The 72,089-nt window shown below is 37.7% G+C and overlaps 2 protein-coding genes across 2 annotated transcripts; one reads left to right on the forward strand and one right to left on the reverse strand.

Moving 5' to 3' along the window:
- Positions 1-23,151: 23,151 nt before the first annotated feature.
- On the reverse strand, positions 23,152-25,052 carry LOC142166791 (uncharacterized). Its single transcript, XM_075226128.1, has 2 exons — positions 24,769-25,052; positions 23,152-23,863 (listed from the first exon to the last, which is right to left on the reverse strand). The coding sequence occupies exons 1-2, from the start codon at positions 25,050-25,052 to the stop codon at positions 23,152-23,154; spliced, it is 996 nt and encodes a 331-aa protein (XP_075082229.1).
- An 18,405-nt stretch (positions 25,053-43,457) lies between these two features.
- Positions 43,458-56,149, forward strand: LOC107820689 (putative LRR receptor-like serine/threonine-protein kinase At1g06840). The gene is made up of 21 exons (XM_016647012.2): positions 43,458-43,825; positions 43,902-44,090; positions 44,751-44,901; positions 46,440-46,511; positions 46,658-46,729; positions 47,249-47,392; positions 47,551-47,622; positions 48,297-48,368; positions 49,270-49,344; positions 50,288-50,356; positions 50,876-50,944; positions 51,081-51,152; positions 51,307-51,393; positions 51,585-51,653; positions 51,750-52,249; positions 52,740-52,901; positions 53,786-54,069; positions 54,418-54,469; positions 54,766-55,016; positions 55,228-55,362; positions 55,660-56,149. Exons 2-21 carry the CDS (start codon positions 43,985-43,987, stop codon positions 56,002-56,004), a joined length of 2,859 nt encoding a protein of 952 aa, XP_016502498.1. The 5' UTR covers positions 43,458-43,825; positions 43,902-43,984; the 3' UTR covers positions 56,005-56,149.
- Positions 56,150-72,089: the final 15,940 nt, after the last annotated feature.

Consider the following 72,089-nt stretch of genomic DNA (forward strand, 5'->3'; position numbering starts at 1 on the left):
CTCATCCCAAATAAGGGGAATAATCATAATGCACTCCTATACCGACACGTGTAGTTTCAGGGCTAGGTTATTTCAACCTACCCTTCCTCAGTGACTATCGATTCTCCCCAAAACATTTTTGATTTTCATACAAGGGAAACAGAAATACAATTGCATTTACCTCATAACATGTCACACTATGTATAGCCTCATTGGCACTTTCAACTACTTACAACATCATTATTTCATTGGCTCTCTTGGCCATATATATAATTCTTCATTCATGGCACAATGGCCATATTTCATATTCCACACTTTCATTTCTTTCCTTTCACGGATCATTATCAAAAATATCAACAAATAGAATATTCCAAAAATCACAAATTTAGGTTCATTAGTAATGAAGACTTTAAACACAATGGATTTCTTTTCAAGAAATGGAGTAAAATGATTGGCAATCGAAGCACAAGTTAAAATCATAAACGTGTAGGACATCATTTATTCTTGAAATACTTTTTCCCAAAAGGGCAATACACAATTTCAACTCACGAATATATAAGAGCTCAATACACATTGAAAATACTTACAAAGCATAGCATTAGCTAAAACAGTCACATTTGGGCAAATCTGTTTTCGAAGTCAATTTGGAACATTTGAATCATGGCTCATTTCATAACCTTTCTCACATCATTTCATTTCCTTGGCACCATTGGCCACAAATATAACTTTCATTATTGGCACGGTGGCCACGCTTTACATCTCCAACCCACTTCTTTCACTTTCAAGCATCCTTATAGATTATCAACAACAATGCATTTCAAATCAAGACTCTAGGTACACATATGAGCAATTGGAGTTTTAGACGCATAAAGTATTCTTTCCAAGTTAAGCATAATGTAATCTCATTTGAAACACGACCCAAAGCCATAACATTTTAATATAGATATCATTCTTGAACACATTCCCGAAGGATAACATAATGTGTTAGGAACATTCGGAACATATTTTGAATACATAATTCTCAACACTTTGCTTACTCAGGATAATCAAATTTATTGGGAACAACTCGAAACATGAGAATAAGGAACTTGAGCCAACCATACTTGAAACTTACGGGAACATCATGGAATTCAATTCTAAGAGAGTAATTTAGCCAGCATACCTCACTTTGAGATTTCCTTAAATTACTACAATGTTCTAGAAATCCTTGCAATCCCAATCTATTTTGAGACATAACAAAATTGAACACAAATTAGGAAGATATTCAAGGATTTCAGCTCGTTTGAGCATTTTATCAAACACTAGATGTGCAAATTATATTACAAGGTTTTTCCACAAGATTTCCTACACTCCACAACCCAATATTTACCCATTTGAGCTCAACAATCTTCCCACAAACCTTATTCGTACATGCATGTATAAATAATACTCTCACACCTAAGAATCATACTCCCAATCCACCATCTTCTACCCAAATTCGAATTTGGAAACTAAGGTATGGAACCTTACCTCTTAGATGAAGACCTTATGAGATTTCTTGTTGAATTTCAAGGCTTGAGCAAGATTTTGATGGACAATTAGCTTAGGGATTTCTCCTCTCACTCTAGGACACTTCCTATCTCTAAAAATATCAGATATTCTATTCTAAAATTGGCCCTTACGTCTATTTATCGAGATAGGGTTGAGTTGTAAAGATATAAGAATGGATCCTCTGAAATCCGGACCGGGCTACAGACCAGGCTAGGCACGTTTTGCACCAAGCTACAAACCAGGCTTCGCTAGCTCTGTAGCGAGCTACAGACTAGGTTTTGCGAGGGATATAGCACGGTCTAGCACGCTACAGACTGGGCTTCGCGAGGGATATAGCACGGTCTAGCGCGCTATGAGCTGGGCGACGTGAGGTCGAAATGATTTAACTCCCCAATGCACTGTTCAACCCAAAAGTCCGAAAATACAATACATTAGCCTACATAGGCATCATGAAACCTTAAATTACTTGCTGAAAATTTATGGGTCCTTATAGCAGGGTGGTGCGGGGGTGCCCAGTATCGGAGGGCCATTACGCGGTCCATTTTGCGGACCGTAGAAGAGTTAGTGTCGGGGCTTCTTTTTTCCAATTTTATAACCCGACCCCCATTTAATTTATCTAGCCTAAGGTTTCATTTTTGGGGATTACCTAACATTTTAGAGAAAGGAGAGAGCTATTCTAGAGAGAGGGACGGGATGACTAAGGATTTTACTACTATACTTTGATCAAACCTTGGAATTCCATCAAAAGGAACTTGCTAGGGCTTTAAAAAGATTGGCATCGTTAGGAGTGTTGGGACATTATTGTGGCACTACGAAAAGCTCAAAGTGAGGTATGAAGGCTAAACTCTTCCTCTAGTATCGGAATTCCTGAATCCTTGTAAAATTCTATCATGTGTAGTCGAACTTGAAATGCTATTGATCTGTGGTATTCAAACTAGTAAAATTGATTCCCGGTTGGCATAAAATGTTAGAACACTCGTGTGTTAATGATTCTCTATTTTTTGACTTAATTATGTTATACCCCTTTTGGAAAAGAGACCTTGTATGAAATCAATGTGATTAAACACTTATTTCTCACATGATGAAACCTTAAAAACCTACACTTGCTAAGGCCAAAGGTGCCAAATGGTTGATTTAAAAGGGAACTCGTTTATACAAACTATTATCGTTTCAGGAATCCGAAATGTGTCATTGTGAATACACCTCCACCCGCATACATTGGGGTGAGGTGGCGGGGCCGTCAAGTAATAAAGTGACTCGAAAGTCGGATGTCGAACCCACAGAGACTTAGATTAATTGTTAACTAAGCAAACTAAAGTCAATTTATTGACCAAGATATTTAAGAGTGATGTTTTTCTATTAATCTCCTATTGCGGAAATTAAACAAGTAACAACTAATTTATCAAGAATGTAAATGTATAAGATAAGATTTTAATTCAGAGAAGATAAAGATTCCAGGGTTGTGGTTGGTTTATCAATCCTATTAAGTTCAATAATCACACTTGTTAATCCAGATTATCTATGATTGCTAGTTGACTAGATCATTTATATAAGTAGCATGTTCCCACAATATTATCCGTCTATCGATAATATATCAACCCTATATTCCTATGGTATTAAATCTATCATGAATGAATATAATATGGTATTCAACTAAGCAAGACTGTTATATATATTTTTATCCTATCCGCGAAATCTTTCCCCTAGCCACGGGTTCAGAAACAAGCTATCTCTAATTCTACTCTAATCTAAACATGGCTTTCCCAAGTATAACATAGATAGTAAATAGAACTCGACTGCTGGCCAAATAATTAAGCAATTATGCACAGAATTAGAAAAACAACCAAAGATGATAACTCGAACGCAAGCTTGTTGGCTCGCTTCGCCTGATGCTTCTCTGCTTCAATTCAATTTTGAGGTCTTTTGCTAGTGCTAGTTGCCTAACACTCTCATTTATTTCCTTTGCTTTCCAATTTCATCTCACGTCAATTTGCACACATTATCCTTTAACAATTTTGTCTTCAATCATTATCTAATCATGATATCATAATATTTTCCATCATCAAATAATCACAAGCTATTCTTGTAGTTCATAAAATACACATAAAATCTTTACTTTACTCTCAATTTCTTCTTCAACATACCTACACATAAATTAAACTCAATTAAGCACAAATATCGTATAGTTTAGCATTAAAGTCCAAAAATGTAAGGTAAGTAATGCACTAAAAATATGAAATTATAGCCAAACATTTCTACCCTACACTTAAACGTTGCTCATCCTCGAGCAATCAAACTACACTTTATATAGACATGACCTTTTAAAACAATTCTCCTAACTCATCACACTAAGAATCTTTAAAATAGACTAAGCACGAGGGTGTAATATCTTCACCTCAAGATTTGACTCCCAAGTACCATGCATTATTCACCACTCACTCACTTACTCTAACATAGAGGACAATGACATTACCTTTCCTTCATGAATCAAGTGCTCTCACACAACAAAAGAGAGTAGTTCCATACACATTAAAATTCAAGAACAATTAGAAACTCAAGATAGGAAGAATTCACTCACTCTCATAAATAACATTCATATGCCACAAAAGATGCACCATGGGCTTACCCATAGTGTACTACTCTACTAATCGAGCTCATTCAGTCTAGGATCAAGTAGGACTTTAATTGGTTGTACTGTAGGCTGCGGGTCGGGTATGATACATTTGGATATAAGAGTGACTACACCTCCCTAAGCACTTTAATACATATACTTTAACATTCAAACCCCATACTTATGTCAAACCAAACTCCACCTTCACGTCAATGTATATTACTCCATACTTCTTTTAAGCATAATTACATCAAGAGTCACCACTGTCAAGGAATATTTTTCACAGCAATACAACTATATAAAAAAAATATTATTTCTTTTTCAATTCACGTGATTCTTACTTTTTCAAAATAGTGCACCTTTCTCCTTATTTCATTAGTTCCACTCAAATGCCAAACCAACCACCCCACAATTTAACTTTTATAAAGTTCATTACAATTCAAGTGCTCATCAGAGGTTAAAAGGTTCAAATAGATAATTAATTCAAATAAATGGGTAAGGCTTGTAATGTGGTTGCCAAAGAAACATGATTAAAGGCTCAAAGGGTTAACTACGATACATAACAATTAGGCATGTAAACTATATATATCTGGCTCAATAAAGAAATGCCTATATCATTTCCAAGACTGAACAAAACTACTATTTCGCTTTGCAAACACACGGGGCAAGTTCTAGACATCAAATGCAGTGCACATAATAAGATAAAAATAAAAATAAAAGAAAGCAGTAAAGTTGGGTTGCCTCCCAACAAGCGCCTGATTTAACGTCGCGACACGAATTGTACCACTTTTTATCTCCATCTCGAACTTATGAATTGAGCCCCTAATAGGGAATCCAGTCTGTGGCTATGCTCCTTTGCTGGGGATACAAAGAAAACCAGGCCAAGCAATAAAATTTTCGCTCTACACCTCTTGACCTTTAGATGAGGAATGTAATTTTTGCTTTTTGGCACAACAAATTCAAGAATATAGGCACCTCGTTCCTCGTCCATTGGCTCCTCCAAAGGCTCAGAAGACTCGATTTCCATGTCATCATCCAAACACAATGTTGAAAGAAGTATGGAATGAGGACCAATACGCCCTAACTCTAGAATTGTATTACTCTTTACATCCTCATATGTACACACACTAGAGTATTCAAATATAATATTATCTACTTCCTCACATGACTCTAGAACACTCCTCTCAGCATTGGCATCCTCAAGAAAAATATAGTCTAATGCTTGGTATTCTCGTTCTAGCTACTCAATTTAGTCTAGAAGATTTTTTTTTAGTTTCACACAACTCATCATTAAATTTTTGGGCGTTGAACGCATCAACCTTTGCACTCAAATCTGCATCCAAGTTGTGCAAAGCCAAGCCAAACTTGTCAATTTCTTGTGCAAGATCAACTCTCTCCTTCGACCAATCATTCACCAACTTTGTTAGAAGATAACATCGCTCCTCATATTCCCTTAATTGTGAATATTCATCCCAATACCAACCCTTACTCCCATATTCAAATTCAGACCTCCCAGAGTTTAGGTCATGACAAGCCCAAAAAGACGGGCCATAAAAGTTTTTCGTCAACCAAGCATCTTCATCAATAACCTTACCTACGGATATTTCATCCTCAGATGTCATGGTGAGAGAACTATGAACATATTAAGAGAAAGATAAAATTGTTATAAAAATAAAAAAATTAAAATAACAAAAAAAATAAACAAAACCTATAAAGATAAAAGTAAATGTCTAATCTAGAAAAATAACTAAATAGGAAAATTAAAAACTTGAACAGAAATCAATTAAAAGCTTAACTTAGATAAGCAATCAATAACTAAGTCCACGGCAACGGAGCCAAAAACTTGTTGGTTCCCCAAGTACACGCAAGTATACGTGGCCGTTAAGTAATAAAGTGACTCAAAAGTCGGATGTCGAACCCACAGAGACTTAGATTAATTGTTAACTAAGCAAACTAAATTCAATTTATTATCCAAGATATTTAAGAGTGATGTTTTTCTATTAATCTACTATTGCGGAAATTAAACAAGTAACAACTAATTTATTGTCACGACCCAACTCCATGTCAGGCTGTGATGGCGTCCAACACCGTTGCTGGACAAGCCAACAGTGAACAACTTCGTGATTTCCCATTTAGTTTTTACTTATTTTTAAAATATTTGGTAAATAAAGGATTTTTAAGGCAAACAAACGGAAACATCTAAAAAAACAATTATAACTATTGAATTACAACCCAAACTGAAAATCAAAGTCTACTAATGCGTGCCAAGATCTGGTGTCACAAGTATGTGGGCAACTAGTAGAATATACAAAAGATGACTATCCTACTGTCTGAAACAGAATAGACAGATAAAAACAAAAGAGAAACTACAGCATGCTGCTGAACGGCTCAGAAGGGCAGCTCACCGTGAAGTCTCGGTCCAAAATCAAGTATGCGCGCCGGGCGGGTAACTAGATACACCAGCCTCAGATCCTGTACAGTTAAGTACAGAAGCATAGTATGAGTTCATAAACAATATGTATCCAGTAAGTATCACGCCTAACCTCGAAGAATTAGTGACGAGGGGTCGACTTGACACTTACTAGGCCAATAATAATGTAATTTAAAGCAATATACTAAGCATGGATATCATGAATGATACTGTCAGTTCAACAACAGGAAGAGATAAGTCCTTTCATAATTATAACTTAAATTTCAGTAATACCATTTAGCAACTTACATTTCAAGGAATTTAAGCAGAATAAACCATGGATAATTTCCAAATAATTAGCATGCACAATTATGCCGAGGATAATACGGCCCGATCCAACAAAATATTTAAACGGTGCACTGCCGAGGGTCGAACGGCGCGAACCATAGATGCATCTATTTTCCCCGCTCGCGAATCATACATGCGACGCGGTCAAACATAAATTTAAGGAATTACCCCACTCGCGAATCATACATGCGATGCGGTCAAACATAAATTTAAGGAATTACCCCGCTCGCGAATCATACATGCGACGCGGTTACACAAAGATCTCATAAATTTTTATAGTACTCTCCCATTCTTTTCAAAATACGAAATTCAAATGAAAACTTTTAAGAACCCATTATTTTTGCTCAATTCCAAATTCCTTTTGAAATATTTAATAAGCACACCCCATTCCGCCCTTCTCAAGGCAAATAATATACATAAAGCAATAATCATATCAACAAGGCATGGTGTAAGCCTAAGACTACCCGGACATAATAGGAAGTAATCCAAATAAGTCAAGTTCATTGTGGTAAAAACCTAAGTTTCCCCAGCAGAGTCGCCATGTTGTTGCGCCCCGTTTTCTCGCGAGAGCGGGCTTCGACGCGTGATAACTCTTTTAAAGGGTTTTAAAAGAGAAGAGTCGCCACCTAACAATTTTTACAATTCTACACTACCAAGACTCCCAGCGAACCAAAGACGGGTTGGCTGTCTAATTCCGTAGATCCTCTCCTGGTTCAGCATTCCGAATTGTTAGTGTCTTGCTATCAATTCCTTCGTAGCATTCTTCAATCATAGTCACGAACAACCTTCTCATCCCATCGATGATATCTTTCTCTGGTGCTGAGTTCTGGCACGTACTCAAAACATGCTCTGGCACAAAAGCCTTTTCCCCGAAGCAACCGGTACAAGTCTTCCCGATCGAAGGCTGATACCCTATGCCGGCTCTTCCTTTCTAACCATTTAGCTCAATCGGTTCTGTTATCCCATCTGATCGGGCTCCCAGTCCAGTTCCTGGTCTATATCCATATTTCATCATTTCCCTCATGGCCATCTTTGATCTATACGGCGACTGCATTCCTAAGCTTTGCTCAGTCTTTTCTATTTCGGTGGTCTGCATGATCTCCACAGCATGGAAGGCAACCCCATCTAGACCTTCTATGAATGGGACTTCATGTTCTAGATAAGCTTCTTGGCTCCATTCGCTATGGACCACGATCTCTTGACAACCCTACTCGAATTTCATGCACTGGTATAGGGTGGATGGGACGGCCCCTGCCATGTGTATCCAGGGCCTTCCTAGTAGTAAGTTGTATGAAGAGTAAATATCAATCACTTGAAATAGTATGGTAAATTCAACTGGTCTGATCTGCAAAGACAAATAAATTTCTCCAATGAAATCCTTCTACGACCCATCAAAAGCCCTTACTCTCACAAGACTTTCCTTGACTTATCTCAGGTGGATACCCATCTCCCGTAGAGTAGAGAGCGGGTAGATGTTGACTCCTGATCCTCCATCAACTAGTACTTAGGACACTACCTTGTCTCCACATTTGACAGTGATGTATAGAGCTTTGTTGTGACCCACGCCTTCGGTAGGAAGCTCATCTCTTCAGAAAGTGATAATATTTGCTTCGACCATATTCCCAATAGTTGCTACCAATGACTCACTAGTGGTGTTGCTCGGCACACTTACCCCACTTAATACTTTCATCAGGGCGTCCTTATGACTGTCAAAACACATCAGTAAATCCATGATTGATATTTGCGCCGAAGTTTTCTTCAGTTATTCCTCCATGGCGTATTCTTTGGTTGAAATCCTCTTTCAGAATTTTGCAGCCTCGAGATCTGCTAAATTTCTTCTATGGATATGCTCCCTTCCCAGATTCTTTTGGTTTGCATCTTTAGGAGTGTAGCATCTTCCCGACCTAGTCATACCGTGGGCTGCCACAGAATCTGTCATCTTGGATTTTCCCTTTTGCTGATATGTCCACGGGACAGTTTTGTATTCCCGGTCATCTTCGTCCATGGTAGCAGTGGTGGGCTATTACTAGTAAGTATGAACCATCACCGTAGGTCTCAATTGCACTGTGATCATCGGAGTCCTTTGATACGGGACCCTTGCATCCTTTGCATTTTCTATCGTGACAATGGTTCCTTTCAAATCATATTATTCATCCAAGGTGATCATGTTAACCCCTTGATTCTGGTGATTTGGTAGCGGATTATGGTTCACATTGGGCGGAGCCGGAGTGCACTGAATGGCTACGCTTTTGATCAATATTTTAATTTCATTTTTCAGCTTGAAACAATCTTCAATATCATGCTCAGGCACGTTTGAATGGTACACGCACCTTTTGGTTGCATCAAAATATGTTGAGGGATTTTCAGGAACCCTTCCTTCTACTGGATGTATCAAACCTGCTCTCCTCAATCTTTCAAATAGTTGAGCCAGAGGTTTAGCAATTGAGATGTAGTTTCTGGGACCTCTCTCTTCAAAATTCGGGCGAGGCCAGGGTGCATAAGTGGGTCAGTTTTGATGAGTGGTGGTTTGGACAAGAGCATATGGTCGTGGTGGGTTCGGTTGTTATGGGTTCGAGGCGGGTTATATTGAGGTTGGGGATTATAATATGGTTGTGTGTTGTCCACTGGAGCAAAAGCAGGTGGTGGTGAATGGTTTTTTGGGGAGTAAGAGGTGTTTCCATGATGTGGGCTGGGTTGATAATATGGGACAACTGCTGATACCTCTTCATTTTTCTTCTTCCCGCTACCTATTGACCCAGATTGGATTGCCTTGCTAGCTGCTTGCAGTGCAACCATGGATTGTACTTTGCCGGATTTTATACCTTCTTCTAAGAAATCTTCCATTTTGACCAGTTCGAGGAGTTTCTGTCCAATCATTTTCTCAAAGTAAATCCATTCCTAGGCCCTGATAAAATACTTAGTCAATTCACTGTCATCCAACGGAGGTTATGCCCTAGCGGCCTCGGATCTCCATCGATGTGCATATTCTTGGAATAACTCGGACAGCTTCTTCTGCAGGTTTACCAGTACGAACCTATCGGGAGTGATCTCTGTGTTGAATTGGAAGCGATTCATGAAATCCTTCACTATATCCTGCCATGTCCTCCAATTTCGCGGATCTTGTCGAGTATACCATAGAAGTTCTTCCCATGCCAGGCTTCCTATGAACAACTTCATACTCAGCTTCTCGTTTCTTCCCACTCTAACTAACTTGTCACAATATGCTCTCAAATGTGCATGGGGATCACCTGTCCCATTGAAGACATCAAACTTTGGAGGCTTATACCCTACTGGTATATCTACATCAGGATGGATACACAGATCCTCATAGTCTAGACTTTCACTTCCCCGAGCGACTTGGAGGTTCTTCATTTGTTTTCTCAAGATTTGTAACTACTCAAACACTGACTCTTCCTCCTTATGCCTAGCCTCCATTTCCATCTCGTCGTATTGGTCAATCTCATAAGGCACCCTGACCATGACAGGTGCTGTAAAGGTGGGTTCAGAAATGACATATACAGGAGGAACATATCGCTCATGTGCAGCGGTATGTGCCACGGGTATGTGCTATTTTTGGTGAGTGGTAAAGGTGACTCCGTCACAAGGAGGGATGTGAATTGTGTTAGTGGTAACGAGTGGGTTTTGTGGATTTTGAACGTAATGTGGTACGTAGGGGGTCTTGATAGGAGGATTTGGTAGGTTTGCAGGGGTTATTGAAGGTATGATTTGAGTGGTAGGGACCAAAGTCGGAGTATTGTTAGTTTGGTGAGTGGTAGAAGGAAAGTGGTCGGGGATTGAATCCAAAGAAGGAAAATAAGGTGGTTGTGGGATCATTGTAATGGCCAGATGTGCTAGTTCCCTGATATGTTGTACTTCCTCTCTTAAAGATGTCCATCCTGGCCACATGTTCATCATTCCTTGTATCGTCTTTCTCTCCCGATCGCCCTAGTCTATCGGCTATTACCATAGCATGTTCGGTTGGGTTATCTGTAGCAGACATCTTCCCCTTCGATCTTAGGTTGTACGATGGTTCCGTCAGTTTTGGGTCAACACAAACAAACTTTTCTTTTGAGGAATAATAATAAAGTAAGAAATGAAAGAAAAAGAAAAAGAAACTAAAGTTAGTTTCATTATTTATATGAGTAAAAGGTCACACAAAGCAGTTAGTTCATGTATTTAGGCAAGCACATTTCCTAGAATTTGTGGGACTTCTCTTTGTCGGAGGTAAGCCTAAATCGTGAATAATTGACAAACAATCAGATTTGACACATTCAGATCTGAAGCAAATTTTGTTTTCATTGATAGTGTTTGGATTGAGATAAGCGGGAGCGGAGGTTACATCATTGTTTCCAGCATTCACAGAACTGCATGGGCTTGAACAACTTGCCCTTAAGAAAAATAAGACAACTAGGGATAAAGATACAAAGTGCGAAAGGAGGGGAAATCAACCAACTTCCAGTAACTATCCCCAGAATCATTCCCTATCTCCTCTTCTTCTTCTACCGGTTCTTCCTCTCCATCGTCATTGAACTTAGATTCTTCCTCTGGTCTTCCTCCAGCTCTGTCTCTGATTCTATCTGGATGCACTCTACTACTCGGTCATCATCTTCGGCGAGTGGCAGCATGTGATCAATGGACCCAGGACCACTTGACGGTGCATGGAGATGGTCATAAGATAATGTGGTAGGATCTCATGGTAGATTTGCAAAGACGCCACTGCGTCCTCCAGCCATGCTATACCTTCCCTGCTTGGTTGGGCTAGCTCGTCTTCCTTGTTGATCCAGACATAATATTCCAGAATGCACCACAAGTTTTGACCCATTAGCATTGTGACCAGATCATTCCACTCTTTTTGGATCCTTCTTATCCTCGGTATTGGGATCTGCCCGTTGTAATCGTCCACATACAACGATGTCCTCGTCTAGAGAGGCGCATCCCATGAATTCAAACTACTCAAGGTATCAAGGCCACAAACTGACCACCACTTTGAAAACTCACAAAATTTTCTTTGTTTGAAGCAGGAACAAAGCGATGCAAAATGGCAATTCTCAAAGGACGAATGACCAAAGGTAAGTTCCTCAAAATCTCCATTTTCTATTATTTTCAGCATGCATCACTAATGTTCACGTGGTTTCGGATCATGTTGATGACGCCCACAAAGTAGTCGACTATGGCTCTCGCTGAAAGAAATTCAGACAGATTTGAAGCAGCAGGGTACATCCCTTAAAGAAATCATACTATCCTGCACAAGCGGATAAAGCCCTTAAAATCTCAGCTAACACCATTGGTAGCAGAGTGGCTTGGAAGTTGCCTCAGAATGTCGCCAGTACCACGGGTAACAAGTTGATATTGATCTGACCTCTTCTTCGTGGGAAAACCAACCATCCCAACAGCGCCAAGGAGAAATATATGGGCCTGAGACTCTCCTACGTTGTCTGGTCACACTGAAATTCTGTCATGCACCATTCATAGCTTTCACGATGTCCGAACTTATTGAATAATTGATCTAGGCTTACCCATCCATCCTCGATGTTTCTCAAACCCCGACTGTTTATTAGGCCCAGAGCATCAAGAAACCTATAACCTGGCAAGGTAACTGGTAATACCGGTCTCCTTCCTGTAAATGGCACTAGTAACTTCTTTTAATGTTGGCACTAACTTACAATCAGCAAACTTGAACACCATCTTGTCCAAGTCCCAGAACTCTATCAGCAGGCGAGTAAGCACCTTGTCAGCTCGGATGTTTAGCAAAGCAGTCAGTGCTCCCAGGTATGTCAGAATTTTATCTCTGTGTTCTCGGCGGATATTCATCCACCACTTCTTTAGCTTGTGTGGTGCTCCCATTACCATATTGATCTCGGGGATGTTTTGGTTGATTTCCATTTCTGAAGTGGGTAAAGAAAGGGTTTGATAAGCATTTGCTTTGGATCTTAAGTGTCTCATCATATTTGTTCATCTTTCCACAGAAATCATGTCGTTGGGTGCATGACCCGTTGACATTAGGGTGGCTTTCCTAATCGTGTGTCGATGTCAAGGACCGACTCACCTAAGGTTTATGCAATACGACCTATGTTTGCGAGAGTAGAGTGTCTCCTGTCTCTGAATTGGACTGAAGATTGCGAGAAGTTATGTCAGTTGACCTGACAAAGCCATTCTCTGAAACTAAAGAATTTTTGAATAGAAGGTTCTGAGGGGTGTAAAAGACAACCCTCGCATGCCATTGTGTGTGATAGTGTACGGCCAAGACTCGATAGGAAGAAGTGTGATGAAAGTATATATAAAACGGTAACAGATAAGGGTGCAATAATAAAAGGCACGATAATAAGCATGCATAATGAGCAAGTAAGGCAGGCAAGCATATAATTGCAATTTAAAGATAGTTAAAGCAGTGTGCAAACAAATCTGAGTTCTAAGTCTAGTCTAAGTCTGCTAAGGTCAGAACCTAAGTGTGAATACCCAGCAGAGTTGTCATGTTGTTGCACCCTATTTTGCACTAGTTAAAACAAGATTCAACTTGTGGTTTCTCTGTTTTTGATGAAAGAGAGTTACCACCTAATATTTAAAGGTATATTAGGGTACCAATTTAATTAATAAGTCGTGTTATTTATTGGTCTGCTAACTGGTGAGATTTTGAGTAGCGGTTCTTGTTCATCTAAGGGGTAGCTCCATAGGACTTAGACTAGGTTTAAAACGATTAGTTGTTTGTATTCTGCTTAATTAGTATTAAAGAGGCATGGCTTACTATTTATCTAAGTGAGAGTATGGTGTTAGTAAAGAGGGATCCGAAATTAGAAAGGATACGGGTTTAGAAATAGTCTTGAAAGCTACAGTTGGTGTAATTAAAAGAGTTCCAAAATTTGAATGGCTTACATATGGCATGTAGAAAACGCTTTGTTCTTTAAAGAAAAATGAATGTTTACATACTTTTAAGATGTTATAAGCAAGTAGGTCTAAGGTATACCTTGACTTCTGAAATTATCTAAATCTTAGGCTTGAGGGGATGTTCGAAAATCTTGCTGGACGACAACTCCTATGTTTTGAAAGAGTCAGATTCTTTTTAGAAGGCTAGTCTTGCAATTCATTTCTGCTTTTGAAAAGAGGGAGTACCGTCTTTGCTAAGTATTCCCTTTTAATCTTCAAAATCTTCACGAAAAGGTTAGCGTGGCAGATTAATAATATGAACAATACGTGAATTAATGAACTGAAGAGTAGATATTATCTAGTATTTCTTTTACCCCTATGTTCTTTAAGGCCTGCCTAAGTTATTTATGTAATTCAAAAGGTAAAGAAAAACACTAAATCAAATATGACGAGAGCAATATATATACATGTAAGAGAATATAAATAACAAGATGTAATGAAGCATTATAGGTAAGGAATGACACTGGTTTATGACTCAAAGAGGTAGGCCGAATAATCAGTGAGAAAGGACAACAGCAAGTTCCAAATTTCAAATGCAATGACGTTGTGTTTGGGTCTGAGTTCCTTGAGAACTCAGCAGGCCCAATAGTTGTACATGTTCAAAAGAAAAAGAGAAAGTCATTATATATAACATTCTATATTTTATAGCCATGCATGAGATACACAAGTAAATGACTTGAACAAAAATATAACAAACTAACAGTACTTGAGCATCATAAGAGGTTCAAGAAAGGATAATGATATCATCAGATAAAGGGAAGCATGCTAAATGTGTTTTGGATTGGACTTCAGGTGTAAAGGGAAACTTAGCCTCAGTGTTTTAAATAGACAAATGTGTTATCACAACCTGAATGCACTTCAATAGCTTTCATAACTTAAGCTCAATATAAGACAATCTCAGAATTATGCACAAATGCATTATGAAGATTCAACTAACATCAGTATAAGCTTACATATCAGTCATTAGTTCAATTAAACAATCAGCAGAATCATAGAGATACGTAAAAGAGATTAGAGTAGACTCAAAGATCATAACTAATATACCAACACCATAATAGCAATCTGATCTTTATCCAAAACAAAATTATACTCTATTAGACTAAATTAACCAATATGAGTGGTGAATGATGTTTAAGACAGAGGAGACTCCATACTAAGTAAGTTTAAATCAACTATACAGATTAAGGAGTGGTAGTCCAAATATGATGGGGTTCCATTCAACTTACTAATATAATAATTAATACTCAACTGCAACAGATATGACTATAACCTAACTCATAAGTGATGACTTGATCATGATAGAGTGCATACAAGAATAGTTGTTGGGTTCATCAGAGAGTTAGCCTAATTACCTTAATGAGACTGTTTTATACAATGAGGCTCATAGATGTGATTAACAGTTAAGTATAAACACAAGACTTTCACAGTAATGGCTCAAAGGATTCTTCAGATTTACAAACACTCATGTCAAGAAAGAAAACACCTTAAACATTTAAACTTGACATACTTCAACTAAGTAGTAAGGATTAAACCTTGAGAATTTATATCCATCTTAGTTAAATCATCAAATAACAACTTCTAGCACAGAACAACATACTACACTGAGCAAGATTAGTGTGATAGGCGTGAAGATTACAACAGAACATTAGAGAAATCTGAAGTCAAAACAAGTATGGGAAGCTATTAAGACATATTAAGGAACTTAAGTGTATAGGCTATTTGATTCATAACAGTAGTAATCAAAGTCACATAATAACTCAATCAAACTGGTTCGAGACTCATAAAAGCATAACAGTCAACCATAAATTAGTCACAAATCATTATGAGCTAGAACAAATAGTCATATACTAATGACAAACATTATGAACGGAAGCAGTCAATAAAAATACAACAATGTATTCATGATCTCGAATAAGACAATCAAAGAAGGGGGTAGAGGTATACTGACCTCCTTTTGTGCAGCAGACCAAACAAGGGTTCAACGCAACAGTGTAGGAACTAAAGCTTCAAGCTTTGAGCAGTGAGAACTTGGAAACAAAGAGAAACAGAAATTAATGAGAGAGAGTCTAAGCTTTTGAAATCTTAGTGGTTTTGATACTCGTATTAGGATTTCTTAGTTCGTGTTAGGTCTATCCGGTGAGAGCATTGAAGGGCTCTATTTATAGTAGCATTCAATGCCCTAGGTTACAGATTCAAACTACGATAGTGGAAGATGACGGAGAATGGAAGATGACGGAGAATGGATGATGTGAGCAAACTCGAGTGAAATTAGATATGACAGAGGTGAGAACAACGATAGCTTTTACCTAAGGGAGGAAGATTGTCCGTTGAAAGCAGAACCACCGGATAAAGGCCCAATGTCCAGAGGTCTCTGCGCTTGACCTCTGGACCAAGAATAATGATGATGACATTGCAAAGTGGCCATGCATGCCTCTAATTTTGATAGAGCACAGGAATCTCTAAGGATTCGGCCTTGTGCCAATTGGTCTAGGGTTTTGAAATCCAATGAGTGAAATGGAAAGAAAATCACAGGCTTCATAGCCAGGGGACAAAGTGAGTGATTCTACGAGTTTGGACTTGGGAGAATCAAAGACAAAATGGTGTTTCGATGCTAAGGTTCAGGTTCTGGTGCTTCAGATTTGATGACCGAAAAAGGAAATATCAGCGGGATTCTTGGATAGGGAAGCATGAGAGATGATTTGATAAACAAGATCTCATGACCTTGCCCAAATTTGTGCAAGGTTTATTGATTGATGTTCATGAGAGATTGAGAGAAGAGAGCAGGAAAAAGTAAAGAAAGGCGGCTGTATGAGTTACAAATGAATTAAGGTTAGGAGATGGGAGTTGGTCGTCTCTGAATTGAGAATGAGGGAGTTGATCTTGGCCATTGATCTTTTAGATCAACGGTCCTGGTATTTAGGGAATAAACTTTTAGATCTTTGTGATCCAACGGTTAGGATTGAATCTCTGGGCGTTAAATTATTAAAGAGGAAATAGAGTTAAAAATCATTGGTCGTTGATCTGAGAAACTGACGGCCCAGATTTGTTTTTTTATGAATGGGTAGAACGGGTGACATGGCACGATCTCATTGGACAAGACGAAGCAACGAGGATTGCCATGGTGGAGAGAAGGGAATTGGACCAGTAGTCTATTTAACTAAAATTAAGAAGTAATTTGTTAAATTAATTCTAAAACGTATGTGGTGTGTACAAAAGTTATTTTAATAATCTTAAAATAGTAAGTATATTTATAGTTACATAATACTAGTACTAGATTATTAATTTCAAAGCTATTAATACTTATTTAATTTTGTAAAATAGGTATTATTGATTAAAAAAATTCAAATTATTAAGTTTAAATAAATTAATTTAAAAGGGAGGGTCAAATTTTGCCGTCAACACCCCTCCTCCATTCGTCCTTCTAGTATCCCTACTGTGAAGGAGGACTGCAACTTCTTTAATGTCGAAATCCTCACTCCCGATGGGGTAGAACGAGTTACTTACTCCAGAGAGGGGTTTTGTGTATATCTATACATATCCATTTACTCTGGGGGCCCTTCTCTTTAGGGTCGAGTGAAGGACTTGACCCAATAATTATGGGGTTTTGCCACTGGTACCATGTCTGCTTGGCACAAGTAGGTCCATCCATATAGCGTATTGTGACCTGCCTTCGTCAGTTGTGCACCAAGACCGGAGAAACCCTATTCTCGCACATATGATGAATCTCTACTCCCCCAAGATTTTCCGTGGTGGGTGAGTGTTAAACTTCAGCAAGCATGGTCATCACGCCATTCTCACCAGCATAGATGATGACAACGATCGCGGATAGATAGAGCGGTTCGTTGTTATTGCTACCAGGGACATTGTCTCACCCCAAAATTACGGAGCACGACCGGCGCTCAACCTAGTGAATCCGACCGAGCAAGCCTGTTAGATTTCCAAAATGGGGATAATACATATTTTTATTAATTAGACAAAAGGGTGTTCATGTTTATAATACCAATTCACTTACCAATAGTTTCATCATTTTTAGAGCCTCAAATGGAACAAGTAATACAACCACAACATGATATAGTTTCACTTTCCTAGCACCAATATACAACCCACACTATGTCTACGGAGCCTCTAAAATACCAAAGAGTATAATGATAGTGCCGGCAATAAGGCTCCAGCTATATCTCAAAATACGATAACACATACGAAACAAAAGATGCACAACCCCGGAATGAGATGGGGCTCACCAAGTCAGCTGGGAAGAATGAGTACCGCTATCACTGGTCAATATCCTCCGCTGTGGAACCACCTGCATCCATTAAAGATGCAGCGCCCCGGGCAAAAGGGACGTTAGTACATGTCGAATAGTACTAGTATTAAAACTAAACACCAATTAAAGAATTCGAAAATACAATGTAAATATGATGAACCAGGGCGACAATAGAATAGCATAGTTAACCGTTTAAACCAAAGCAAGCTTATCAAGAGCTGTCATTACTATTTATAGAATTTAAGATGAGATCCTCTATAACCGTTCCCACATAAAGCGGCCCCGCCGCTTCACCCCAATGTATGCGGGTGGAGATGTAAACACAATACCAAAACTCTACTAAAGTGGCCATGTCTCCTTACCCCAATGTATGCAGGTGGAGATATAACCACAGTACCAAAAACCTACATTAAGCGGCTATGCCGCCTCACCCCAATACATGCAGGTGGAAATGTATCAACGATACCAATAGCTACACAAAGCGTCCATACCGCCTCACCCCAATATGTATATGTGGGTGGTGGTGCAACAACAATACCAAAATCATACACAAAGCGGCTCTTCCGCCTCACCCCAATATATGCGAGTGGAGGTGTAACCCCAAGCACAATCTCTACGCAATACCAAAATCATACACAAAGCAGCTCTTCCGCCTCACCCCAATATATGCAGGTGGAGGTGTAACCCCAATCACATTTTCTACACAATTTGGCATAATAGTTTTCCACATAAATCACGACTTGGAATCATAACACGTAGATGCACAATCCATAGTTTGGAACACATCCTCAATTTGTAATACAATATCATGAGAGCATTTGAAACACAAATTAAACATATATCTTTATCACAAAACTTATTCGGAATACTCAACTTGTAATAAATATCTTGGAACTTACAAGAATATTAGGGTTCCAATTCTTAAAGAAGAGTTTAGCCAACATACCTCAATGGAGCTTCCTTAAACTCTAAAATATTCCTGAATTCTTAGAAACTTCAATCTATTTTAAAAATATAACAAATTGAACCAAAATTAGGAAGATGCTCATGGTTCTAGCTCATTTGAGCATTTTATCAAACATTATGTGTGTATTAAGGTTTCAAGGTCCTTTTATGGAGGATTCCATCATCCCACAACCCAATCTTTACCATTTTTAGCTCAACAATCTTCCTACACCCTTTGATAATACATGCATATAAAATAAACAACTCTCATGCCCAAAACTTAACCTGCTAATTACCCATTTCTAGACAAAATTTGAAATTGAGGGTTAGGGTGTAGAATCTTACCTCTAGGATGAAGACCTAGTGAGTTTCCCTTCTTAATCTTCCAAAATTTGAGCAAGAATTGAAGAACAATTATTGAGGAACACCTTCTCACTCTAGGGCACTCTCTCTCACTCTAAAATGTTAGATTTTAGCTCAAAAATGGCCCAAAACGTGTATTTAATAAAGTAGGGTTGGGTTTTAAAAACCCAAAAATAAAGATCCGGAATAAGGTTTGCGATCGCATAATCAATATGCGGACCGCATATCGGCCGCATAATTGGTGTCCAAAGCTCGTAAAACATTTGCCTGGGTCTGCGGTCACTATGCGGCCCGCAGACCTGTTCTGCAGTCGCATAATGAATCGCAGAATAGTTCTGCGGTCGCATTGTCGACCGCAGAATGGCATCCAAAATTGCCCCTCTCCTGTCTCACTCTGCGGCCATTATGCGATCTGCAGAGTAATTCTGCGGTCGCATAATGGATCGCAGAAATGCATTTTCTACCAAAATGTTACCGGGCCTTACAAACATCATCCCGACCACAACTCCAACTTTCCCCGAGTCGTGGAATCTTTTCCGTAAGTCTTCGGATATTGGTTTATTTCTTTGTAAAAAGATAATTTCTTATTTTGCTGATTATTTTGACTTCCTTTGTTTTAGCTACCTGCTGGGAACCACCACGAGTTCACGGTCTGGACCGTTGGGCTCAGAAAATCCTGGATATTACAACTCTAGAATCCCATCGGTGGAAAGAAATGGCTCCCAAATACGGGTCGAGAGCTAAAAACAATGGTGAGAAAAATCTCTCTTTCCTTCAATCTTAATATTGTAAGAGTAATTTACTAATTGTCCTTTTGCCTACGTAGGGCTCCCGAGGGGTTTCGTCGTGTGCCTCGATGTCGATGCCCTAGATGACCTCGTGGAGGCCGAAAGGGTGTTGTAGAATGCCCTCAACTGAAGCAGGGCTCGTGGATATGCATGTACCTCCAGCGAGGGTGCCTTCTCTCGGAGTCCCTAGTCCAAGAATAAGAAACTGAAGGGGAGAAGTTCCTCCTCGGTTGGGGCTCAAGAGAAGAGAATAAAGAAAACACCAACCGAGCCAGCGACAGTGGTCCTCGGTGACAAAGGGGAAGCCAGTGATGAAGAGGCTTCCCTTCAAAGGAGAAAAGGATCTTTATCGGCTCAACCGGATGCTCAGCCGGGGGAGCTCCAAAATCCATTGTCAGAGGAAATTCAGGCGCTTTGGGGGGAGATGGGTTTAGTTGAAAATGCTTATTCTGCTTTTCGGTCCCTGCCGATGCTCCCGGTATGAAGAGTTCGGCCCCTGGCCTTTCTATGCCATCGACTGTTAAGATGGCCACAACTGTCGCCCCCTTTGTACCAGTTGCCTCTTCTCCATCTACATCAACAACTTCCTACCCATCGACACCAGCTTCCCTTTCTCCACCGACACCAACTGCTTCTCCTCCACCGCCATCAACCAAGCAAGCATGGAATGCCGCCCCTCCATGGTCTCCCAATCATGGGAACTTGGGAAATAATTATTCAGCACCTTCCCAAGATCCTCGTGGAAGGCCATGCACCACTCTTTTGGTTTTGAAGGAGTGCCATATTCTCTCAAAGCCGGTAGAGCTTGCCAATTATGTGAAGCGGCTAGCTTCAGCGAAAGAATGGAAAAAGATGGACTCTCTTTCGGGGGAGTGCCTCATTAATAATAGCATGCACTGCTTGACACACGTAACAGTCTCGCTCTTTTCCTTATTTTCCCAATTTAAGTTTCGAAGTAATAACCTTGGTTTTATCCTTTTTTAGTCCAACTTTCTTGCCTCCGAGGGCCTGCAGAGGTTGATTCTGGATAAGCAAGAACTTGTTTCGGAACGAGACCAACTGTTGGTCGAGAGGAATCAATTTGCTGAGCGCCTCCCGGTGCTGGAGGCCAAAGTTTCTCAATAGACATGCTCGAAGACCGACTGCAGCAGTCTGAGCAAGATAGGATGGCTCATAGCCAAGAAGCCTCCCAACTTCATGAAAATTTAAAGGAAGCAAAGACTAAGTGGGCTAAGCTTCATGATGTTGTGACTGCTTCTGCTGAACGTGAATCAGCCTTCATAGAACAAGTTAGTAATTTGGAGGTTGGTTTGCATGCCAAAACCGAAGAGGCCAACGCTGCCGAGGAGAAGAGGACCAAAATGTATGAGAGTCTCAAGAGGGTCATGGAGAAAAACCGGCTTCACTCAACTACCAATGTTGAGCTTGATTTGGACATATGAGAGTTACAATGCTTATGTGATGACGACGAAGTCAGTTTACTCATTGGAGACGTAAGAAGATCATATTGAGCTTGGTTGATGATTGGAGAGAAGATTGCAAAGGTATATTCAGGAACTTCCTTCTTTCTTTTGGCATGATCTTAAGTGAAATGAACGTAAACGATACGCTATTTCATAACGGATATACTCCTAGCAACTAAGATTGTCCATGTTGTTCTTTCCTTATAAAGTTATTCTAAGAAAGTGTGTATGATCCTTGAATCCTATTGAGGTTCATATTGATGGTATGGAAGTCCATAATGTTAATCAAAGGTGCGACGACCTTACATCACTCCGAATGGTTTAGAACGTGATTCCATGAACCCAATATATATATATCTCCGAAAAATTTAGAATATTATTCCATGAGTCGAGCATGCAATATATATATGTATCTATTTTACTCTATCGAGCCATGCTATAGTCGGCCGGGTACGGAACCTATTGTGCAACCACTAATCAGTTGGGTTTTACCGAGCTCCACGTGGCCGGGTACGATTCTACCGAGTCTTATGATGGCCGGATACGTTTTTACCGAGACTATTACGGCCGGTTATGATATGGTGATGATGATGCCTATAGAGGCGTATGTTTTTAAATTTTTATGTATGTATATATATATATATATATATATATATATATATATATATAATGTACCATGTATTTCATGTCAGTAGCCCTCAGAGGCACTCAGATGTTACAAGTTGTATCTTCTTTATCTCTCTTTGCATTACTGTTCTTATATATACTTTCCTGCCTTACATACTCGGTACTTTATTCGTACTGACGTCCCTTTTGCATGGGGACGCTGCGTTTCATGCCTGCAGGTCCCGATATTCAGGTTGACAGTCCTCCTAATAGGCTATCAGCTCAGGGAAGGTGTTGGTGTACTCCACTTGATCTGGAGTTGCCTATTTGGTCAGTATGATTTGGACAAGTATTGATTGGTATGGCGGTGCCCTGTCTCGGCCTTTATGACATTTATGTACTCTTAGAGGCTTGTAGAGAAATGTCATGTATTTGGACACTTGTATGGCCTTGTCGGCCTATGTTTTGAGTGTACAAATGATCATGTCGGCCTTATAGGCCCGTATGTCACATGTATAAATTTGTATATCATGTTGGGTCATCCTATATCGAGTATTCCCTTATGTTTTATTCTGGTTATCTCATGACGGCTTTCCAGCTTATTTACCCATTATAGTACAGTAAGAAAGATATGTTACGTTGGTACTCGGTTGAGTAAGGCACCAGATGCTCGTCGCGACCCTTCGGTTTGTGTCGTGACATGGCCACTTGCCCTTAGCATCTTCTAACTTCTTTCTAAGATTTTGAATGATTTTCTTGTTGGTCGACTCCTTCCACCCATTAGCACTCGGGTGGTATGGTGAGGAAGTAATTCATTTGATTTTTAGGCCTTCCAAGAACTTTGTGGCTTTTGAACCTACGAACTACGGCCCGTTGTCACAAGCAATCTCCTTCGGTATTCCAAATCGGCAGACTATGTGGTCCTATATGAAGTTAACCACTTTGCTTTCTCTAACCTTTTGGTAAGGACTTGCTTTAACCCATTTAGTGAAGTAATCAGTTAAAACTAATAGGAATCTTACCTTCCCGGGTCCCGGTGGTAAAGGACCAACTATGTCCATCCCCCATTTCATGAATGGCCACAATGACACCACTGAATGCAAGAGTTCCGCTGCTTGATGCACTAATTGTGCATGACATTGATATTTTTCACACCTTTGTACGAATGCCCTTGCGTCCTGCTCCATCCGGGGCCAGTAATAGCCAACCCTAACTAATTTGAGAAATAATAAGTCTACACTGGAGTGGTTTCCGCAAACTCTTTCGTGGACTTCTCTCACCACGTAGTTTGCCTTTGAAGCCCCTAAACACCGAGCCAGTGGCCTTTGGAACGATCTCCTGTATAAATGTCCATCATCAAGGCAATAACGAGTTTCTTTGGCCCGCAGTGCCCGGGACGCTTTTGGGTCTTCGGGTAACTTACCATGTTTGAGATATTCAATGAACTCGTTCCTCCAGTCCCAAACTAAGTTGGTTGAATTTACTTTGCAGTAGCCGTCCACATCCAACACTAAATGTAGCAATTGGATGATTGTACTGGAATCAGATCGCTTCATCTCCGTGAACGACCCCAAATTAGCCAATGCATCTACTTCCATATTTTCTTCCCTCAAAATGTGGACGATTGACCATTCTCTGAATTGTGCAAGTAATGCTTAAACCTTGTTCAAGTACTATTGCATACGCTCTTCCTTTGTGTCAAAAATCCCATACACTTAGTTGACCACCTGTTGGAAATCGCACTTTATCTCGATGACCTCGAAATCTAGTCCCCGAGCCAGTTTAAGTCCTGCAACCAAAGCCTCATACTCGGCTCCATTGTTAATTAATGGTACAATTCTAATAGCCTGTTTTAGGGTCTCCCCGAGGGCGTGATTAAAACTACCCCGAGACCGGACCCTTTTAAGTTGGAGGCTCCATCTGTAAATAAGGTTCAAACTCTCGTTGCCATCCCCTACACCAGCATTGCTTCCTTGGCAACCATAGGCATTAATCCCGGAATGAAATCGGCCACGAAATCGGCCAAAACATGTGACTTAATTTTAGTCCTCGACTTATATTCAATGTCGAATTCGCTAACTTTGACCGCCCACTTAGCCAAACGTCCTGACAACTCAAGCTTGTAAAGGACATTCCTTAAAGAAAAGGTTGTAACAATGGCTATTGGGTGACACTAAAAATAAGGCCTAATCTTTCGTGGAGCAACTACGAGAACTAAGGCCAGCTTTTCGAGGTGCGGATAACGAGTCTCCACTCCTGAACATATTTTACTAACGTAATAAACAAGAAATTGCATACCTTCTTCTTCTCGAACCAAAATAGCACTTACCGCTACTTCTGAGACCGCTAGATAAATTAACAACTGCTACCCTTACCCCAGTTTTGACAGTAACAGAGGGCTGGATAGGTACCTTTTTAGGTCCTTCAATGCCTGTTGGCATTCCGTAGTCCATACAAAGTCGTTCTTCTTTTTCAGAAGTAAAAAGAAGTGATGGCATTTTTTCGAGGACCTTGAGATAAATCTACTGAGAGCCGCCAACCTGCCGGTCAGTCTCTGCACTTCCTTCACACTCGTCAACTTGTCCGGGATGTCCTCGATGGTTTTTATTTTATCAGGATTTACCTTGATCCCTCTCAGAAACCCCAAGAATTTTCCGGAGCCAACCCCGAAGGCACACTTCTCCAGGTTGAGTTTCATGTTGTACTTCCTTACAATGTCAAAAGTTTCTTGGAGATGTTTCAGATGATCTCCTGCATCTAAAGACTTAACTAACATGTCATCAATATATACTTCCATTGTTTTGCCTATCTGATTGTCAAACATCTTATTAACGAGCCTCTAATAAGTGGCTCCGGCATTTTTAAGCCCAAAAGGCATCACATTATAGCATATGTGCCAAAGTTTGTTATAAAAGAAGTCTTTCTTGATCCTCCAGGTTCATCTTAATCTGATTGTACCTGGAGTAAGCAACAAGGAAACTCATTAGCTCGTGCCCGGCCGTAGCATCAATCATTTGATCAATTTTCGACAACGAGAATGAGTCTTTAGGGCACACCTTATTTAAATCCTTATAGTCTATACACATCCTAAATTTATTATTCTTTTTAGGTACTACAACTACGTTGGCTAACCATTCCGGATACTTTACCTCCCAGATCGAACCGATATTGAGTAGTCGGGCTACCTCTTCTTTAACAAACATGTTCCTGCGCTCTTCTATCGAGCGTTTCTTTTGTCTTACTGGTGGAAATTTTGGATCCAGACTTAGTTTGTGGACCACTACCTCCAATCGGATACCTGCCATATCCGAGTGCGACCACATAAAGTAGTCAACATTAGCTTTAAGAAAATTTATAAACTCTAGCCTGAGCTCGGGATTTAACCCTTTTCCCAAATGAAACTTTCTTTCCAAAAACTCCTCGAACAAATCCACTTGCTCGAGCTTTTCCAAGGTCGACTTGGTCTCATATGTCTCCTCTGGTACCTAAAAAGACCTCGGAACCTAGTAGGGTCGCTGACTCCTCGCTTTTATCATCCTCATTCGGAAAGGGAGAAGGCATCGGTTCCTGTAATTGCTATTTATTGGATTCTTTTCCCTTGCTGCTAGAAATAGCATCGTGTTCATATCCCTTGCCGAAATTTGGTCTCCTCTTATCTGCTTGATCCCTCTTGGCATCGAAAATTTCAGCAATTGGTGATATGTCGAGGGCACAGCCTTCATCTCGTGTATCCACGACCTTTGGAGGATCACGTTATAGCCCATGTCGCTATCTATCACTTCGAACATGATGGTCTTTGTTATACCTTCGGCGTGACTGGGGAGCAAAATCTCTCCTCGGGTTGTCACACTTGTCAGGTTGAAGCTAGCTAGGAGCTTTGTCGTCGGAATGATGTTCCCCGTTAATTTCGGTTGCTCCAACTCTCCATTGTATGATGTTGGCTGAACTTCCTTGATCAACCAAAATACACTTAATTTTGAAATCTAAAACATTAAGTTACATTACCAGTGTGTCATTGTGCGGTAGGAGAAGTCCGTCATCATCTTCTTCCCTGAAGGTGATGTCGTCTTCTAAGACTTCCCGAACCTTCTTGCCATTAGTCACTAATATTTTTGTCTTTTTTGCTACCGAAAATGTCACCCCATTGTCCTCGCTCCCTCCGAATACCATGTTGATTGTCATTCGAGGTCACCCCGCTGCGTCTTTGAGGGATCCGCGTTGTCCCAGCTCCGACCATAATTGTTTTTGGTGGGTCACTTAAAAAATCTCTAAGATGTCCATTCTTTAACAACGTCGCCACCTCCTCGTGAAGATGTCGACAATCCCCAGTTCTATGGCCGTGAGTCCCATGGAATTCACACCACAAACTAGGATCTCTATGGTTAGGATCCGATCGGATTGGTTTCAGAAACCGTGCTTCTTTGATATTCCAAATTGTCGACACCAATTATACCATGCTAATGTTAAAGTTGTAATATGATAACCTGGGATACGCGGGATCTCGGGCCCCTGACATCTCTTTTTCCTACCACGACTTGTTGTTTTGGCCACGATCAGTCTTTCTGTTGGGAGAAAACCTATCCAATGACTGAAATCCTTTACTGCTACGCCCATCGGACATTTCTTACGGTATAAAACGACCCTTAGAGGAGCGCGATCTGTATCAAAGTCATTTTTAAACTTGTCCTGATTTTTATCACGACCCCATCCCTTGGTTGATACCGATGAGCCAAGTTGATCATCTTCTATCCTTATCTTCGACTCATAGCGGTTATGGACATCCACCCATATGGTTTCTTGAAACTCGAGAAAGCTCTCCTTTAGTTTTCGGGAGGCATTAGAACTCAGTGGATTTAGACCCTTCGTGAATGCCTCCACTACTCATTCATTCGGAACTGCTGGTAGCATCATCCTTTCTTTTTGGAACTAAATCATGAATTCTCGCAGCAGCTCGGCTTCGTCATACAAAAATCTAAATATATCTGCCTTTCTGGCCTAGACTTTTCTCGCTTTGGCATGAGCTTTTATGAATGAATATTGAAGCATTTCAAAAAAATCAATTGAATGCTCAGGTAAGAGGGAATACCATGCCAGGACACCCTTCGTGAGGGTTTCGCCCAAATATTTTCAACAGAACCGACTCGATCTCATGTTGAGCCAGGTCATTTTGTTTCACTACCGTGGTCTAGGTAGTAATCATGTGTTCCTATGGATCCGAAGTCCCATCATACTATGGTATATCTGGCATTTTGAACCTTTTCGGGATAAACTCTGGTGCCGCACTTGGTTTAAACGGCAATTGCGTGTACTTCTTGGAGTTTGGACCCTTTAACACCAGCAGCACGCCCGGAATCTGATCCATCCGAGCATGAAAATCCTCTGTGTTTTGATCCATTTGTTCATTCATCTCTCCCATGAATCTCATGAGCTCAGTTTTGAAAGGATCATTCAAGTTATTGTTCCCAAATCTACTACCGGCACCCCTGTCTCCTTCGAAACCGACCTCATCCCTTGGAGTATTGTTATCGGTCCTTTGTGTTGTCTGACTTGCGGGAGCGTTAGGATGAACCGGGGCCCCTCCATTGGCATTGTTGGAAACACCTGATAATGCCGGCTTCAATTCCGTCATTACACGATCTTGCCTTGAGAGGTGGTCCATGATCGCTCTTTGCTGCTCTCTCAGGAGTTTAACCATTTTCGCAGCGTGTTCGTCCTCCGCATCATCAGGAGTTGGGCCCCGCGCATGTTCGAGGATATTGTCCTTCGCGAACCGGTGTTGTCTTATCCCCATCATTGCGGGTTTTGCTGATGGAATCGTCACGTTGAGACGCCTCTTCTCGTTCATCGTGTGCTCCAACATTATGAACGTTGTTGACATCGTTGCTTGCCATATCTGACTTTTACTTAAGAAAAAACCGTAATTCGTTAGTTACAAACAAATGGATCAAAGCAATTATACAGTTGTTTATGCCCCGCGGTGGGCGCCAAATTGTTTACCCATAAAATGATACAGTTAAATTTATAGCGTGGTTTATAGATAAAAGAATCTATTTGATCCAAAAATGATAAAGAAATAAGAACAAAAATAAGGTTAACGACCAAAATTAAAGAAAATAGCAAGCCTGATTCTAAGCTCGGTCTTTCCTAGAGCAAAAGCAGAAGCAATGATAAAATTATTTAGGTTGAGTGTAAAACAGTATGCTATGACTTTTGTGTGCAAAATATTTTCTGTCTTACAAGGGTTGTCAATCTTGATATTTATAACTATCCTTAGGGAGACAAGATACTAAAATCAAGCTTCTCTTGAATGAGAATAAAAACACCATTAATGGGTGCATAAATATTCTCTGTAACGGCTGCTCATTAAATGTTATCCGATGTCAAGCTTTTGAATCTTTGCCATCGGTTGTGCTTCCTTCGGGATCCATCCTGTACCGGTTATGCACTTCGTATCCGGTGCCGAATTTTTTCCGACTCAACTTTTGTCTGGTCTCGGTTTCACGTGTCACCTCGCTATTTATCCACTTGTACTCAACCAATTTCACCCCATACAATATTAGTAAACTAGATAATTTGCCCGCACTTCGCGTAGTCATAAACTGCCTCATTAAGTTTACAAATGATCCTTTGCTAATATTTAAAAATAAAAATTAATGAAAAGATAGATTCTTCTAAAAACTAAACATATTAAGAGCATTCAAAAAAAAGGGAAGATTTAGCATTATCCCATATTTGAAGAACCTCTAACGAATGATAACAAAAGTCTTCCCTTTTATCATTTTATCTTCTACTTATTTTTCTGTAGTAACGTTTGTTTCTTGATACAATTGGCTTCTCAATATTGAATGATCTTTCACAAAATAATCAACCATCCCTTTCTCTATTTTTATGTTCACAAAAAGCATATAATGTTCAGTTTCACGATGTGCACTAAGGAATGAGAAATATGAGAAAATTCCCAATTCTCCTTTTGGGGCTTCAACTCTCACATAAAGTTCTTGTTTGGACAATTCAAAAGTAACTGCGAGAAGTTGCGCCTTAGCGCATCCATTTTCTTGCTCGTTAGCGCCCTCTACCCCTATTATTTATATTATAGTCATAAAGGAACTAAAGAAAATTTGACAACCTTACTAATAGAAAGGGGATGTTGTCAAGCATTTTATTGGATGGTTCATTCCAGTCTGAAGTTAGTCAAGTCATGGAATTGGCAGAAGTTCCCCCTTAACCAACCCTAAGAGGGAATTCTTCTATTCATTAAGATGAAGCCATTCAATCAGCTCTGAATCTAAACTCAATGATTGCAATTCAAGAAGGGCATGAAGCATACTTGTTGGCAAGAGCTTCACGATATGAAGGTTTCCTAAAATCATCACTGTTTAAGATCACATGTGAGTTCAAATAAGTTGGACCTCTTAATAAATAATATAAAAGAAAAATTAACTAAAAATTAAACCAATGATAATCTTGATTGGAAATTGATGAACATAGTGTTCTTCCAATAATCTTCATGGAATCTTAACATTAATTCTCTGGGTAATGAAGATACACAAGGAAAAAAGAGAACCGAATAAGAAAAATACAAAGGCAGATTACAAAGAAAAAGAAGATAAGTAGTTTGTATACACTAAACAATTATAATGTATTCTCCGAAAATCTTTTTCAAAACCTCATCAACAGATTCAACAAAGAAACTACACTTGAACAATTAAAATACTAAAGAAAGCTAAATATAGAATGAAAACAAAAAATAAAATAAAAGATGACAAATAAATAATGTAGTTAAAATTGGTAATCTCAAGTGAATGTAAGGAACAATCTTAATATCAAGCCCACCAAAAAATTGCCATTGTATATTAAAAAATTTGTACCGTATATCGAGTTTCCCCCGTATGCGACGAAGGCAAGATAATAGTTTTTTCTACAATTTACAATCAAAATCACCTCATACAATAGTATCCATCAATCTAGAGAGAAAAAAATATCAAGCGCTTGTTCTTTTTTATCATTCCGGATACAAGGAAATCTTCTTCCTCTATTGCCATATAATTGTCCAATTTGTACTGTAGAAATAGTGTATCAGTTTGTAGAAGAGTGTGCCCTCATTAAGTCTTTGTTGTATATTAAAGTAGTAGAACTGTCTTATTGTTAAATTTTGTGTCATGAAAGTTTTGTTGATTACATATCTGCCAAAAGAATTCCAAGTCTATATCCGTCTTTACCATACTGGTAAATTAATGGGTAATTCAAAGACATGAAACTTGAGAGTAAATATATGATTCTTTGAAGTCCTTTTTTTTGTCAGATTCGTCTCTGATTTGAAACATACTCTGAAATTTATAGTTGATTGTTTCACTCAAACGCTAAGAAGGGAGGAGAAAAATACCTCAGATGCTCTTCTTTCGATTGCAGCTTGTAAACATAGAATTACTGTTGCTTTTTAGAATGTGAACTAATTGGGGTTCTATCAGTATGCCCGATGAAGAATTCCTGAGACAAGATTATGACAAATGTGAGCACATGTATATTCATACAAAACGACTAAAGAATTGGAAAAGCAAGAAAAGTTGATAAAGGAATATATATCAAGTATTCCTTGTCCACAATTGTATTAACTGTGGCATGGAACTCGACATACTGCATGTCGGTTAACGTGCACTCGATCATTCCCGTGTAGTTCTCCCCAAGTGACTATTTAACAATAGCAAGAAATTTAGATTTATTCTAAACTCATTCAAGCACATTCGTAATGTATGTCAAACGGATATGATCATGCGTATCAAAAAATTGATATCAAGGCAAATAAAGAACCCAAAGTAACATAGTTTATATCCAATGGTTGGAATCACAACTATATAAGAAATTGTTCAATGTAACTGATGATAATTCCGCCAGTAAACTTCTTTCCATCCAAGTCAGTAATGCGATAAAGTACATATAAAGGAGAATTTGAATGGCAACAATCAATTAAAAGTGTTACTTATTAAAATTCTCCTACGCTAAAACGTTTAATGAATTGAGCGCACAGTAGATACAAGCTTTCTTAATTGCAATGATTAAAGTATAATACCGAAGACATATTTCTTGGTAATACATTAATTCTAGTATTCAATTAACCATATTCAAAGTTATAAAAACGAAAATAAAAAATTACAAAAATAATGAAATACATTGCGACACTAATCGCTATTACTTACTTAATTCCTTCATAGCACTGCAATTCAAGCCTATCATTAATATAATAGGTCAAAATTAGCAGTAAGAAGAGTGAAGGATGCTGGCTACTTCAATTTTCATGCTGGCTACTTTCATATTTCAGCAGCATTACAAGAATTCAAACCCTAAAATGAGGAATTTTGTACCATAATTGAGAAAAAACCTTAGATTTTGGAACCTATTTTTGCATATATCAAAAGAAAACGAACCCAACAGAAACAAGGAAAAATTTAACTCCATAGAAAAAAGGCAGAAAATCAACATACATATGAACTTGCTAGTTAAAAGGAAGAATAACACTTTCATGGCAGGGCTTGTAAACGTGATATTCGTACTCTTTTGCTTCGTCGACCGGGTCTCCGCTGCGACACTCTATCTCTAGCAGAAAAGTGATTGTGCAATAGTTCGGAGAGGAGATGAGAGTACTCTCACCAGAGAGTAGGAATACGATGAAAGAGATAACATGGATTGTACTGTGGTTTTGTTTGAAGGAGTAAGGGATCTTCAATAAAGAAGTGATGTTTGTGGAATCGTGGGTTTAGTTTTAGCGCCGATAAAAACTTTCTTCTTCAAAGACATAGAAGAATAAAGAGGAAAAAAAGAATAAATAGAGCAGAAGAGCCGTTTTTTTAATCGGTGTAGGAAGGTTTTGTTTCTTTACGGTGTAAATCAGTGTAGAATGTCAAAAAATTATGGAAAAAGATAAGTGCTATTTCTAGTAGAATAGAAGTGGCATGTATCGGGCTAATTCCCCTGAATTATATATATATAGATTTTATGCAAACTTCATAGTGAGGGGTCATTTGGCATGAGGTATAAGGTGGGATAAGATGTAGGATTAAATTTATACCTTGTTTGGTTGAAGGTTGATGTTGGACATATTTCGATATGTGTTGATGTTACTTTACTCATGTTTTAATCGCTTTTTTATGCTATTTGATCTTTAAAATGCCCAACATGGTTTAATTATTGGTTTTATGACTAATTGAGTTGTGTGTGATGATTTAAGGTGTTTGGAGTGCAAAAATATGAAGAAAAGGTGCTCTAGCTAGAAGAAGAGGGGTTGGATGCGTCGCATCCAATCTAGAAAAAAATCAGATTTCGTGCACCCTTAGCAGTGAAGTCGGCCCATAACATCCGCCTTAGCATCCGCACCTAGGCAAAGCTGAGATGGAGGAACAAAGGGTGGATGCGAAGCATCCACCCTAGCATGCGAAGCTGAGAAGTGGAGGACGAAGTGGATGCGATGCATCCACCCCAGCATCAATCCCTGAAGCTGAGTCGGATTAGGAATAGGAAAACTTTGGCCCACGACTTTTGTACACAATATATAAGCCAAAAACGCCTCTTTTAGGGCATCTAACATATGGGGAAGGGGGAAGAAGCCACGACAAAGCTTGGGAACCACGGAATTCATCTTGAGTTCTTATTTTTCCTTCTTTTATTGATTTTTATGCACTCTTGTGAATTTTTTGATGATTGCATGAACATGAGTGGCTAAGAACCCTATTATTGTAGGGTCATGGGTATACATGAATGTGACGTTTGAAGTTTAATTTGACAAAGTTGATTTTATCATATTGGGTTGTTGATTTAATTCTGTTTTTAATTAATTTGTTGAGTAGTTAACAGTAAATTACTATCTACGAATCTAGAGTTGAACTCGCAAGTGGGAATTCTAGATTGTATATAGAATTAAATAAAGCAAGTTCTTGAACCCGGGCATCGGGGAACGGATTCCCAATTAGGATAGAAATATACCTAATTGTCTTGCTTGGTTGAAATACAAGATGTGTAAATGCATTCTTGTTAATCTTAATTCCATAGACATATAAGCATTAAGTTAGCTTGAATAGGCGAGTAAGAACTCGATAGATTCTTATAAGTAATATCAACTCTGCCAATCAACAATCCAGATAAATCAATTAGTTATTTTAAACTAAGAATGCAACATGATTGTTAGATAACCCGTGACCCTGGAATATTATCTCCTATTGATTGTTATTCGAAATCATTTAAGTGTTGTGGTTGATCTTTAGTATTTTATTACTTGATAGTTTTTAGGTAGTAAATTAGAAAATTATCTATTTTGTGAGAAATCGCTTGAATCGATAAGTTATTTGAGTTTGAGTTAGTCAAAAGTTAACCATAAGTCTTCGTGGGAATGATACTCTACTCATTACTATATTACTTGACGACCACGTATACTTGCGTGAGTGTGTTTGGTCGCAACAAGTTTTTGGCGCCGTTGCCGGGGACCTAGAAATTAGCAGCTTGACTGAGTTAAGCTTTTATTACTTATTTGTTCAAGTTTTAATTTTCAGTTTGCCTTGTTTGTGTTAACGCAGGATCTTCTCTTGAATGTGGAGGAGTAGACGTGCAAACAACCTCCTTCCTTTTGATCCAGAAATTGAACGAACACTTCATAGAGTGAGAAGGGAAGTCGAAGCTAGAACGAGAATAGAAAGAGAGTTGGACATCGTAGTTCAACCACAGCCAATAAAGATGGCAGGTAATGAGGAGCGTCCGATGATAGAAGCCGCAAGGCCCAATTTTGCTAGTATGACTCATGCTATCGTGAAGCCTAATATCACGGGGTATTTTGAACTCAAACAGTACATGGTACAGCTGATTCAGTCCACAGGGTAATATGTGGGTCTATCTCATGAAGGCCCGCAGAGGCACATTCAGAACTTCTTGGAAATTACGGACACTTATAATTATCTGAATGTTTCCAAGGACTATGTCAGGCTGACACTATTTCCTTTTTCATTGTTGGGGAAAGCTACGGAATGGTTGCAAAAGGAGCCGGCGAACTCAATCCACACTTGGGATGATTTAGCAAGAAAATTCCTAATCAAGTTTTTCCCTACTAAGAAGACAAAATCGCTGAGGAGCCAAATTCTTGGGTTCCAACAACGGGATGGCGAGACACTTCATCAAGCTTGGGAAAGATACAAGAAGCTACTCAGAGACTGCCTGCATCATTGTCAGACTGATGAGGTATTGGGTTACACTTTTGTTGATGGGCTAAACGAGGCATCAAAGATGAATCTTGATTCAGCTTGTGGGGGTAGTTGCATGGCGAGGCCGTATAGTGAAATACAACTCTTGCTAAATAACTTCACTACTAATGACCATAATTGGCAAGGAGATGGGGACGCAAGAAGAGCAATTAAACAGAAGGCAGCTGGGGTGATTGAGCTTAATGACTTCTCAGCCATGAGAGCAGATATTGCAAAGCTGGCAAATCAGATGAACAGAATGACAATGCAACAAACACAACAGATGCAACATGTACAGCAAATGTCTATTCGCTGCGAACTATGTGGTGACAGTCATATGAGTGACATGTGCCCCACGAATCCTGAATCTATATACTATATAGGGCAACAAAACAGAGGTCCGATGAATCAGCATCCACGATATGGGAACACTTACAATCCAAATTGGAGGAATCATCCTAACTTCTCATGGGGCGGAAATCAATAGAATCAGAATCAGTATAGGCCTCAAGAAAATTTCAATTAGCCTCAGAAACCACCCCAACAAACAGAAGAGAGTACGAATGACTTGCTAAAAAAGTTGTTGCTTGACAATCAACAGCTCAGGACCGATTTCAGAAATTTTGAGAGGCAAATGGGGCAGTTAGCAAAAAATTAAAATACTAGACCTATAGGCTCTCTTCCCAGTGATATAGAGAAGAACCCTCAAGTTAATACAGTTACACTCAGAAATGGGAGGGAACTAGAGGAAGTGCCAAAGAAGAGAAAGGACAAACCTATACCTGAGGGGGAGCTGACCCCTAAGGCAATACACGAGTCAAAGAAAAATGATGCAAGTTTAGAGCTAGTAGAGGCTGCAAGGCCACCACCACCTTTCCCCCAGAGATTGCAGAAAAAGAAGGACGATCGCATGTTCAACAAATTTCTCTCTATGTTGAGTCAGGTTCAATTAAATATTCCATTGGTGGATGTACTTCGTGAAATTCCAAAGTATGTTAAGTACATAAAAGATATAGTGGCTCACAAAAGGAAATTGACTGAGTTTGAGACAGTTGCACTTACTGAGGAGTGCACTTCAAGGGTCCAAAACAAGCTTCCTCAAAAGCTTAAGGATCCTGGCAGTTTCACCATCCCGGTGCGAATCGGTAATATTGATGTGGGTCGTGCTCTTTGTGATTTGGGGGCGAGCATAAATCTAATGCCATTGTCCTTGTTTAAGCAATTGGGTCTGGGAGCTCTAAGACCAACCACTGTGATGTTGCAATTAGCTGATAGGTCCATAGCCTACCCTGAAGGAGTGATTAAAGATGTGCTGCTGCAAATTGGGAAATTTATCTTACCAGCTGACTTCATTATTCTAGATTTTGAGGCTGATGAACAAGTTCCAATCATATTGGGAAGACCTCTCTTGGCTACTGGTGATGCAATAATTAAAGTGAGAGAGGGGAAAATGATTATGAGGGTGGACAATGAGGAAGCAGTCTTTAATGTCTACAAAGCAATCCAACTTCCCCGCCAATATGAGGAGCTCTCTATGATACCTGTTGTGGAGGTGGATGAGCAACTTCTTGACACGAGTGTATATCTAGACGACTCTCTAGAAAAAGCACTCATGTTGTTTGATAGCTTGATGATTGATGATGAGGTTGAGGAGATAATGCATATCCTAGATGCATCATGTGCTTACATGCAAGGAATACACCCGTTTGAGCCCCTGAATAGGCCAAGTGGTCCCCCTCCAAAGCCGTCAATTGAAGAAGCTCCAAAATTGGAGCTTAAACCCCTACCCCCTCACCTTCAATATGCTTATTTGGGTAGTTCTGACACTTTACCTGTTCTTGTTTCTCCTCACTTGTCTAAATTTCAGGAAGAAAAGCTATTGAGGGTGCTACGTGAGCACAAGCGAGCAATTGGGTGGACAATGTCTGACATTAAAGGCATTAGTCCAGCTTTCTGCATGCATAAAATCCTCATGGAGGACGGACACAAGCCAAGTGTAGAGCAACAACGCCGACTAAATCCAATCATGAAAGAGGTGGTAAGAAAAGAAGTGATTAAGTGACTTGATGCAGGTATTGTATTTCCAATCTCTGATAGCAAATGGGTAAGCCCCGTTCAATGTGTGCCGAAGAAAGGGGGGATGACTGTAGTAGTTAATGAAAATAATGACTTAATTCCTACAAGAACTGTCACTGGATGGAGAATTTGCATAGATTATAGAAAATTGAACAATGCCACCCGGAAAGACCACTTTCCCCTCCCTTTTATTGACCAAATGCTTGATAGGTTAGCTGGCCAGGAATACTACTGTTTCCTGGACGGTTATTCGGGGTATAATCAGATTGCTATAGCCCCAGAGGACCAAGAGAAAACTACATTTACGTGTCCTTATGGCACGTATGCGTTCAAGAGAATGCCTTTTGGTCTTTGTAATGCACCTGCGACTTTTCAAAGGTGTATGATGGCTATTTTTATTGACATGGTTGAAAGATTTGTAGAAGTGTTCATGGATGATTTTTCTGTGTTTGGATGTTCTTTTGATAATTGTTTAATGAACCTTGATAAAGTGCTTGCTAGGTGTGAAGAGACGAACTTGGTGCTAAACTGGGAAAAGTGCCATTTCATGGTACGTGAAGGTATAGTTTTGGGGCACAAGGTGTCCAAAAGTGGTTTGCAGGTGGACAAAGCGAAGGTGGAGGCGATTGAAAAATTGCCCCCACCGACATCCGTCAAAGGCATTCGCAGTTTCCTGGGCCATGCAGGTTTTTATCGTCGTTTCATTAAAGATTTTTCGAAAATTTCTTCTCCTTTGTGTAGGCTTCTTGAGAAAGATGTGCCCTTCAAGTTTGATGATGCCTGTCTGAAAGCATTTGAGGAGCTGAAGGGAAGGTTGGTGACTGCACCAATTATCAATGGCCCAGATTGGGCGCAATCATTTGAGTTGATGTGCGATGTAAGTGACATAGCAATCAGAGCTGTTTTAGGCAAAGGAGGGATAAAATCTTTCACTCCATTTATTATGCGAGCAAAACTATGAATCCAACTCAGATGAATTATACAGTTACTGAAAAGGAGTTGCTTGCAGTGGTGTGGGCGTTTGACAAGTTCAGATCCTATCTAGTGGGAACCAAAGTCATCATTTACACAGATCATTCAGCTATCAGATTCTTGTTTGAAAAGAAAGACGCCAAGCCGAGGCTGATTCGTTGGGTCCTCCTCTTGCAAGAATTTGACTTAGAGATCCGAGATCGAAAAGGGATAGAAAATCAAGTGGCTGATCACTTGTCCAGATTAGAAAGTCGGAAACATGTAGCTGAAGGAGGGTCAATCAAAGAAACATTTCCTGATGAGCAGCTATTAGCAGTCACCTCGGGTGAAGCCCCATGGTATGCGGATTATGTGAATTTTATTGCAAGTGGGGTGACGCCACTAGAATTGACACTTGATAATAGAAGAAGATTCTTACATGATGTGAGGCTCTACATATGGGATGAGCCATTCTTATATAGGCAGTGCGCAGATCAGTTGGTGCGAAGGTGTGTTCCTGAGGAAGAGATGAATGCTATATTGCATGACTGCCATGCTTTGCCATAAGGAGGTCATCACGGCGGGGATAGAATCGCCCAAAAAGTGCTACAATCAGGCTTCTATTGGCCAAAATTGTTTAAGGATGCACATGCCTTTGTTAAAAATTGTGACAGATGCCAAAGAACCGGAACTATCACGAGGAAGCACGAGATGCCCTTGCAAAATATTCTGGCAGTAGAGCTTTTTGATGTTTGGGGGATTGATTTCATGGGACCGTTCCCATATTCTAATGGGCACATGTACATCTTGGTGGCGGTCGACTATGTTTCTAAGTGGGTGGAGGCCATTGCTCTTCCTACTAATGACGCAAAAGTAGTGGTAAGCTTTGTAAAGAAGCACATCTTCACATGTTTTGGGACTCCAAGAGTGTTGATAAGCGACGGAGGAACTCACTTTTGTAACAAATTGCAGAATAATGTTCTTGCAAAGTATGGAGTTAAGCACAAGGTTTTCACTGCCTATCATCCCCAAACGAGTGGTCAAGTAGAAGTTTCCAACAGAGAGGTAAAGCAGATTTTGGAGAAAATAGTAAGTGGGAATAGAAAGGACTGGGCCGGGAAGCTGGATGATGCATTATGGGCATATCACACTGCATACAAGACCCCCATAGGTACTTCTCCATACAGGTTGGTTTATGGGAAGGCGTGCCACATGTCCGTTAAGCTTGAACACAAAGCCTGTTGGGTTATTAAAAAGCTAAATATGGAGATGGACTTGGCCGGTGAGAAGAGATTGCTACAACTCTACGAGCTTGATAAATTTCGATTGCATGCGTATGAAAATGCCAAATTGTATAAAGAAAAGACAAAAAGGTGGCATGATAAGCACATCCAACATCGTGAGTTTGAGCCAGGTCAAGAAGTTCTTTTGTTTAATTCGAGGCTAAAGCTTTTTCCCGAAAAGCTTAAATCTCGATGGTCGGGTCCGTTTGAAGTGGTTAGTGTGAAACCTCATGGGGCGGTGGAATTACGTGATACGAGTTCCAATGGGACATTCTTGGTAAATGGCCAGAGAGTAAAACACTATTGGGGTGGTGACATTGCACATCACAAGACCTCGATAGATTTGGTGGAGGCGCAAAGAACGTATTGTGTCGTGCCGCGACGTTAAATCAGGCGCTTGTTGGGAGGCAACCCAGCTTTACTGCTTTCTTTTATTTTTGTTTACTTTTTATTTTATTTTATTTTTATTTTTTTGTAGTATTTATTTTTGTTTTGTAGGATTATGAGCATAGGAAGCAAATCCATTAGAAGAGTGCAAAAGCGAGCTAGATGGTGAGGACTAAGTATGGGGTGCCCACACAAATGACGATGCCTGGGGGAAGTCTGAGTACTTCGTGAGCCGCTATTGCTTCGGCCTTTGGCCCACCAGGGAGTCTCGTTTACCCTCTTATTATTTATAGTGTGCATTGAGGATATTGCAAAATTTTAAGTGTGGGGTGAGGAGATCGTTTGGATGAGTTTCTGTGCTATTTTAGCTTAGTTGTAGTACTCATTCTTAAGTGTAGTAGCTTTTGTGGAAAAAAAATAAAAAAGTAGAAAAATTGGACTTTTCCCGACGATTGATCTCCTAGACAGTTTTCTTGAGGGTTTAAAGTCTAAACAAAAATCCAAAAATATGTCTTTTAAATTTTCTTTAGGTAGTAATAATCTCCTGTAGTTTTTCTTTGTGCCCCGGTTCTTTTCCATGGGATGTATTTTGAACCGGGTAGTAATTGTTTATTTTTAGAGTAGATTAGGAATTTAGAGAATAAAAGGAGCAAGAATGATGAACCTATGCGCCCTTGACTTGTTTGATAGTAGCATATTTATGCTTTGGCATGTGTAGTATCTTCTGTATGATTTGAAATTATTGATGATGCCTTGTTAAATTGGATAGCATGTTTTGTGGCGCCTATGTCTCGTTTACATGACTTATATTCACCTTGTGCTTAATGCTTAATATCTCGTTGCTCCGTGAATACTTACATTGTTTGAGAGTCGGAATGTGATCGTCCTTAGTGAGTCATGTGCCATGTGTGGTAAGGTTTTTATGTAGTCCATGTATTGTACTTGTGTCTAGAACTTGCCCGGTATGTGAGTTGAAGCGAAATTTGAGGTGATGCTCGGTTTGAAAAATAATTTTAGGCTTTCTTTGATCTTTTTGAGCTTATTGCTTATCATAAATAAAATTTATCCCTAGTTAACCATTTTGAGCCTATTGACTTTTATTTGGTACCCACATTACAAGCCTATACCCTTTTTATTCTTAATTGATATTATTTTGATCATTTTACCTCTTAAAATACTTTAATTGTTAGATGAGCGCTAAAAGAAGTAAGAAGGGACTAAGTGTGGGGTAACTTTTGAGTGGAACCAATGAAAGGAAGAAAGGTGCACTTGTTTTGTAAAATACAACATCACTAGAGGAAATTGAAAAAAAAAAAAGAAAAAAAAGAAGGAAAAATAGAAATGAATAAATTGTTGTCTTGTTCTTGCTAGTGGGTATGAACTAAAGTAATGCTTAAAGAAGAAGGGACTGTTTTTGGGGGTGATATTATTTGTGAAATTGAAGCGGTGTTGAAGAAAATACGCTTAAAGTAATTTTGTGATGTATTAAAGTGCTTAAGAGGGTGAGTCACTATTCCTTAAATATATCCTACCCGTCCATTAGCCCACATTACAACCATGAAAAAGTCCTAATTAATTTTAGATCGAACGAGCTTACATTAGTAGAGATTTACATTAAGGGCAAGCCTATGGTACTAATTGCATGCATGTGACTTCTTTGTGAGAGTGAGCGATTTTTTTGATATATGTGAGTCATTAAAATATATTTGATCATGAGATTCGAATATGTGGATTGAACTTGCTCTCTTGTTCTTGTTGTGAGGGCACATGGTTTCACGAGGGATAGGTAATGTTATTAGACTTCTCTATGATGTTGGGTGTTCAATCCATGAGTGCATTGTGACATTGAGTCGGTTTTTGAGGTTAGGATTGTTGTGAGCATGTTGTCTTTGTTTGAATATTTTTAAAGAATGACATAAGTAAAGGGAAGTGTATGCGATGCATATTCTAGAGCCTAATTGTAGCAAATAACCATGGTCATATGTGTAGTGTGCTTTGAATGATAAGAGCTTAATTTTGTTTCGTCTACTATATTAATAGTTTGTTCGAGGACGAACAAAGGTTTAAGTGTGGGGTGGTGATGTTGGGCATATTTTGATATGTGTTGATGTTACTTTACCCATGTTTTAACCGCTTTTTGATGCTATTTGATCTTTAAAATGCCCAATATGGTTTAATTATTGGTTTTATGACTAATTGAGTTGTGTGTGATGATTTAGGGTGTTTGGAGTACAAAAATATGAAGAAAATGTGCTCTAGCTAGAGGAAGAGGGGTTGGATGCGTCACATCCAATCTAGAAAAAAAATCAGATTTTGTGCACCCTTAGCAGTGAAGTCGGCCCATAGTATCCGCACCTAGGCAAAGCTGAGATGGAGGAACAAAGGGTGGATGCGAACATGAGAAGTGGAGGACGAGGTGGATGTGACACATCCACCCCAGCATCAATTCCTAAAGCTGAGTCGGATTAGGAATATGAGAACTTTGGCCCACGACTTTTGTACGCAATATATAAGCCAAAAATGTCTCTTTTAGGGCATCTAACATATGGGGAAGGGGGAAGAAGCCACGACAAAGCTTGGGAAGCACGGAATTCATCTTGAGTTCTTATTTTTCCTTCTTTTATTGATTTTTATGCACTCTTGTAAATTTTTTGATGATTGCATGAACATGAGTGGCTAAGAAACCTATTGTTCTAGGGTCATGAGTATACATGAATGTGACGTTTGAAGTTTAATTTGACAAAGTTGATTTTATCATATTGGGTTGTTGATTTAATTCTGTTTTTAATTAATTTGCTGAGTAGCTAACAATGAATTACTATCTACGAATCTGGAGTTGAACTCGAAAGTGGAAATTCTAGATTGTATATAGAATTAAATAAAGCAAGTTCTTGAACCCGGGCATCGGGGAATGGATTCGCAATTAGGATAGATATATACCTAATTGTCTTGCTTGGTTGAAATACAGGATGTGTAAATGCATTCTTGTTAATCTTAATTCCATAGACATATAGGCATTAAGTTAGCTTGAATAGGCGAGTAAGAACTCGATAGATTCTTATAAGTAATATCAACTCTGCCAATCAACAATCTAGATAAATCAATTAGTTATTTTAAGCTAAGAATGCAACATGATTGTTAGATAACCCGTGACCCTGGATTATTATCTCCTATTGATTGTTATTCGAAATTATTTAAGTGTTGTGGTTGATCTTTAGTATTTCATTACTTGATAGTTTTTAGGTAGTAAATTAGAAAATTATCTATTTTGTGAGAAATCGCTTGAATCGATAAGTTATTTGAGTTTGAGTTAGTCAAAAGTTAATCATAAGTCTTCGTGGGAACGATACTCTACTCATTACTATATTACTTGACGACCACGTATACTTGCGTGAGTGTGTTTGGTCGCAACAGAGGTATAAATTTATCCTACTCCAACCAAACAAAGTATAAATTTAATCTTAGACTTAATCCAGGATATCCCATCTTATCCACCTTATCTTATCAAATGTGAGATTATTTTATCCATCTTTCTTGTGGTATAAATTAGTCCTGGGATTATAATTCTAAGATTATAATCCGGGATAATTTAGTCTGCGTACCAAACGGCCCTTGAATTATTATGCATATGTTTGTACAGGAAACTATTCATTGTTTAGTCTGCTGTGTTTGCCCTAGCAATGCAACATTTTATGTTTGAACCCAAACGTTGGATTAACTATGTTAAGATTATTTTTCCTTACACATAAACATCCTTAAGGCGAATTACACATGTCTGGCGTTTGGACGACTTTGAAATATTTTGTGGAGAAGTTTCTAAAGAAAGTGACTGAAAAATAAAAATGTGTTTAGATAGCTGTTGTCTTTGAATGGTTTTGCTTAATATGTTCCCAAAAGCTTTTAAAGAAAGTCCACAACGCTTATATGCCAACTTTTTTGAAAGACTAGAAAAAGAAAAAAAAAAACAAACGCTTACATCTTTTCCACACAAACAAATTTGTAAGTAATTTGAACTTGTCAAAAGAGGAGTACTAAAGTTAACACCAAATGCAATTTTGGTTTTCCTAAATATGTTCAATTATGCTGCTGCAGAGTTCCTAGTGTGAACTGCCTAGGTATCCAAGATACCCTTTTGACTCAACTGATGTATTAGTTCATAGTATATTTTATATTATCGTGAATTATAAAATACGATAGCATGTTGAAGTTATTATTTTTATCAAATTATCATAAAAATTTATCTATACTTATTTTACAAATAAAATAATTTTATAAATATTATTAGCACGGTCAGTAGCATAAGTTCTTTTCTTTACATAGAATTTCTAGCCAATCTCTCTCTTGTTTTGTTGTCATTATATGATTGCTGCACAACACCTACCCCTCAACCTCACCCCCTTCAAAAGTCAACATACCAGCTGAACACTGAATTAGTTGAAGCAAAAGGAGGCTTTCAATATTTTAAAAACATCAGTAAAGAAATTAATAGTATTGATTAATGGGAGTTGGCTGCTGCTCTCATCAGCCATTCCATCATGCTTCTTTTATCTACCAGCTACATCACCTCCATTGGCGACCAAGTCAGCATTTTGCCAATGTCTTTCTTTTTCGGTTCCTTGTCTATACCAACAAAGAACCACTCCCGTTTTCCTCGTTATTTCTCTACTTACAACAAAACCGCTGTAAGTATTAATGCAATTCAAAGGTTTTGTCTCTTTTTTTATTTTGGCTTACTTTTTGCTTTTTTGACCATATCAGGGGAAAAGGGGCTGAAATTATAGCCTTTTAATTTCTGGATGTGAGAGCTGTTTGACAATCTTGGGAAATTAGCTATTTTTGGGATGTCTGGTTCTAAAGTTTCCCTTATTGGGATCAGTTTGATTCTATGGGTTTGCTGGTCTTTGCTGTTTACAGGGGCAGATAGCCAAGTTACTCATCCAGATGAAGGTAACTTTTTAATCTTTTCCTTTTTGATCATCTTTATTTCTACATCCTTATTTGAGTGCCCATTTAAGGTTCTCTCTCTTTCATATGTTACATTAATTGTAAACTCTGAGATTTATTAATAGTATGATTAACATTATTTGATGCCGTAAGAGGCTAATTAACATCTCTGGCTGTTGTGCAAAACTAACTGTAGTGGACTTTTTATTTATATTTGCATGAGATGATTTAAATGAAGTAACACGGCCGGTGAGGATTCATATAAGCCGACCCTAACTTGTTTAGGATCGAGGCGTAGTTGTTGTTGTTGTTGTATAGATTGTCCAAGGTCTAGCAACTTGTTAGAGCAGCTATAAGGAAGAAATTGTTGATGTACTGAATTTATTTGTTTTCAAGATTTTCTTGTGGAGGAATCTTTCTTTTGTCTTTCTGTTATATATTTGATGGTGGGGTGAGGGCACGGGGGTTCTGAACAGCTTCAATGGTGTAAAGAGGAATATAACTGAACTATAAAACGGCTGTCAGTATTTGCACCCCTGCATGCCTGTTACCCCAAGCAACTGGGAAGTGCTGAGATGTCCAAGTGCAGGTGTTTCTATAATGCTGCAGTTCTTCTTACTTTTGACATGAGAAGTGTGGTAACTCTTGAATTTATGTGTGCAGTAAAAGCATTACGTGCCATCAAGAAAAGTTTGGTTGATCCAAATGGGAATCTCAGTAACTGGAGGAGAGGAGATCCATGTAGGTCAAATTGGACTGGAATTTTGTGCTACAAAGAAACAAACAATGACGGTTACCTTCATGTTCGAGAACTGTAAGACCTTCCTATCATACTTGAGACTACCTCTTGCTACTGCATCAGGAGTATGGATGTTGTCAACGTGCTTAACTTTTCCAACACTGTACTTAATATATGGATTGCTGCAGAATAATTATGGTTTCCCTGAGTTGGTTCTCAATATGTATATCACGTTGTTTATTCTTCTGAATTTATGCCGTTTTGCCTTTATTACTTGCTTCCAAATCTGTTATTGAATTGGGGGATGTTAGTTGAATCTCTCTGTTTCTCTGGTAGCTAGTTGCTAGCTCACAGTGAAAGAAGTTCACTCCCTTTGGTAAAGTAGGCGAAGTACGCATATAAACCACTTTGCCATAGACTCAATTAGAACAATGCAAAGGAGGCGAATTAGAGAAAGGAGGGGCGAGCTTTAATTAAAGCAGGTGTGGAGCTTCTCATAGAGAGTTAGAAAGCGACACCTCGTTCTGGAGGATATGAGTGGAGAATTGTCACTGGACTTAATCCAAATAGTCATGACCTATTGGATCAATATCGTCACTGTAAATCTTGCGTAATAAGTCTATTCCAGTTTGTCTCAACAAATAGGCGGCATACTTTTTTAGTTCTATTATGGATTCTACAAATATAAGTAGAGACAAAGCATCTGAAGTTCTGAACTGAACTGGAGATTTGAAATTGTTTCAGCAAAATGAAAGTAATGATTGAAAGAAAGCGAAGCCATCATGTAATGTCTCAAATTCACGCTTGGGTCCCAAGAAGAGACTTTGGAAATTGCTTTAGACTCTTATTCACACAGCTGAAAGTTGAAATTATTGCTATTGAAAACCTATTGAGCATCCCACTATCTCATATTTCAAGGATCTAAACCTGAGAGCCTGCATATCCTCCCAATTGTCTTTGTTATCTACTTGGTGTACCATGGACGTCCAAAGTCATCAAGCACCTATTGTCTAGCATTCATAATTCGCATCAACAAGGTCACTGGGGTTTGCATAATTGCATTAATAGATCATTACATCAATGTTCTGCTGAGGGGTAATATAACAAATAGATTATTGTCAACAGAGAGACCGTTGTTGTTGTTGTATTATTGTCAACAGAGAGACCGTCTGACATGCAGCTGGTTTCGCTCTCACACAAATATTCACCTTCTAGTTCTACAATCCTAAATGAATTAATAAAAATGACAAATGACGATGTGTGTACTAGCTAATTTTCAATAGTTGGACAAGGAAGTTCTGAAGTGGTAAGATTAAAATTGAGAAGCCCTCTTGCCTTACAGGATCCTAGTTGTCTATAAGGAGCAGAGACTTTGAATACTTTGTGATTTTACAAACCTTTTCTGCATAGAAAGATGATTGTCTCACATAAATTTTAGTGTCTTAAGTTTGAATTCTTTACCTTAAATACATTGGTTGTCATGATGTTTGTAAACATTTTAATATTGCTTGAAACAAGGGATGGGCGATCATTCTCGAGATTGATGACATCTCAGTAGACTCTGTTTCAATAATATGCAATGTCATAAGTTCTTGAATTTCTCCTCTTAACAGGCAATTACTGGATATGAATCTGTCAGGAAAATTGTCATCGGAGCTTGGCCGCTTATCTTACATGAAAATATTGTAAGTTTGGATATTTAACAAATGCGTTTCTCTTTTGGAAGGTTTCTGCTTTGCAAAATGTTTTCAGTAATAGGTTCTTTACATTGTAGTTTATCTTTCTGTCCTTTATTTATCTGCTAACTTTTTGTTTCCATTTGTCCTAAAAGGGATGTAATGTGGAATGCAATTACTGGGACAATCCCAAAGGAGATAGGAAATATCAAAACACTTGAATTATTGTAAGTTAAAGTTCTTTCTTACTATTCCCTGCTTTTTCCTGAAATTATGACTTCCTTTATATAGTTGACTCTTTCCTAGAAGTTCTACATGAGGGAATAGTTGAAGTGTGTGACCATCTCATCTAAAAGCTTAGCGGTTAGAGAGAGCACGCTTCTATTTACTTAATTATGTCTTCAACACGCCCCTTCACGTGCGGGCTTTTTTTTTTTTTTGATGAGCCAAGCGGTGGAATTGTTTTTGATATTGGGTGGCGGTGAGACTCAAACCCAGGACCTCTGCTTGCTCTATACCATGTTGAAGTGTGTGACCATATCATCTAAAAGCTTAAGCTGTTAGAGAGAGCATAATTCTGTATACTTAATTATGTCTTCAACAGGAATGAGCAAATTTCTATGGATATTGGGACAATTCCCACGTATATTGATTCAGAATAATATTACATGTTGCTACCTAATAATTTTCTCTGGTTCATATTTATTTATTTATTTATTCGTTCGTTTTTCTTTTTACGGTTTCAGGCTTCTCAATGGAAATCAATTGACAGGTTCTTTGCCTGAAGAGCTTGGTTATCTTCCCAACTTGAACAGGATACAAATTGATCAAAATCATATATCAGGGCCCTTACCTGTATCATTTGCAAATTTGAAGAAAACAGAACATTTGTAAGAGTTTTCTCGAGATGAATGATTACTAACTTCCTTATAGCCCCACACCACCTTTTTGGTCGCTTGATGCCACTTGCATCGCTGTCATCAGATTTGCCGTTTTCTTATTTACTGATTTATATCTTTCCATAATCTGATTTTGTTTTCCTGTCCAGCCACATGAATAACAATTCGATAAGTGGACAAATTCCACCTGAGCTATCTAAACTTCCAAAGCTACTTCACTTGTAAGTGACATATGATTCTTTAACGTTTTTAATGCCTGAAAAGTCCTTCAAGTGGTGTAAATTAAGATGTCTCTCGGGGCTTAACTAGAAATGTTGCTTTTATAAATGATACTCTTTGATAGGATTCCTTTCTCTCTCATGGCTCACTCTTTGTTTGGTTCAAGGAAAAGGAGGGGACTAAATGATGATTATATCTGTCTCTTCTTACTATTTGCAAGCAACTCGCCCTCTCTTTCAATTTGAGGAATTAAAAAACTCCCGTCCACTCTTACTGAATCAAAATTCATTTGATAAATACTACATGAGATTGAGACCAAAAAGATAAGCCAGAAAATGTTCATTTGAAAATACCTTGATTATCATGATACAAAGGCCTCATTAATATCAATTATTGCACTGTAACATTGTATGTAAAAGTGACTTTTTTTATAGATAGATAAAGATGACTTGTTAGAGTGTATGTAGTTTTGATCTATTTAATAAAATGGTAGCCCGGTGCAGTAAGCACATCCTATGCGCGGGGTTCCGAGAAGGGCCTGACCACATTGGGTCTATTCTACGCAACCTTACCTTGCAATTCTCTCGTGTTTTTTATCTTTTCAATTTGATGAATATTATTTAGAAGTGTGTTTTGTATTATAAAGGACTTATTGCCTTTTTGCTTCATTTTCCAGGCTGCTTGATAATAACAACTTATCGGGTTACCTTCCGCCAGAGCTTGCTCAAATTCCAAATTTGCACATACTGTATGCTATCTTTCTTTGCTATGTATATAGTGCTATTTGGATTACTGATATCAGGACGCCTTTTCATTGGTGATATAACTTTAGTGCGGCGGTACTTTTCTCTTGATTTTGGAAGAGGTTTTCCTTACATGAGATTGTGGAAAGGTGATGTAAATTGAAATTCCGTTGCAGATATAGAAAGGGGAGAAGGCAGTTGCAACAATTAGAAATTTTCAAACACCTAGAGATCCTTATTTCAGGCTCTGTTTGTTGAAGTAGCTATTGATTAAGAGGTGTCACGCTCATCACATAAGACTAGTCTTGACACAGAGATTGAAATATTAATCTAAAGCATGTTCGAAGTATAAATACAGGATATCTTAGATGTATCTTTTCGACCTTTGGTAAAGCAATACTTGGTAAAATCGATAGAAATAATAATCATGAGAGTTGCCACTATCACGACCTATCATTGCTGTGAAGAGTATCCCTTCAGCCTATCAAAATACTTTATGGTACTTGCAAAAGATGAAAAAGTTCTTGTTATTTATCAAGGAAACAGTTGAGAATTGTTTCTTTCGGGTATAAAAGACTAGAGCGCATAATGAATGAAAGAGTATGATGTTGAATCAATTTCTGGGCATAGTTATCACCTATAAGATCAATATATGATATGAAATGTCATGTTACATATGCATGTTAATTCTGACATAGATATAAACAGGGACCATATTTTTCTAATGGAGATTTGACTTGAAAAGGATCCAGCTTATAAAATGGGACTAATCTTTTGTAGGAGATGTCTATGTACATATCTGTTCTCGTCTATTTTACTGTCTCAAATTTTATTCTTTCGGCTCTAACTTCCTTTTATTCTGCAAGCATGAACGTACTTATATTTAATTTTACTCTTATAATGCAGTCAGCTTGATAATAACAACTTTGAAGGAAGTCAGATACCTGAGTCATATGGGAATATGTCACGTTTGTTGAAACTGTAAGTCCATTTAAAGCTCCTCTTTGTGCTGAATATGATTTTAAGTATGGCATGATGATAGAACTGATTATTTATGTCCAGTGGGTGCATAAACCATAACTTCAAAAGGTTTTGTGTCACCAGCTCTTTTATAATCTTCCTGCGAATAAGAAAGAATATTTAAACTATTTCCAATCAACATCTATTTTCATAGTTTTTTTTATCTACTATGGGTTTTGAGACTGCATTGGGTGCATCCAGGTATATGCTTGTAGATTGTAGAATAGTTCTTTGGTGGTAAAACCTCTTATTTAACGTATTATAGAATTGCTAGCAAAAGTGAATGATAAAGCACATTATCTTAAAATATAGAAGTATTGCAGTATATAGCCTGTAATTTCTAGTTAATTGTGTCATTAGAACAATGGTTCAAAGTTGATTAGGATTTCCTGATGATGTTTGCACCAATGGTGGTTCACCTTGTTACTATTCGGCAGCAAAGTAATAGCTAGCCAGTATCTGAAGCAGCCAGTGGAATAACGTTGAAGTTACCAATCAAAAGAAAAAAGAAAATGGCTGAAGAAACAGGATGAAAAAATTATGAAAGAGGTGGAAGAAAAGATTAGTTCATCCGAACCTCAAATACTAGTAACAAGTAACAGGAAACAAATACTATAAGATATAATTTATTCACCTGTTTTCTGTAAAGCTTAAATATATCAAGGTAAGAACTTTTTAAGTTAGATATTCTCGAACCACTGAATGTGTTGACAGTTTCAGTAGCTTATATTTTTGCATCTTTCTGATTTTAAGCAAGTATTTTACTCTTTCATGCTTCATTTTTCTCAAAGTAGTGAAAACCTCATTTGTTTCAAGAAAGTAGCAAAAACATTGCATGGATATTAGTACTATTTCGTGAGATCTTATATTAACTTGAAGTGATTCCGCTTTTTCATTCTTCCAGGAGTCTAAGGAACTGTAGCTTACAGGGACAACTTCCAAATCTGGGCAACATACCGAACCTTACTTACATGTAAGAATATATTCCAAGTTCTACGTCTGTGCAAACTAGTGGTGGCAAAATGGTGAAAAGAAAAAAGTTATCCACCCATATTATCCATTAAAAAATGGGTTGGATAATGAACTTTTTAAAAACGGGTCAATCATGGATAAGAATCATATTATCCACTTAGAAAATGGATAACTAATGGGTTTAACTTTTACATTTGTAAAGCCTCAAATTGGGGGTTCCTCAAGCTTAGGAGACTAAATTTTCCCAATAGTGATTATATTCAAGAAGCCATGGAAAATATGGCCGTTTCCCACCCCTAGTGCAAACTATAAGGGCATTCGTACACTCTTTTACATTGCAATGCATTTTTAATGGAGAAATCAAATGTTAATAATCAGGATTCACTTGAGGGAACACAGATCATTTGCTTTAGGCTAAGAGAGGCATCACTTAAGACCAATATCCAATGTAAATACCCTTTTTGATTATTACTTGCATTTGCAACCATGCATATTCTAATTAATTAATTTCGCATTTCAGAGATCTCAGCTTTAACCAGCTAAGTGGACCCATTCCATCAGAAAAGCTTAGTGACAATATTACAACAATGTAAGAGCTTGATTCATTTTTGCTGTAAGCTTTATCATGAGTTATTATCTAGCAACTGCTTCCTTAAATGATATTGTCGGGTCCATGATACTGTTGATCTCTCATTTTCTGAAGCAATTTCTTCTGATTGTGGCAGTGATCTGTCATACAACAACCTCAACGGAACTATTCCTTCAAACTTTTCAGGCCTTCCCCATTTGCAGAAAGTGTGAGCATTATTTCCTCTGCTTTTTATCATTTTTGTTGCTCTAGAAGCAGGCTTTTTATTAAATTATTTCGTTATTTCATTACCATTCAGGGTAAATAGCTCACTACAAATATCCATCCAATATAATTACTTTATTATTTTATTCTGTTGTCAGGTCACTAGCAAACAATTCATTAAGCGGTTCTGTTCCATCAATAATTTGGCAAAATAGGACATTCAACGCAACAGAGACACTTATCTTGTAAGAATTGAGATTTGGAGAGATCCACATTTGCTTCTAAATTTATCATGAAACCAAAGATTTGTTCCTATAACAGCATGTTCCTTTTTGCTATCCTAATTCTTAATTTTTCCTATATGTCTAGTCTTTAATAACTCCATAGTTTGTGATCAGTACGAGTCTAGTTAAAATGTATCTGCTGCATACTGCAGGGATTTGCGGAGCAATAAGCTTTTGAATATCTCAGGAACTTTGGTTGTCCCACAAAATGTCACTGTTAGGTTTGTTTTTGGCATATAATCTTCATCTTCAGTAATTCCTCTTCGTTTAAAGATACAAATGCAACATCTTACCTTCTCATCTTATTGTTCTTCTAGTCTTCAAGGAAATCCGTTGTGTTCAAATTCTGTCCTATTCAAGTTTTGCGAACCTTACAATGGGGATGCCGATGGCACCTTGCAATTGGCAAACAACACTGATTGTCCTCTTTTGGCATGTCCTCCTCCCTATGAATATGCCCTGCCATTTCCTACTTGCTTTTGTGCTCTACCTCTGCTTGTAGGATACAGGCTAAAAAGTCCTGGGTTTCATGATTTTCGACCATACGTGCATAGGTTTGAGTGGTATATCACGTCTGGTCTTAAGCTGAATCAATCTCAATTACGCCTTAATACATTTGCACTGGAAGCTGGTCCCCGTGTGAGGATGTACTTGAGGATTTTCCCCATCTTTGTTGATAACAGCAGCTCTCATTTGTTCAATAAAAGTGAGGTCCTAAGACTCCGGAGCATGTTCACTGGGTGGCTGATTCCTGATAATGATTTTTTTGGACCTTATGAACTTCTCAATTTCACCCTACTTGCAGATTATAGAGAATGTATGTATGCCTCCTTCCTTAATAAATCATAGTTGTCCAAGGAGTAGTCAATGGAGAGGAAAATTAAACCCTCCACATCTTGATTGCTTAACTTTTTCTAGATATGTCTCTTATTTCTGTTCTTTATGATTTACTCTTAACTGACGTTCACTTGTGAACTTTTAAGAAATCTTTAGCATGACTGAATCTGTTCTCTTGCCTTTGTAAGTAAAAGATCGTGATATATATAACTTGTCAATGTGATTAACTTATTTTGATGAGTGAATATTTCGGTCTATCTCTTGCTTCTTCTTGTACTTCTCCTTTGCTTGTGCATGATATTCCTTTGTTGATGACTTAATTGTTGGGCCATACTTTGGGTGGCTTACCAATCCTTAATGCAATTATGGAAGGGAACAATAGACATGATATCATATTTATCGAAGCATTTAATGGCAAAGTATAGCTATTTGTGTCCTTGTGATATGTACCTTTTACTGTTTTTTTGCAGTCATCCCCCCTCCTTCATCATCTAGTATTAGCAAGGGAGCTCTTGCAGGAATCATACTAGGGGTAATTGCTGGTGCAGTCACAATATCGGCATTCGTATCACTCGTCATATTGAGATTGCATATGAAGAAGCACCACCATGCCGGTTCAAAACGGAACCTATGTGAGTATACTACAGTTACTGATCTTGAAGTTGGTATTCTAAGTCATCCTTTCTCTTTTCATTTTAATTTAGGACCTTTTATGTATCCTCTCTCTTTTCATTTTAATCTAGGACCTTTTATGTTGTGGTGCTTTCAGTGACTAGCATTTTAAGTTATTGAAGACAATACATTCTCATACGTCTTTACCACTTGGATTACATTTTTTTACCAAGATAGCTAATCATGAAACTGAAAGAGACATTGAATTATAGATGCTATATAGAATGATGAAGATACAGTGATGTTAAATTAGATTTGTTTATATAGAACGATGAAGATACAGTCTCCAGTTGAAAATATACTGAAATTTCAAAAAGTATTATAATGAGCATGTCATCTCTGCAAAGAAATAAGAGATGTTAGATCCAGCTATGGTTTTCATTTGTAAATATCCTTGAAGACTAAGAGCCCGTTTGGATGGGCTTATTTCAAGCGACTTTTTAGCCAAAATAGCTTTTAAGCCATAAGTTAGGAATTCTAGATTTTGGCTTGTTTTTGTCATATTAGCTTAAAAAGAAGTGCTTAAAAACACTTTTTTACTTTATCCAAACACTACAAAATGGCTTAAAAGCACTTAAAATAAGCCCATCCAAAGGGGCTCTAAGATCTTCTCTTTCATCTAGAAAGTTAGCCTAGTTCATGAGCTTACCGATTGACAGCATAATCAACTCTTGTTAGTGTATCTTATCTTGCATATCATTAGTACACAGTTGAAAAGTACACATTGCTTTTAGGCCTGCAAATTATGTAAATCCCAATCTCAACTCTGATTCCATGAAGGTGGAGATTATGCTATACTGTCTCAAACGTCTTAAAGTTATAAGCCCACGTTTTTGTTTTGCAGTGTCAAAAATCTCTGTCAAAATTGATGGTGTTAAGGAGTTCAATTTTGATGAATTGACACTGGCGACCAAAAATTTTAACAACTCCAGCCTTGTTGGACAAGGAGGGTATGGAAAAGTTTATAAAGGTACTTTAACTGATGGGACAGTTGTAGCCATTAAACGAGCTCTAGAGGGATCGTTACAGGGCCAAAAGGAGTTTCTTACAGAAATTGAACTACTATCTAGGCTACATCACAGAAACCTTGTCTCTTTACTTGGATACTGTGGTGAAGAAGGTGAACAGGTACTTTATTACTTCAATCGTTGATCCAAAGTTTAACATATCTTACCATCATGAACAAATATCAAATGGAGCAGTATGCTGAATTTATTAAAACCAAAAAATTCGTTTTTACACCGGAAGGGAAAAGGCAATAGATGACTCCTACAAGCACATGCACATGCACATGCACATTTACAAACGGATACAGATTTAAGAGATGATTTTGAGCTAGCAAATAATTGTTGGACTATTTTAATGTTCTGATGGCTAATACTATTTTGCCTCTGGCTGATTATAGGTCTTTTCTTTTTCTTCTTCTTTATATATACTTGTCTGTAACCTTTTGGCAATGATGTGCTTTACCTGCAGATGCTGGTATACGAATTTATGCCTAATGGTACTCTGAGAGATCATATATCTGGTAAATAACTATATAATTCACATTGTTATTGCCTCCATTTATTTGTGCAAATCTTTTCCTTTTAGCACTTCATTTTGATAAGCAAAGAAACATGTAAGTATGCAAATGATAAACTGATTGACAACTGCTGGCCTTGCCCCCAACAACCCCACCAAAATCCCTTCCAATGAAGATACTAGTAAATCAAACTTACTACTGTTTAGTCTTAGGTGATTGCTTTGAGGGGAAGCACTAGCAGAAATCAAGTCTTTCACCATATCAACTTGGATTTAATGGGTTAACTTGTGATGTGACAGGTAAATGTAAAGAACCTCTAAGTTTCGCTATGCGATTGAGAGTCGCCCTGGGTTCAGCTAAGGGCATACTCTACTTGCACACAGAGGCTGATCCTCCCATATTCCATCGAGATATCAAGGCAAGCAATATATTGCTAGACTCTAAATTTATTGCCAAGGTGGCTGACTTTGGACTTTCACGGCTCGCTCCAGTCCCAGATCTTGAAGGGACTCTGCCTGCTCATGTATCAACAGTTGTTAAGGGCACTCCGGTGAGCTTTGATTGTTCAAGAAAGTAGATACTTTAAGCAAAATCATCCCCTAATATGATGTTTATTTTTGTCATCCTACCTTCCGATATACTTAAGAATTCTGTAAGAGGAAAGTAAGCAGATGGTTGTCCAATTACCGTATGCACAAAATTAACTCAAACAAAGTTCCTCCAACTGACAAATTTGTAACTCTAAGACCTGTTCTCTGCAGGGATACCTTGACCCAGAGTATTTCCTAACTCATAAGTTGACAGACAAGAGTGACGTTTACAGCCTTGGTGTTGTATTCCTTGAGCTGCTCACTGGAATGCAGCCAATTTCACATGGCAAGAACATTGTTCGGGAGGTACTGTCTTACTGCTTGCCTGTCCACAATTAGGCTAACATAAATATTCTGTCTAAATTCGTTTGTCATCTAGACATTTCCATATTCTCCAGAGTAAGCCAGGAGACATTGTCTTGGAAGTGTTAAAACATAGGGGATTTGAGGAATAAGCTCAAGGTTATTCGTGCAGATTCCACCTTCACACGGGCTATGCTTGCCTCTTCCTGAAAATAACTAATTCAAAAAAACATACTACATTTCACATAATTTAGTTCCTGTTGTATGATCTCATGGATATATTGTACTGGATATCTACAGGTCAACCTTGCATACCGTTCTGGTATGATATTCAATGTTTTTGATGATCGGATGGGATCTTATCCTTCGGAATGTGTGGAAAAGTTCATTAATCTGGCTCTCAAATGCTGCCAAGAAGAGACAGAAGCTCGGCCATCAATGGCAGAAGTGGTTCGAGAACTGGAAAACATACGGCTTATGATGCCCGAATCCGACTCTATAATTAGAGATTCCCTGGTCACTGATAGTGAAAAGGATAGCAGCACTCCATCCTCAACCTCAGCTATGAAGTATCCTTATGTTTCAGCTGATGTGTCCGGTAGTGACCTTGTCAGTGGTGTTGTTCCTTCCATTCATCCTAGGTGATAGATATTTCAGCCTCTTGCTCCTATGTACAGTCCATTATAAATATTACATACCATATGGTAGTATTTTTCTAACCCTTAGCCAATGCTTGTAACATTATATATAGCATCCAACATAGTTAATGTGCAGGATTTTTTCTTGAGTATCTTGTTTGAACTTGTTAAGTCAAATCGATGTCTGCTTACTTTTTTTTTTTTTTTTTTTTCTGTACTCAGTCAGACACAAGATTTGACCTTGTACAAGTGACTGAGCTACATGTTATTTACCCCATTTTCTGGGAGTAATAGTAGTTGTTCTTATTTCCAAATTTGAAAAATGTGAATATTCTTTCTAATTACTTGTGCTATATTGTTAAAGGGGTGAATAGTCTTGAGTAAGGGATGTTCAAATAATAAGAGGTGAACTATTGGAAAAAGATAGAAATGGCCTGATTTACAACTACTAATTGATAACTAGCCACAATTTCAAAAGTAATCGAAATTTAATCACTTTTTCTTGTAAAAACAATATTTGTACAAAAACACCCTTAAAAATCTGAAAAAATTCCAGTATAATATTTTGGAGTTCAAATTTTTTACATATGAGATTCCAGCATAATGCGTTAGAATTTCATAATGTGCTGGAGTTCAACATAATATACTAGAAGTTTATACGCAGGAGCTTCATAGCCCATCATATTATGCTGAAGTTTTTCGTATTTTAGCTAGAGTATTTTTGTCCTGATTTTAGTTCCGCATAAAATAGTGGCTATTTTCCAATGACTTTGCAAATGCTGACTATTGTTCAATTATCAATCCGAAAATTGACTATCTATTTTCAAGGCACTATTCGAACATGAAAAATAAAAACGAATACATCATCTAGGAGGGTAAAGTTCTTATTGAAGCTGAGCATTCACCTTTTGACAATAAGGCAGTAAGTGCTGTAATTACTTTAGCAAAAAGGACACTTAGAGCCCCATTTGAATATTTAAAGGCAAAAATGCTCCTTTTTGAAAATGACCCAATTTGACCCAATTTAACATTTATTACTCGCGTGCCCCACCTTTCCCACGCGATGCTTGTGCCTTCTCCCCCTTTCTCACGTAACGTGGGTTTGCAGTTTCTCGCAAACGTAGTTCAATTTTTTATGCGAATCCTTCCTTGCCGCAGAGCATTGTGCAGATTTTTCCTTCAAAATCTTCGTTTTTTATTTTTTCTTTCCTCCTCCTCTAAAGTTTTGAAATGTAAAGCTTTTTTGTAAGCTTTAATTTGGGGAAATATTTTTTTTTATGGGTAGAAAGCATAGCCTTAAGCACACACGACTTTTTCATTCAATTCTGTTATCACAAGTTTCTGCTATTTCTATGGATGACAAAGATTATTCAGGAAAAGAGGTAAGAACGACTGATTCATATATAAGAGAGGCTCCAAGTGACCATGCAAATGGAGAATCCTCTTTAGCAAATGGTTCTTCAGCTAAATCAAATGGATATGAACCTGTTACTTTAAGAAGAACGCGTTCTCAAAGTGCTAACGAACAAGAAACCGATGGCTCTCAAAATGCTAAGCAACGAGAAATTGATGGTTCTCAAAGTGCTAAGGAAGAAAAAATAGATGGTTCTCAAACTGATCGGTGCCTAAAATAAGAGAAATGTCTCTGTATCTGATATTCGTAAGAAGAAACATGTCAAATCTGCTTCAAAGGTAATTTTTTTATATATTCAAAGTTTTCATGTGTGTTAGTATTTACTTTTTAAGAGCTAGTTCCTCTAATAGACATGCCTTCTTAGCTAATTGGAAAATAGAAGATAGTCATATACTGATAAATTATTCTAATGGATATCATGTGGTATACTCTTATATATGTGCTAGATAGTCATATACTGATAAATTATTCTAATGGATATCATGTGGTATACTCTTATATATGTGCTTTTTAAATGCAGCGTAATACAAATGGTAAGCCAAAACTTGTTATTCATTTCAATTTTAACATTGTCAGTGAATTGAAAAGAAAATCATTAGCAACACAAGTTGAGCTTTTTAGGTCAACTTGTGTTGGGTATTTATTAGATTTGCCTGCAATATAATTGAATCTCAATTAATATATTCTTTATTAACAATGGAGGTTCAAAAAGAAATTGAGGCTGAAATGCAGTTTCTTGTCAACCGAGTTAAGCTACATCTTGGTTTGTCTGAGTTTGCTTGTGTGACCGGATTAAATGTACTCATGATGTAAAGCGCCTACAGATAGAAATATTTGCAGAATGATTGTTGCAGGTTTTACTGGTCAACTTCGTGGCTGGTGGGACAATTATTTGACTATCGATGAAAGGGCAATGGTTATTAATGCCAAAGCCACTGAGGATGGAATTGATAACTTAGGCATGGCTCTAGTAGCAAATAGAGAAGATGTTGTTTACACTCTTATTCTTACTATATTAGAACACTTCAATGGTAGATTTACCAACCGGTGCAAAAGTCCCCTAACTGGTTTCTTTCCTTAAGTTTATCCATCTTAAGCTGTCTGGACAATCTTAATTCATTGCACAGGTTTAATCCTTCCTGTGTGCAAATTCCTATTAACTTACCATAGGTATAGTCTGTGTATGGAATTTCCCCATAACTACCTCTTAAAACCTTTCTAACTCTTTCGGCAAATAAAGAGGGAAGGGCATCTATGAACTTAGCTTTCCAATGTTCAAGCTTATTTTCAGGTAGTTCCATCACTCTACTCATAAAGGTGTCTTTATACCACCTAAACTCACTTAAAGTCTTACATCTAAGGCTATTAAGGAGAGTACGAACAGTCTCATTCTGGTTGGTAAATCTACCATTGAAGTGTTCTAATATAGTAAGAATAAGAGTGTAAATAGCATCTTCTCTATTTGCTACTAGAGCCATGCCTAAGTTATCAATTCCATCCTCAGTGGCTTTGGAATTAATAACCATTGCCCTTTCATCGATAGTCAAATAATTGTCCCACCAGCCACGAAGTTGGCCAGTAAAACCTGCAACAATCATTCTGCAAATATTTCTATCTGTATTTTTCATACTTTTACAAATAGTTGCATACATAAGCATTCTATGCACAAGAATAGTTAATTGTCTATCAGTCAATCCATCAAGATTCCATTCGTAAATTTCGGAACCGCTGTAAGACGTATTAGTCTGATTCTAATCACGTTCCTCTATTAAAACATCTTGAGGAGTAGGACGATTGTAATAATAAGTCTGCATTCTAGGTTTATCAGCATATCTGCTATCTGCAAACTTACTATTCTTTTTGGGGTAACTTCTGAGTTTATTAAACTCTGACAAAACATCATTTTTATAGTCAAAAGTAGAATCTAATTTATCAGCAAAATTATTTGATAAATCAATGGGTTTGATATTCAAACCGGATAACTTTTTATCAAGAAGTTCTTCTAAGTCACCAAAAGATTTAAATTTAAAATTCTGAATATCAGGGGGTCTTTGAATATGAGTGAGAACAATTTGAGGTTCTGATTTACTTCCTGAAGAAGAGGCAATATCAGTCAAAGTCTTTTTAGTACTCATATCCTTAATCAAGACTATTAAATCATCAAGTTTTTTATTAAGAAAACTAATATTTTCACCCAAAACTTTAACATATAAACTCAAATAATTATTTTGAGAAATTAGTTTATTAATTTCTGTGATGCTGACTGCAGCAACATCTTCATCAATAAATTTTTGAAATGCAGTAAAAGTAATACCTGTATTATTAGGTAAAACAAAAGGCGCTTGAGGAGGGTAAATGGCTTAGCAAGGGTTAAGCAAGGTAAAGATTTAACACGTTGCTTAATATTTTTGACTAAAGTAGTGTGACTATCAGTCCAAGGATTTTTACAATTCTTTTTTAGCCTATCATATAAGGGGGCTAAAATCCTGAATATCAGGGGGTCTTTGAATATGAGTGAGAACAATTTGAGGTTTGTTAAAATGGTATCAGAGTAACAGGATCAAGTGGCGGGCGGTAATCCGCCATGCCTTCTCAATTAAACTAAAACAGAAATCACCCGTTTGACCGGGAACTGGACTTGTTTCACACCTCTCATCTGGCTTTTATATGCCTGGAAAGTTTCCACCAGTTAAAGATTTCTATCTTAATTTATTTGAGAATTCTTAATCTAGCTAATTCAGTACCCTTATATTTAAAGACTGGCGGTAATCCGCACAATCAGTAAGGATAAGAATTGAAATATACTTGAATTTTATATATAGTTTAATGACTGTATGGAAGGTTAAAAACCTTTACTCAAGCAAGGGGTCTGTCATAATATAATACATACTTTTATTGAGCCCATGTGTCTAGCAATTCTAACCGTGAAAGAAGATGCCCTTTTAACTCCTTTATCGGGCTGAGGTTCACGGCTGGCTAGACGGAGCCACTAAGGCAAAGCCAATAAGAGCAGTGTTATATCAGATTGTACCAACCATCTTGACACCAAGTCAAAACTCTATATATAAAACTCATTTATATTTTAATAGATGCCATCGCTTTCATAGTATATATAGGAGAGAAGTTAGATACTCAACATAGATATGAAGTCTCTTAGCCGGACATCGTCACGGCCAGAGAGGAGAGACTAGAAGAAAAGCTAACTAAGAAAGACAGAAATATGTACCTTGTGGCCAAGAAGCAAGGCCCTGAAGATGAAGAACTGAAAACTTTTATTTACTTGTTCTTCTGTTACAATGAGCAAACTACAAACTAACTCTTTACTTACAACTTAGAGAGAGAGAGAGAGAATTCTAGAGAGAGAGAGTCTCGACTTCTGCCTCTGAAGAATGAACGAATGAATTCTATAAATAGAAAAAGAAAAGGAATCTATGAACAGTAAAAAGTGGGTCCCTGTTATAGTATTTCTACTGTTAAAATAGTGTATCTACTGTTGAAACAGTGTATCTACTGTTGATGAACAGTGTATCTACTGTTTGAGTGGGGTCCGGCGGCTTCACTGTTGCTGTGGGTCCGGCGGCCTCACTGTTTTTGTGGGGTCCAGCTATTTCACTGTGCTGGTCTCTTTTCCGCTTCTTTTATTTTGCGGATGAATTCTTCTGTATCATTTAAGTCTTCTTCAGATAATATTCTTTCTGCTTCAATGGGCTGAGAATCTTCAGTGATATCATCGTTGCTTGTTTCACTCTGCATTGACGTATTTGATTTTTCATATTGATTAATGGAATGAAGTAAATTTCTTTTGACCTCTTACAAGTATTTATTAATCATCTCTGCTTTATCTCCTTCTTGAAAGGAGATCCTTCTGGCAATATGCCTTACTGAACTGTCATCAATTACCTCTTTCTGAGGTTTGCTGGAATATTCTTGGATTTTTATCTCGATTGAATCCAAGAGTTCTTGACCATATAAGGTATTTGTTTTGGGATCCTTCTTCATTAACTTGTCCCAAAAATTGTTGTAAAAAGTCCTGTATAAGCATGGGACTTGTTCTTCGGTGAATCCGACTTCTGGATTCCATTTGTGTATCCAGGGAATAGAAAATTCCAGAAAGAAATAAATCTGGTTGATTTTGTCTGGGTAGCAGATATGATCTGCGTGATATAAATTGTTTATAAAAGGAGAAATTTTTATCCATTCTTTGTATAACATGAGAAATGGATTAGGTAAAATTTTTATTGTTGGACCGTGGTATGACCACCAATTTAGAAACCAGTTAGGAATTGGCTCTGCAAATATCTTTGCACATACTTTAATAAACCAAGTATGCTTGTGTCTGTCATTGTTATAGTATAATACTTTATCAAATGCTTGGATATAATCCCAATAAGTAAAATTCATTTTATTTTTATCTGTCTTTCCTTCATTGTGGATATACCCCCACAACCTAGAGGAAGGTCATCACCTTTAGTTTAATTGAGAAGGCATGGCGGATTACCGCCCGCCACTTGATCCTGTTAAAATGGGCATCTTCTTTCACGGTTAGAACTGCTAGACACATGGGCTCAATAAAAGTATGTATTATATTATGACAGGCCCCTTGCTTGAGTAAAGGTTTTAACCTTCCATACAGTCATTAAACTATATATAAAATTCAAGTATATTTCAATTCTTATCCTTACTGATTGTGCGGATTACCGCCAGTCTTTAAATATAAGGGTACTGAATTAGCTAGATTAAGAATTCTCTTATATGTTAAAATAGAAATCTTTAACTGGTGGAAACCTTCCAGGCATATAAAAGCCAGATGTGAGGTGTGAAACAAGTCCAGTTCCCGGTCAAACGGTGATTTTTGTTTTAATTTAATTGAGATTCACGTTCTTCTTTGGATCTATATCTAGATCTCTTTCTTCTATAAGGACTATCTTGGTTGGTAAAAAACTAGTTATACCCTCCAATTATACTTGGAACACCGTTTATTAACGCCGTTTATCCTTTTACCAGCATAGACTCGAAAGGTTTTACTGCTACTTATAAGGATAAAGAAATTAGTTATACTTTTGTTACAGATCCAGTAACTAGAAATATTAATGCTTTAATTGATATGAAGCAAAAACATGTTGATTCTTTACAATTAGAAATGTTTAGTATGAATATATTTGATACTTTGAATTCTACTAAAGTATAGGAAAAAATCAAATTGATTTCCGAACAGATTGCTATTGATATTTGTGCTGAGCATCCTAGTGCTTTTTGGAATCGAAAAAAGCATATTGTCACTCTTCCATATGAAGATAATTTCACTGAGGATGATATTCCTACTAAATCTCGACCTTGTCAGATGAATATCAGTCAAAGTCTTTTTAGTACTCATATCCTTAATCAAGACTGTTAAATCATCAAGTTTTTTATTAAGAAAACTAATGTTTTCACCCAAAACTTTAACATATAAACTCAAATAATTATTTTGAGAAATTAGTTTATTAATTTCTGTGATGTTGACTGCAGCAATATCTTCATCAATAAATTTTTGAAATGCAGTAAAAGTAATACCTGTATTATTAGGTAAAACAAAAGGCGCTTGAGGAGGGTAAATGACTTTAGTAATATTGTCATTCCCGTCTTTATAAGATCTTTCCAAAACTTTTATAAAAAGTGGTAAATAGGTGGTTATAAACCAAGGAACAAAATACATAATTTGATTATGTAAAGCACAAGTTTCATAAAACTCTTGAGAAATATTGTTTAAATCCTCCTAACTATAAGTATCAAAAAACCAAGTTTTAAACTGGTTCCATTTATCAGTGAAAAATTCTTTTTGAATATAACCTCTAGCTTGTGACCCTGGACTAAAATCAATTTGGTGTAGAATCATTTAGTATCATTGGGGTCAAAATCCATCTCGGACGCAGAAGGAATATCTTTATCAGAAATATTATCATTATCCTGAACAATATTTGTCTTAGGGTTAATCTTAACCCTTTCAACTGGCTTATCACCTACTTTAGCAGAAATTGTGTGTAAAGATGCAGTACGATTTCTAGCTGGTCCATAGACTGGTTCAACAGGAGAAATGTGTTGAATATCAGGCAACAGTCTACGACTAGTAAATGAATGTCTGTTATAACTAGAACTAATAGTAGGCAACAGTCTATTATTAGAAAATGACTGTCTACTATAAGTGGAACTATTATCGTCAAACTGAATGCAAATCCTACCATCCGGATTTTGAGTAATATGAGAATACTCAGTATTACTAACAGTATCAGTTATCTGACTGGGGGATATAACCGAATCCAAAGATTTAACACGTTGCTTAATATTTTTGACCAAAGTAGTGTGACTATCAGTCCAAGGATTTTTATAATTCTTTTTTATCCTATCATATAAGGGGGTTAAATCACGTGATAGATCTTTATAAAAAGGCAAAATATAATTTAAACTTCCCAAAAATCTTTATAACTAAGTTCTATCAGTAATAACATCGGGAAATTTTGAGGCAAAATCAATCGATCTTTGAATATGAGTAATCTTTCCTTGACAAATATAATGTCTTAAGAATCGAATGTTAGTTTGGAATAAACTCATTTTTTGTTTTGAGATTACCAAACCATTTTGTATAACAATTCTTTTGAAAATATCTAAATGCTTAATATGCATTTCAAGTGTTTTGAAAAATACCAAAATGTCATCGATATAGACAATGACGAAGTCTAGATAGGGGTTGAAAATATCATTCATAATTTTTTGGAATTCTGAAGGGGCATTTTTCAAACCAAAAGGCATAACATTCCATTCATATTGCCCAAATGGAACATTAAAAGCAGTTCTATAAGTATGCTCTTTAAATATTTGAATCTGCCAATAACCAGATTTTAAATCAAATTTTGAAAATATATTGGCATCATATAATCTAGACAATAAATCTCTTTTATTAGGAATAGGATACCTAACCCATTTCAAATATTTATTCAAGGGCTTATAATTAATGACCAATCTAGGAACACCACGTTCCTTTTCAGCTGCGTTATTAACATAAAAAGCTGTACAAGACCAAGGAGATTTTGAGGGTTTTATCAAACCTTTTGATAGCAAACTATCAATCTCTTTTTTGCAAAATTCTACCAATTCTGTATTCATCTGACAAGGTCGAGATTTAGTAGGAATATCATCCTCAGTGAAATTATCTTCATATGGAAGAGTGACAATATGCTTTTTTCGATTCCAAAAAGATATATATATATATATATACGAAAAAGTGTAATTATAAAAAAAAATTGAGTTTAAAACAAAGTTAGGGGGTTAAATGCCTATTTATAAATAGCTAACGGCTATTTTGGCAGGTAAAACGGCCATATTTTAAATGCCATAAAGGCTATAATGTGGCAGATTTAATTTTTTTTTTAAAATTAGTCATTGGGCTCGGATAGTCCCGTTTAGGACCGCTTGAACCAGCCCACTTTCCAGCCAGTCCCGGTCTCGCGGGCCTCGCCTATGGGACCGGCCCACTACCCAGCCCACCTCCCCACGGTCCCGGTCCTATCCGGTTAGAACCGTTTAGGCCCACTGCCCATTTGGGCTTGCGGTCCTGGGCCGGGCCCGGTCCTAACCGGCCCACAAGTGGAATATTATAGGGAAAACCACGTGGTGTAACTAACTTGTACACCATATTTACCCTAAATAAATATAATTTAAAATAAATATCATCAGTAGCTAATTTTGTATTTTATAACAAAATATAACTACATCCGTATTATAGGTTATTTAGGTATTGCTCTGCTCCTCCCCAACCGCTTCTTCTTCCTATCTTCGGTGCTCTCCATCCGCTTCTTCTTCTTCTTCCTTTAGTTCGCCATTTTCTTTATCCTCTTTTCTCGATCTAGCCGTTTTCCCTCGATGATTTCGAGTTCCAGATCTGGCTGTTGTCATTACCTCCACCACCGTTGTCGGCGTCAACTAGAACGACGGCTTTTTCGGTGACCTTGCTTGCTGTATTTTGCTTATTGTATTTCTCAAATCTAGCTGGCTCAGATCTCGCAGAATTTGAGTGTATTATATATTTTTGGATGTAAATACAATTTATTTTTTGTATTTATGTATTCAAAAGGAGATCGTTTTTGCTGGATCCCTGTATTTTTTGAATTTTTGTGGTTTGAATACAACTGAATTAAATATAGTAAATTGAATACAGTGCAAAAGTAGCTATGAATGAATATAGTAAATTGAATACATCCGAATATCCCTATATTTTTCTTTTGTTGTTATTTGAATACAGTGAAATTGAATATAATGTAAAATAACTAAGAATGAGTATAGCCGAATATTGAATACACCATATTTCTTATTTTTTGTTGTTTGAACAATACAGTGAAATTGAATATAATGTAAAATATTTTAGAACGAATACATTCTAATTGAATTTAACGTAAAATATATAATAACAGAATACAACAAATTGAATATATATATATATATATATATATATATATATATATATATATATATATATATATATAAATAAAACACAGAACAAGAAATACATTATCTATTTATTAGTAGCTAGGAAATATTACTACTATTTAGAAATGATAGTTGAGAAGGACGAACAATGGCAAACCTGTAATTTTAATGTTTAAACAATGGAAAACCTGTAATTTCAATGTTTATTTGGGGCAAATTAGTTATTAAATTACACCTATTCCGTACATATATTTTCTTCGTTCATATCGATTAATTCTAGAATACATTCGAGAGCTCTATTCTCTCTCTCACACACACAGACGTCATTTTGTTTCCTTCCCTTCTCTGTTTATAGCCTTCGTGACTCACTAACTGGTCGTGGTTTTCAAATTCCTCTGCTTTGGTTCGAGATTGTCTTGTGTTGTTGTATACCTGAGTTGCGGTAAGTTTTTTCCCCCTTTGTCCTTCTTTTTTATTCGCACTCTCCTTATTCCCTGCTTGCCCTACTAGAATGAAACTGTATTGAACAAAAGTTTTTTTCTTGTGTGCTTGGAATATATGCATTATTTATCTCTTTGACTCTTCTTTGTTTCCTTGACTTTCTTCAATTCAATAAGAGAATATTTTTCTTAATTAATGCATGTTGATTTTATTATTTTTCATGTTTCATGTTTTTGTTATTTTTTGGGGTTTCTAATTTTTACAATACATGTCATTCCCAGTTTGATTTTTGGTGGTTCCGGCATCCCTAAGCATTTCTGGGTGATCGTGATTGGCTCTTTTCTAGGTTAACAATTTATTTTATGTTACTTTTGCTAAGTTTCGTTGTGAATTCTGCAATTCAATTTCTATTCAAGGGTTGCACGAACTATTTTGTCATAATTTTAACTTAATTCTAAGTAGTTTTGTTATTGCCCGTAATTAACAATTTGAGATTCAAAATGCTTGTGTTTCCTGAATTATATTATTATTTTAATTAGTTGAGTTAAGATTGAGGTGCAATTAATGGATTAATGTTCTCTGTTTTTCTGTGTGTGTTGACTTGGTTGATTGATGGTTGCAGGTAAAGGGATTATTTTTAGCTTAGATGTGAGATCAGATTAGATTTAACATTAAATTTGACTCATGGTTGAAGAACTCACAAGAATGTGAGATTTATGATTGTAGGAGGTAATACTTCTTTTATACGATCACTGTGTATCTCTAATATATTTTAATTTGAGATAATTATTGCCATTGATAGGGCTCATTAGTGTCACGACCCGAAATTCTCACCTTCGAACCGTGATGGCGCCTAACATTTCACTTGCTAGGCAAGCCAAAGTTAAAATAATATTAGCCATTTTTAAATTTATTAATAATAAAGAAACAAATGCGAAAGTGAGGTCTGAAATATAGTGAATAATCCATAAAAATAACGGCGTCTAAATACCATCCCAGAATTATTGTCACAAGTGCACGAGCTTCTAAAATAATAAAAATAAAGGTCTGAATAAAATAAAGCTGTCTGAAAATAAACACACAGCTAAGGTACAGTAGACGGGAACTTCAGAACTGCGAACGCCGCGCAGTTATACCTCAAGTCTCCTCTGAGTAGCTGAAATCCGAGCAAGTCTATGGTACGCCGCTGGAACCAACTCCGAAATCTGCACAAGAAGTGCAGAGTGTAGTATCGGTACAATCGACCCCATGTACTGGTAAGTGTTGAGCCTAACCTCGACGAAGTAGTGACGAGGCTAAGGCGGTTCACTTACATTAACCTGTACGCAATATTAGTAACAACATCAATAATATAAATAAATCGGGTAACTCATTTATAATGGTTGAAGCCAACTTAGTAGTTATAACCAATTATCATTTTCATAAATTCTGTTGCAGCGTGCAACCCGCTCTCACAATATATTCACATTCAATTTTATTGCAGCGTGCAACCCGCTCTCCCAATATTTTTCTTTTAATCAAGTATGTCATATATTTCTTTCATTCAAGTATATATATAGACTTTTAAATAAGTCTGTTGCGGCGTGCAATCCGATCCCCCAATATTGACTTTTCAATAAGTCTATTGCGGCGTGCAACCCGATCCTCCAATATGGACTTTTAAACAAGTCTGTTTCGGCGTGCAACCCGATCCTCCAATATGGACTTTTAAACAAGTCTGTTGCGGCGTGCAACCCGATCCTCCAATATGGACTTTTAAAACAGTCTGTTGTGGCATGCAACCCGATCCTCCAATATGGACTTTTAAAAAGTCTGTTGCGGCGTGCAACCCGATCCTCCAATATGGACTTTTAAACAAGTCTGTTGCGGTGTACAACCCGATCCTCCAATATATTCATTTCAATCAACTCTGTTGCGGCGCACAACCCGCTCCTCCAATATATTTATTTACCAATTCTTATAGAATAAATTGCCCCGATAAATACAACAATTAATACAAAATTTTAAAACAACAATCATTCAATAGTTATGATTTAATTATGAAACAAGGAATGACAATTAGCAATTTATTATGAAAATCGGGGAGAAAATAGACAATTTAATATTTAATATGCTAAATGTCAAGTAGCAATTAATACACATAAATCAAATAGCATGTAACAATTATTACAGAAATTCAAGAATTAATATTTGTCAAGGAATAGGAAAGAAATAATTATTATAACAATTAATTCGTGTCTTAGAACAATTTATGATTTTCAAATAATTATGCAAATAATTAATTTGACGACGTATAGACACTCGTCACCTCGCCTATACGTCGTTCACATGCATTTCACATAACAAATAATTTAAGGGTTCTATTCCCTCAAGTTAAGGTTAACCACGATACTTACCTCGCTATGCAAATTCCAATAAATCACTCTACCGCACCTTTTTCTTTTAAATTTGTCTCCAAAAGTTTCAAATCTATTCACAAATAATTCGATATACTCAATACAAATCGTAGGAATTAATTCCATATGAATTTACTAATTTTCCGGATAAAAATCTGAAATTCACTTTAAAAATTGACAGTGGGTCCCACACCTCAAATCTCGAAAAAACTTACGAAATCCGAACACCCATTCCGAGACGAGTCCAACCATATCAAATTCCGACATCGAATTGACCTTCGAATCTTCATTTTACATTTTTGGAAGGTTTTGTAAAAATCTGATTTTTCTTCCATAAATTCATGATGTAAATGAGTATGGAATCATGAAATATAATTAATATAGGATAAGGAACACTTACCCCAATTTTTTCCCGTGAAAATCGCCCAAAAATCGCCTAAATCGAGCTCCCCAAACTCAAAAATAAGTAAAATGACTAAATTCCCTGTTTTATGGGTTTCTGGCGTTTTCGAGCGCCACAGGTAGCGTGGGGCGCTGCCCGTGGCGCACTTTTCAGAACACCAATAATTCCCAGCGCTAGGACTAGCGCCCCACGCTACCCTGGGCGCTGGCGGCTACGAAAAATCTTTCCCGACACGAAAATGGGCATAACTCTCTCATACGATGTCCGAATTCGACGATTCTTTTTGCTATGGCTCCAAAATTTCAATACGAATCTAATACTTCTATCAAAACTGAATTTGGAATTCATTTGCTTAATGGCATACAACTTATTCTTGAAGAAACGGCGTCGAACGTTCTTGAAATGCCAAAATTAAATTCTGTTGACCACCCGAAATCTACCCGAGGCCCTCGGGATCTCAACCAAATATACCAACAAGTCCTAAAATATTATACGGACTTACTCGGGGTCTCATATTACGTCAAACGATGCTGAAATTATAATTCACACCTCGTTTCTATCTTTTGAGTTTCCAAACTTTTCAATTTACAAATCTTATGCCAAAACATGTTAAATGAATCCGGAATGACTTTAAATTTGGCACACAAGTCATAAATGACATAACAAAGCTATTTCAATTTTTCGAATCGGATTCCGACCCTGATATCAAAAAGTCAACCCTGTGGTCAAACTTGAAAATTTTTAGCCTTTAAATTGCTAGTTCCGTTAAACGGTCATAACTTAAGCTAGGGACCTCCAAATTAAATTCCGGGCATACGCCCAAGTCCCAAATCACGATACGGAACTATCGAAACTGTCAAAATAGTGATCCGGGTCCGTTTGCTAAAAATGTTGACCAAAGTCAACTCACTTAAATTTTAAAGCTCTATTTCACATTTTAATTCATTTTTCACATGAAAACTTTTCAGAAAATTTTACGGACTGCGCACGCAAGTCGAGGAAGGATAAATGGTGCTTTTTAAGGTCTTAGAACACAGAATTACTTATTAAATTTTAAAATGACATTTTGGGTCATCACAATTAGACCCTCTAAAACAAACGTTCGTCCTCGAACGGAGTTAGAAAAAAAAATACCTGAGCTGGAGAAAAGGTGTGGATATTTACTCCGCATGTCCGACTCGTACTCCCAGGTAGATGCCTCTACCGACTGACCTCTCCGTTACACCCGAACTGAAGGATAACTCTTAGACCTCAACTGTCGGACCTGTCGGGCTAGAATAGCCATCGGCTCCTCCTCGTAAGTCAAATCTTCGTCCAATTGGACTGAGTTGAAATATAACACATGGGACGGATCACCATGATATTTTCGGAGCATAGACACATGGAACACCGGATGAACCGCTGATAAACTAGGTGGTAATGCAAGCCTGTAGGCTACTTCACCCACCATTTCAAGAATTTCAAAGGGTCCGATATACCTAGGGCTCAACTTGCCCTTCTTTCTGAACCTCATTACACCTTTCATAGGTGAAACCCGAAGTAATATTCGTTCTCCAACCATGAATGCAATATCACGAACTTTACGGTCGGCATAACTCTTTTGCCTAGACTGAGCTGTGCAAAGTCGATCCTGAATAATCTTGACCTTATCCAAGGCATCCTGTACCAAATCGGTACCCAATAACCGAGCCTCTCCCGGTTCAAACTAACCAACTGGCGATCGACATCGCCTTCCGTATAATTCCTCATATGGAGCCATCTGAATGCCCGACTGGTAGCTTTTATTATAAGCAAACTCCGCAAGTGGCAAGAAATGATCCCAAGAACCTCCAAAGTCTATAACACAAGCGCGAAGCATATCTTCCAATATCTGAATAGTGCGCTTTGACTGTCCGTCTGTCTGTGGATGAAATGTTGTACTCAACTCCACCCGCGTGCCTAACTCACGCTGTACAGCCCTCCAAAAATGTGAGGTAAACTGCGTACCTCGATCTGAAATAATAGACACGGGCACACCGTGAAGGCGGACAATCTCACCAATGTAAATTTCAGCTAACCCCTCTGAAGAATAGGTAACTGCCACTGGAATGAAATGGGCTGACTTGGTCAACCTGTCCACAATGACCCAAACTGCGTCAAATTTTCTCTGAGTCCGTGGGAGCCCAACAACAAAATCCATTGTGATACGCTCCCACTTCCACTCAGGAATTTCTAACTTCTGAAACAAACCACCAGGTCTCTGATGCTCGTACTTAACTTGCTGACAATTCAGACATCGAGTTACATGTGTAACTATATCCTTTTTCATTCTCTTCCACCAATAATGTTGCCGCAAATCTTGATACATTTTTTGCGGCACCTGGATGAATAGAATACCTGGAACTGTGTGCCTCGTCAAGAATTAATTCACGAAGTCCATCCACATTAGGTACACAAATACAGGCCTGCATTCGCAGAATTCCATCTTCCCCCACAGCAACCCGTTTGGCATCACCGTGCCACACCGTGTCCTTAAGGACAAGTAAGTGAGGATCATCATACTATCTCTCTCTGATGCGCTCATATAAAGAAGATCGAGCGACTGTACAAGCTAGAACCCGACTGGTTTCTGAAACATCTAACCTCACGAACTGATTAGCCAAAGTCTGAACATCTGCAACTAATGGCCTCTCACCAACCGGAATATACGCAAGACTACCCGTACTCACAGCCTTTCTACTCAAAGCATCGGCCACAACATTGGCCTTTCCGGGGTGATACAAAATGGTGATATCATAGTCTTTCAACAACTCTATCCATCTTCTTTGCCTCAAATTAAGATCCTTTTGTTTGAACAGGTACTGAAGGCTACGATGATCAGTAAATACCTCACACGAGACACCGTAGAGGTAATTCCTCCAAATTTTCAGCGCATGAACAATGGCTGCCAATTCTAAGTCATGAACATGATCATTCTTCTCGTGAACTTTTAACTGCCG

This window comes from Nicotiana tabacum, chromosome 2, assembly GCF_000715075.1.
Source record: "Nicotiana tabacum cultivar K326 chromosome 2, ASM71507v2, whole genome shotgun sequence".
In the NCBI taxonomy this organism is placed as follows: domain Eukaryota; kingdom Viridiplantae; phylum Streptophyta; class Magnoliopsida; order Solanales; family Solanaceae; genus Nicotiana; species Nicotiana tabacum.

Bases quoted from the DNA above. Each gene is read 5' to 3' on its own strand.
- LOC107820689 (XM_016647012.2), top strand. From the start codon at position 43,985: ATGTCTGGTTCTAAAGTTTCCCTTATTGGGATCAGTTTGATTCTATGG. The intron at 48,369-49,269 runs GTATGCTATCTT...CTTATAATGCAG, and splicing joins ATTCCAAATTTGCACATACT to TCAGCTTGATAATAACAACT. The intron at 52,250-52,739 runs GTATGTATGCCT...GTTTTTTTGCAG, and splicing joins ACTTGCAGATTATAGAGAAT to TCATCCCCCCTCCTTCATCA.
- LOC142166791 (XM_075226128.1), bottom strand. From the start codon at position 25,052: ATGTTTGACAATCAGATAGGCAAAACAATGGAAGTATATATTGATGAC. The intron at 23,864-24,768 runs GTTGGCGGCTCT...TGCACAATTCAG, and splicing joins GTGCAGAGACTGACCGGCAG to AGAATGGTCAATCGTCCACA.